The sequence below is a fragment of the Eleutherodactylus coqui genome, unplaced genomic scaffold, assembly GCF_035609145.1.
Source record: "Eleutherodactylus coqui strain aEleCoq1 unplaced genomic scaffold, aEleCoq1.hap1 HAP1_SCAFFOLD_72, whole genome shotgun sequence".
Taxonomy (NCBI): Eukaryota; Metazoa; Chordata; class Amphibia; order Anura; family Eleutherodactylidae; genus Eleutherodactylus; species Eleutherodactylus coqui.
Window position 1 is genome coordinate 590,495 of NW_027101776.1, and position 72,089 is coordinate 662,583.

The following is a 72,089-nucleotide window of genomic DNA, read 5'->3' on the forward strand; positions in this document are numbered from 1 at the left end:
CCTTCAGAATTCTCTTTACTCACACATTTCGCATGCGTGCAAAACCTCACCATGCTCTATTTTTGTGCACATTTGCGCACCAAGGGTCCCTGTACAAGTCTATGGGAAGTGTGCACGTAACCGATTCCTATCTCCAAAAAAAGTTATAATAAACAGCGATAAAGTCTTATAAACTCCAAAATGGTACAAATAAAAACTACAGGACATCACGCAAAAACACGAGCCGTCGCACAAGTATCATGCGATACTTCCGCCATGTATCACGTGGACATGAGGCCTAAATCTAAGTGCTTGGTTGTTAGCAGCCGCAGCTGCGCTGCACCTCTTGCTCATCAGTTTTTTTTCCTGCTTTTGGAAACTGCTGTAGGAAAGGGGGTGCACCAGTACTGGAGGTACTGCAATACCAGGTCAATGTGCGGAGTGGACAGAGCAAGCACTTTTTCCAGCTCCCTGTTCTAAAAATCCATTTAATATATGATCCCCAGATAGGGGACGTATCAGATGCAACACGCTCAGCCAGCACTCCGGGCACACCCACAATGCACTGAGGGAGCCGGAAGACCTTTGCATAGCCCCGCCCAACGCCTTCTCAACCAGGGTGAGCCGTCCCCGCGGGAGACCCGCGCCTGAATGGAGCATGTCCGGATTTTTTCCTGCACGCGGGACCCGCGCCTGCAGGGAAAAATGACATCCGCAGGTATTTTACTACCTGCAGGTGTCTAATGCATCCATATCCATTGCATAGCGCCGATCGCAATGTCGGGGGTGGGGGGGTCCGAACAGCCCGGGATGACAGCTCCATGCTGCGGACACCGACAGCATGGAGCTGTCATGTCCAGAGCCCGAGGGGCTTTATTCTCTGCAGGACACATGTTTTTACTTCCTCAGAGAATAAAGCCCACTTCGGGAGGACGTAAAAACACTATGGCCCGGGGCGTGGCTTAGCAAGCAAGGAGAGAGGTCGCACGCTGTTTTGCTCCTCCACAGAATCTCCCTTTTCAGCCCTTTTCTGGGTCAAATCAGTGACCCAAACAGAGGCAGACAAGAGCACAGCACCTGGGGACCCACCAGAACCCACAACCGGCCCGGACAAGGCTCACCTGGTGATCTCCAGCCGCCAAAAAGAAGCCGAAGAGCCGCGGCCCTGCACAGCGGCCCGCGCCCTAACCCGACAAGTACCGCGCTCAGAAACACCCGGCGAGGACCGCTCACGGAGCCCCAAGCAGAGGACTATGGCACAAGGTAACCCCTGCCGACTTGGAGGGGAGGCTCTGTCACCCTCAGTGCCCGCGCTCTCACCGCAGCGCCTTGCAAATACACAGCCGCGGCTCCCTCCCTCTGAATATACCGCCGTGGCCACCAACCTGCAACTCGGCGGCACATACAATCATCAGGGTGATCCCCCGCTGGACTAATCCCCACGCTGGTGGTTTTCCCCCTCCTGCTCCCCAGAGCCGACAATCAGCACGGGCGGGCACACCGGAAGATCTGCACCTAGTCTCTAGCTCCCTGTGAGGCAGCGGCCATCTCGCCCCCCCTCCCCCCTGAGTCGAGCAGGCTGCTTGGCATACTAGCCAGACCAGAGCAGAAAAGTAAAAAAGAGAGGATACTGTGATCCTCCCAGCACATCAACACCAGGCAAAGTTTAAAGCAGTACTCACTATTTCTGACGTGCAGCGGGGGAACGGAGGTCCTCTCCCCGGAGCTCTCAGACCGACAGCAGGCTCCATTAAAGTATAGTGCAATTCAAATATCAATGCACCACAGCACCATCTAGTGGCACCAAGATCTTGTCTCAGGCTTTGCTTGCAGTCCTACCATATCGCACTAAATGCAGAAGTGCAGTCAATGCAGCTTTTTACCTAAAATAGTAAAAATTGGTCAAAGCCTCATGCAGTGTATTACCTGACCCTGGAATAACATCAATGGCAATTATAAGAATAATGCTGATAATAATACAAATTCTGTATGTCTGTTTTCAGCCTTACAAAACTATAACTATAGAAGTTTAAATTTATACGTAAAGCTAGATATTTTTAGAAATATCTATATTGATATATAACTATCTATTTTTATAGCTAGATATATATCTATGCAGTAAGATACATTAGATCGATGGTGACACACGCACCCGAAACAAGGACCACAGGTTGTAAGCAGCCATTTTTCCGTCAGTCTCCACTGGAGTCTCTCCCAGGCCCAAACTGAACCTACCTACCTGAATTGTAAGTACCTACCTTCTTGTTCTCTATGAAAGAACTGAGCGTACCTTTTAAAAAAATGGCGTCGGCAGCAGCAACCAATCAGATTTTGTATAGTTTATGTATAGCTACCTGCCAGGGCTGTGCTGCGTATTTTGACCCACAGTATTTGAATGAATCTGAGCAAAGCAGAAGGAAAAAAGTTAAAGTTGTACTACCTCTAGCTTGGATACAAAATGTGAAACAGATCCTGTTGTATCGCCTCTAGCTTGGATACAAGACGTGATATGGGTGGGCAAGCTGCCACTTGGGATGCATTATGCATTGACACTTGGGGGTCAGGATAACAGCATGCTGACAATAGAGGGCAATGTATAGCTTTATGTCTTTGGTGATGTTAAATTCATTCTCTGTGGCTGATTTTACACAAGTGAGCACTATATCAGCCCGAGAAACTCAAACCTATATCTCGCATGGCAAATATGCGAGTGTGTCTGCCAGTGCAGTGCGCCTTGTAAGAACAATGCATTGCGATGTGTGTATGTGTGTAAAATATATACACATACATACACACATACATATACAAACACACACACACCGCTGTAGGAGCAACTGTAAGAAACAAAATAAATGGTGGGAATATGGCGGCCGCCTGATCTTTCACGCACATAGTATTCATAGGGGAGGTCCTATATTTTCTCGGTCAAGTATTAACGGGAGAGAATACTGCTGGTGAAAACGAAACCACAGAAAGCTTAGGCTTAGTTTTGTCCCAATATACGGCCGTGACAATCACCAGCGATGCTTTTTTTTTTTAGAGGATTAAATCGCATCGCTGCCGCGCACATTAAAAACCACGTTTTTGTTTAACGCGCAAGTCGGTAGTACTTTCCAATGTTAACATTGCAGCGCATATTTGTCGCCTTGTGATGCGATAAAACGCAGCCTCCATAGGATTACATGGGAGATTTTAAAAAACGCACTGCGCAGAAGGACACAGCAGGCTGCAATTTTCTCTCTCAACATCACATCAGTGAAAACCTTGCTGAAGGGAAGGGAACCGTCGGGAATCATTGGCTGCGAAATCTGCTTTTTTTTTTTTTTCAATAACCAACGCATCGGTTAAAAATGGCGCGATTTTACCCGCCGGTTTGAAACCACCCTAGAGAAAAATAGGGCAAAAAGATGGAGAACTGGGAGGTGACCCGCTAATCTCTATGGTGCTGTAAGTTTGGGTAAATCCAATAGGTGGTGCAACACGTTTCTGTAAAACCAACAGAGGGCGCTGCAATGTTACTGTAGAAACCAATGGACAGCATGGCAGGTAGCTATACATAAACTATACAAAATCTGATTGGTTGCTGCTGCCGACGCCATTTTTTTAAAAGGTACGCTCAGTTCTTTCATAGAGAACAAGAAGGTAGGTACTTACAATTCAGGTAGGTAGGTTCAGTTTGGGCCTGGGAGAGACTCCAGTGGAGACTGACGGAAAAATGGCTGCTTACAACCTGTGGTCCTTGTTTCGGGTGCGTGTGTCACCATCGATCTAATGTATCTTACTGCATAGATATATATCTAGCTATAAAAATAGATAGTTATATATCAATATAGATATTTCTAAAAATATCTAGCTTTACGTATAAATTTAAACTTCTATAGTTATAGTTTTGTAAGGCTGAAAACAGACATACAGAATTTGTATTATTATCAGCATTATTCTTATAATTGCCATTGATGTTATTCCAGGGTCAGGTAATACACTGCATGAGGCTTTGACCAATTTTTACTATTTTAGGTAAAAAGCTGCATTGACTGCACTTCTGCATTTAGTGCGATATGGTAGGACTGCAAGCAAAGCCTGAGACAAGATCTTGGTGCGCCCCATGACAATACATATCAGGTAGGTATCCTGCCCTAGAGGTATGAAGGCACCATACAGCAGCACTCATCTGTAATCCAACCTGCAGGGACATTGTGTGCTGCTGTAATGCCCCAAAGTTACTGTAAGATTCTATTGCTTTACTGGTTTTTGCTTTTTTTGGTGTTTTTTATCTTTCATCCCAGTGCTACAAAGACCGAGGACAGAAAGCTCTGGCACTGAAATACTGTGATGAGGCTTCAGCCATGCCACCTGTTACTAAAGAGGTGAGGACTGTCAGTAGTAACGTGGTAACACAATTCAACTGTTATTTCAGCCATTGATTTACTGACCTACTCCACTGCTTACTGTATTGATTCTCTAGAATAGAGCCTCCATAGCCGCCTGTTCACCATCTTCTATACTAGAAGCTAGAAGTGGTACAACGCAGTACTAGAGTCCCCTTGCCTGTCCTTATCTTATCTTTTATCCAAGCTACAAGGCGTACAACAGGGTACTAGAGCCTCCATTCCCATCTGTATAACCTCTTGTATCCAAGCTAGAAGTGGTACAACAGGATACCAGAGCCTCCTTGCCCACGTTTCATGTTTTGTCACCAGCTGCTTCCTTTGGGTAAGTGAGAATAGTGAGAATTTTGGCCCATGTGAAAGGGGAATTACTGTATGCTAAACTGTTCACTTCATTTTCATTACCTTCTATGACATTTATGGAAATGACACGGCACAGATTATTGTTAGGGGTTCCATCACACTCCCCTTCTGTAGCCGCACCGCCTCCACGCTCCCCTCATGTAAGCCCACTTTCCTAGTGTAACCGTATTGTCACCACACCCCCCTTAGGTAACCATACCGTCTTCACACTCCCCGCATGTAACCATACCACGGTTCGAAAAGTGTCATAATAGAGCCTTAAAGGGGTTCTGTCATTAAAAACAAAAAAATATACTGTATACTTACCTATTGCTCCCCAGGGAGCCTGCTTACCTCTTCTTCTTATCCCAAATCTTCTCCTGGAGCCGCTTGTCACTTCGGTCACGTGACCTCCAGCAACCCGATTTTCCTCCATCCGGTCAAAAAGTGTACATTGCGCTACCTTCCGCTTCCTTCACTAGTGACGTATGCGTACATTGCCTTGTCAGGAAGCGCGGAATGAAAGCAGCCGTGCGAGACAATGGCGCGACTGCGCACGTGCGAACCCGGCACACGACTGCGCATGCAGCTATCCTGGAGATAGCTATAGTCTATGGAATATACACGGGCTTTAGCCTTGGCAGTCGTCGTCTTTAAAATCTATGTATAGCTACCTCCCATGCTGTCCATTGGTTTCTACAGTAACATTGCAGCGCCCTCTATTGGTTTTACAGAAACGTGCTGCACCTATGCTCCCTTTAATAAATGATCCCCAAATAGGGGACGTATCAGATGCAAAACGCTCAGGCAGCACTCCGGGCGCACCCACAATGCTCTGAGGGAGCTGGAAGACCTTTGCATAGCCCCACCCAACGCTTTATCAACCGCGCCCTCCCCCCTCCCCCTCACATCCTCCTCAGTCCTTCCTCTTGCACCGTGCTCACGCATCCTAGGCTTGCAGAGCCTGCAGGACTCGTCACCTCCCTACGCAGGATGGTTAAGCAGACGATGACACTAGAAGCAAGCACTAGTTTGCCTCTGAAGGTGCGTCCGTCGGTCGTTTTGAGAGATCTCTTTTGGTGGACGCATTTCGAGTGGGGACGGACGGAAACTTTTTCCCAAAAAAAGGAAAATTGGCTTCGAGCCCATAGGGCTTTATTGGCTTCCCCTGGGCTGGCATTAGTAGACCCTAGTAAGAATAACTATAGATCAGCATGGTCATCTGAAGAAGTTAAAATGTACAGCAGGCCTTTTTTTTTTCCCGCCATACATAAATAAATTCATCCATCCATCCATAACTATAGATTATATAGAGAAATAAATCTTGCTATTTGTATAGCGATAGATAGATAGATAGATAGATAGATAGATAGATAGATAGAGTGAGTAGATTATAGACATACATTATATCCAGATGATAGATTTTAGATTATTTATATCTGTGTAGATTTTATCATCTATATTAATTATATAATAGATCTATGGATTATCTATCTATCAATCAATAGATCTATTATATAATCAACATACATTATAGAATCTACATATATACATAATACAGCTTTATGTGTTTGTGTATGTATGTAGATATATAAATATATATATATATATATATATATATATATCATCTAAAATCTATCTTTAATCTATATGCACAAGATCTATAATTCAGATATAATCTATATCTATAATCTACATAATTAATAAATAGATAGATTCATTCAGTCATACTCATTCATTCATACATACATACATACATACACACTGTATGCAAATGAGCCAGGTGTCTGGCAGGCTGATGTCACTGCATTGTGAGGTCATCAATTTAGAAGTATAAATACCGGACTTGGCAGCCATGTTAGTCAGTCTCCGCTGCAGCTCGTGGACTGGAGGTGGGGGATCCCCTATCTCCTCCGAGAAGCCACAGAACTGGACCCTTTTTATTTTTAGCAGAGTGCATTTTTAATGCAGCACACAAGGGGGAGACAGCGGCCTACCAAAATCTACTGGGTCATATGACGTGGCTGGCGGTGGGCGGGGAAGCGGTTTTTACTCTATCTTCCGCTGTGCTACAGCGGAAGATAGCGTGACGCACTGCTTCCATTGACTAGAATGGAGGCCGGCCGCGCGTACACCCGCGGCAAATAAAGCATACCGCGGGTGAGGTCAGGTGATTTCACGGTGGAATTCCGCACCGTGAGCATTGAGCTATTGGGTTCAATAGAACCTAATAGCTGCGGGCAACGCAGCAGATTTACGCAGCATAAATCCCTCCGTGGGAATGAGCCCTAACTTTAGCCAGCAGAAGGTGCCATAGTATAAGGCAGAAAAAGAAAAGCCCCATGGCAACCCAAATCCAAAATTGGATTGCAGAGGGTTAAAGAGGCCCTGTCCTTTTTAGAACGACGGGGGTAAAATCATACGTCCTGATCAGCCCCGCCCCTGACACGTTGGCGCTTTGCGATAAATAAGTGGGTTTTGTGTTGCAGTTTGGGTACCCAGTCTCTAAAAGGTTCGCCATCACTGATATAGAGGAAGCCCCGACATGTTGGATACACATGGGAGTGCAGCGCCAAAAACGCATGGAACCGTAGTAAGAGGAAAAACAGTGTGAAAATGGCCTTATAAAGATATATGTTTACATTTAGGCTGGATTCCGATGAGCTTACGCATATTTGCACAGACAAAGAAATAACACGCAACGATTATCTCAGCTAGTGAAATAGACAATTAGTATAATATGCGTTCTTTCCCTATGAGAATGTACGAGAAAATATAGTATGCTGCGTATTTTTTTGTGAGATCGAAATGCACATGGAAAATACGCGCCTGTGAACAAACCCATTGAAATCAATCATTTCTATTTTCTGTGACTTTCATAGGTGCAACTGCCCCAGAACAAATGGAATCCTGTCCCCTTCACCAGCAGTTTACACTCCGTGCCAGTGCGCGGAAGTTTGGAAATTGCTACGGCGCCGCCCGATCTTCCCTGCAGGTACTGTCACTACATGATAGGGCAGGTATTATCTTTTCCCGAGCGCACAAATAACGGGCGGGAAAAGAAGTGGTAAAAACAAAACCGCAGAAATTCCAAATTGCAAGAGGGCAGTGTTTCGATACACTCTCCTGCTCTGAACAGAGCGGGAATTAAAAAAAAAAAATCAAACTGCCCATGTCCGTGATGTGAAATTAGTGGGCATGCACAGTGCTATACTTACCACATACGCGGCCTCTGCCGTCTATCTGCCGGCAGAGAGTATTGGTTGCAATTTGTAAAACACCGCAGGAGACCCACAGTGTGTTACGTATACGCCCGTGGACATGAGCCCTAAGGCTGCTTTCACACAGGCGTCTGGTAAAATGCTGCATTTTAAAGTGTTTTCGAACGCCATTTTCAAACGTGCTCAACAGCGTTGTGTAACGCACTCCATCATTACAATAGGTGATGAGGGGCGTTAAAAAGGGCTGAAACAAACTAAAATAGAGAGGCCTTAGAGACAAAGTCTGTTTGCTCCTTAACCCCTTATTGACCGCCCTATAGTGTTTTTGATCCCTAGGGCCGTAAAAACATGCTCACTCTGAGGATTAAAGCCCTGGGGGCTGTGGACATGACAGCTCCTGGCGGAAGATGATGATTGGTATTTGTTTCGGGGGTGGGGGGAGAAATTTCCGGAATACTCATTGGGTGTCTCGTTTGAAGTTTTTGCATCTATGGTCGGGGAATGGGAGAGCCCAAATCTTATAGTTCCAGTGTATGTACAACCTTCCACGAGAGCGCGGGGACGTTACTAGTCTAAGTAAACGATGCGCATAAATGCCACAAATGTATTAACCCTTAGGGCGCCGACGCACTGGCGATTTTTATTTTTTTATTTTTTTTCCCCCCTGCGAAATTCGCAGCATTTTTTTCTCTGCAGTGGTCTATGGGACTTGTAATGTTAAAATCGCGATCGCGCAAAATCGCAATTTATCGCGATTTTGCGCGATCGCAATTTTAACATTACAAGTCCCGTAGACCCCTGCAGAGAACAAAATGCTGCGAATTTCGCAGGGAAAAAAATCGCCAGTGGGTGGGCGCCCTTAATCGTACTGACCAGCAGATTGTGTGCCTTTAGGAAAAGCATAGGTGTACCGTCAGGTGTCACAATTGCAAACCGGCCCCTGCGGTGAGGGAACTCAGAGGCCCCCACCATATAAAGACTGTGCATGGAGTGCGTTACTCCCTTGCCGCACTGCCTGTTGTGGGAGGGGGTGGAGGGTTGGCCAATGCAGTGTACAGCGCGGAGCTGGTTGATGACATCATCATTCTTCTGCTCCTGGCACCCGTGTGGTCTCCTCACACTACCAGACAACTGTTGTGGGAGGGGTGGAGGGTCGGCCGGCGCGGAGTTGGATGATGACATCATCATCCTGCTCCTGGCGCCTGTGTGGTCCCTTCACACTGCCGGACGCCTGTTGTGGGAGGGGTGGAGTGTCGGCCGACGCGGTGTATGTAGTGGAGCCGGATGATGACATCATCATTCTTCTGCTCCTGGCACCTGTAGAGAGCATTGGTCCTGTTCCGGAGGGCTGGTCCCATGACTGTCATATTCTGACTGCCCTGTGTTTGTCCCCCCCTTCCCCAGGGGTCAATGTATTTCTTGGAAGCCCCTTGAGGACATGGCCATATGAGGCCTGGTGAAGTGTAGTTCTTATTTTCCCATCTCTCGACGCCTGTGATGTATTCCAGCATTAATGCCCGGATACATTGTGTCCTGCGGGGGGCAGATTATCTCCATATCAAACACAACACTTGGTTTTGGAAGTTCTTTTCCCATCCCCGCATTCAGCATCCCATAACTTCTGCATCTTTCCCGGTCAGAGGTATGTGAGGCCTTGCTTTCTACGTGACGAGCTTTTTGCCCCATTTTGGGTCCATACTTTTGATCACTTAGTATTTTGCCTCCATTTATTAGAGGTTTGTCTTTCTCCAGTTTTTCTGTATGTTAACAATATGAAAAGTCCCTTTTTTTTTTTCTCTTTTTCTCTTTTGATTGTAATGGAAAATTGTTAATAAAGAGACAATTAAACAGGGTCATTTGTGGGGGTTCTCCAAAGCCGCTCAAGGGCTCCACAAGTGGGCAATGGGGCCTAAAACACTTTCATGCAAAATAACTTCACAAAGCCACCGGCTGCTCCTTTCGGTTTGGCCCCCATTGTGCATACGGACACAAGATTAGGGCCACAATGGGTATATCTCTGAACACGGGACATACAGGGGGTCTCCATTATCAAAGATTTGTACAGTATGTTTGCACATGTTTGAGATATTGCGGCTGAAAATAAATTACGTTTTTTTTAAAATTTTTCTCAATTTTGACGCTTTTAATAAATATACACTAATTTTATCAGACTATTTTCACCTCCTAAATGAAGTACAACATGTGGCAAAAAAACAATATCAGAATCACTTGGATATGCAGAGCCTTTAGGCCTCATGTCCACGGGGAAAAGAATTAAAATCCGCAGCGGATCACCTGCACGCGGATCCGCACCCCGTAGGGATGCATTGACCACCCGTGGGTAGATAAATACCCGCGGATGGTCAATAAAAGTGAATTAAAAAAAATGTGGAGCATGAAAAAAAATGGACATGCTCCATTTAGGTGCGGGTCTCCCGCGGGGACGGCTCCTGCAGGCTTCTATTGAAGCCTATGGAAGCCGTCCGGATCCGCGGGAGACCTAAAATAAGAATAACTTACCCGTAGCGGACCGGGCAGGTCTCCTCTTCTTTGCGGCCGGATCTTCTTTCTTCGGCCCGGCGGATGTGCCCGGCGCGCGGCACGCCTATAGCAGTTTATCTCCTCACCAACCATATGTATCAGTGTTATGTTGGATGGTCTATATTGCATCTATTACTTCTAGTTCTAGCTGTTTGTCATCCCTTTGATGACTGTCAGGATCCAACACCCCCCCCCCAGGATCCAACAGCGTCCCACCCATCCTTCCCCTCTGAAGGTAATATAGCGCTCACTAGCTCCACAAGACTAGATTGGAGCGGCTCCTCTCTTCAGTAGCTCCACTCACTTACAGAAAGGAAGCAGCTGGTGGCATCACCAGCTTGTTCACACTCAGGAGGCTCTATTCCCTGCAATTGGCTTAGTTCCGTGGGTTTGCATAGTTATTGCCTAATACATCTCTAAACATCTATAGGCAACACACTGTTCCTGCTTTTTTTCACTCCTACTTTAATAGATAAAGATATCTTATTTGGACAATTGGTATGTTTCTCCGAAGGTTTGTTCAGTTACTGTTTGTTACAGTATTGTGATGGAACCTGTACGTTTGCTAAAAAAAAAAAAAGGAATTAAATACTCAAATCTAATCTAATGTAATGTCTTTTTCGACCAATAAGACAAATTGAACACAGCAAGTGTGTGTGTGAGAGAGAGGGGGTGGCTGAGTAAGTGGGTGAGCAGGCGGGCAGCTGTGTGAGGAGCAGAGTGTTTAGGAAAGTTTCAGAAGGAAAGGGAGGGGGTGGAGGGTTGGCCAATGCAGTGTACAGCGCGGAGCTGGTTGATGACATCATCATTCTTCTGCTCCTGGCACCCGTGTGGTCTCCTCACACTACCAGACAACTGTTGTGGGAGGGGTGGAGGGTCGGCCGGCGCGGAGTTGGATGATGACATCATCATCCTGCTCCTGGCGCCTGTGTGGTCCCTTCACACTGCCGGACGCCTGTTGTGGGAGGGGTGGAGTGTCGGCCGACGCGGTGTATGTAGTGGAGCCGGATGATGACATCATCATTCTTCTGCTCCTGGCACCTGTAGAGAGCATTGGTCCTGTTCCGGAGGGCTGGTCCCATGACTGTCATATTCTGACTGCCCTGTGTTTGTCCCCCCCTTCCCCAGGGGTCAATGTATTTCTTGGAAGCCCCTTGAGGACATGGCCATATGAGGCCTGGTGAAGTGTAGTTCTTATTTTCCCATCTCTCGACGCCTGTGATGTATTCCAGCATTAATGCCCGGATACATTGTGTCCTGCGGGGGGCAGATTATCTCCATATCAAACACAACACTTGGTTTTGGAAGTTCTTTTCCCATCCCCGCATTCAGCATCCCATAACTTCTGCATCTTTCCTGGTCAGAGGTATGTGAGGCCTTGCTTTCTACGTGACGAGCTTTTTGCCCCATTTTGGGTCCATACTTTTGATCACTTAGTATTTTGCCTCCATTTATTAGAGGTTTGTCTTTCTCCAGTTTTTCTGTGTTTGATAGTGTATTCAGTGTATTGTACAGGCCATTACGGATATGGTGATACCAAATATGGGGGTCTTCACCCCCCCCCCATATGAAATAGAGGAAAATGCATAGAAAAGTTGAATATCTATATCTCTCTCTATAGGGGCCACAACAGCCATGATTATACAAGAGGCTTCTGTACCGCAATGCCTCATCAGTTACAGTAGTGATCATAGGTAATGGCAAGCAGGGACACCTGTTGTCATGGCAACCAATCGGCCTGCCACGATTACAAGGGCCAGACGACATAACATAGGGAGCATGCTCGCTCAGGGAATCCTCTACTTGCTGCCATCTCAACAGAATGTAGGAGTTTAATAGTAGGGATCGCTATCCTTAGGTACCCTGCTGTAGCAGTGGGAAGCCCGCTATCGGATGGTGTGAGCTCAGCTTCTGATCCCACGCCATCCACATGATGTACGTTTGTGTCCTGTTGTGGCAAGTACCACACAGCCAGGACAGACGTACATCCGGTGGCATTAAGGGTTTAACCCCTTAAGAGATAACTTATGTCCTGGGTGGCTGGTACTTGCTGTAAACTCGTGGGAGCAGAATCTGAGATTGTACTATCCCACAGTGGGAGCTGGCTGGGACTGACAGCAATCTATGCTGATCGTGGCATGTAAAGGGTTCACAGAGGGAGCTGGCTGGGACTGACTGCAATCTATGCTGACCACGGCATGTAAAGTGGTCAAAGAGGGAGCTGGCTGGGGCTGACAGCAATCTATGCTGACCGTGACATGTAAAGGCTTCACAATGGGAGCTAGCTGGGACTGACAGCAATCTATGCTGACCGTGGCATGTAAAGGGTTCACAGTGGGAGCTGGCTGGGGCTCACAGCAATCTATGCTGACCGTGGCATGTAAAGGGTTTATAGAGGGAGCTGGTTGGGACTGACAGCAATCTATGCTGACCGTGGCATGTAAAGGGTTCACAGAGGAAGCTGGCTGGGACTGACAGCAATCTATGCTTACCGCGGCATGTAAAGGGTTCACAGAGGAAGCTGGCTGGGGCTGACAGCAATCTATGCTGACTGGGCATGTAAAAGGTTTACAGAGGGAGCTGGCTGGGACTGACAGCCATCTACGCTGATCGCGACATGTAAAGGGTTTACAGAGGGAGCTGGCTGGGGCTGACAGCAATCTATGCTGACCGCGGCATGTAAAGGGTTCGCAGAGGGAGCTGGCTGGGACTGACAGCCATCTTGGCTGACCGCGGCATGTAAAGGGTTCACAGTGGGAGCTGGCTGGGATTGAAAGCAATAAATGCTGACCACGGCATGTAAAGGGTTTACAGAGGGAGCTGGCTGGGGCTGACAGCAATCTATGCTGACCGCCGTGGCATGTAAAAGGTTTACAGAGGGAGCTGGCTTGGGCTGACAGCAATCTATGCTGACCGTGACATGTAAAGGGTTCACAGAGGGAGCTGGCTGGGGCTGACAGCAATCTATGCTGACCGTGGAATGTAAAGGGTTCACAGTGGGAGCTGGTTGGGACTGACAGCAATCTATGCTGACCGTGGAATGTAAAGGGTACAATGGTGTCGCATCTGTAAGAAGTCCCCGTGCTGCACGCAGATGGCGCAGAGCGGTGCAGTTGGGGCCGCGCCATGTCCGCTAGGTGCTGTTATTCACCCGCCCCTCCAGCCTCCTGTGCGGCAGCAGCCATGCATGAAGACTCGGCCTGCGCTGTGCAGATGGTTCTGTTGTGCGCATAAACCTCTCTTTATTTATGACCCCACTAGTCCCAGCGAAGACTAGAGAGCCCCCCCCATTACCCACAATGCCCCAGCGGAGACTATGGCCCCGCCCATTACCCACAATGCCCTGGTTAAAGCAGCTGTAAACACTAATGCCCACTAGAGATATGATGGCCTCACCTGCTGGATGTGCAGCTCTGCCTGCAGGAACTGAAGGCCACCGCACCCACCCCAAAAGACATGAAGTTCAGAACTGCTGCGTCCTCCCCAGCGCTGCCGCCCACTAGCCCCGCCCCGCGCTCACTGATTGGATGGTGCGTCTGGAGTGTAGTGGCTGCTGGGAGATCCTACCACCAGCCAATACATTCTAGCCAGCAGATCAGTGAAGTCGCTAGAGTGGAGCTACTGAAGAGAGGAGCCGCTCCAATCTAGTCTTGTGGAGCTAGTGAGCTCCATATTACCTTCAGAGGGGAAGGATGGGTGGGGGGCTGCTGGATCCTGACAGTCATCAAAGGGATGACAACCAGCTAGAACTAGGAGTAATAGATGCAATATAGACCATCCACCATAACACTGATACATATGGTTGGTGAGGAGACAAACTGCTATAGGCGTGCCGCGCGCGTGCGCCGGGCACATCCGCCGGGCCGAAGAAAGAAGATCTGCCCGGTCCGCTACGGGTAAGTTATTCTTATTTTAGGTCTCCCGCGGATCCGGACGGCTTCTATAGGCTTCAATAGAAGCCTGCGGGAGACCCGCACCTAAATGGAGCATGTCCACATTTTTATTAATTCACTTTTATTGACCATCCGCAGGTATTTATCTATCCGCGGGTGGTCATTGCATCCCTATGGGGTGCGGATCCGCGTGCGGGTGATCCGCTGCGGATTTTAATTCTTCTTTTCCCCGTGGACATGAGGCCTAAAGGCTCTGCATATCCAGGTGATTCTGATATTGTTTTTTTGCCACATGTTGTACTTGATTTAGGTGGTGAAGATCGGGCGGCGCCTGTCATCTCGTAGCAATTTCCAAACTTCCGCGCACTGGCACGGAGTGTAAACTGCTGGTGAAGGGGACAGGATTCCATTTGTTCTGGGGCAGTTGCACCTACGAAAGTCACAGAAAATAGAAATGATTGATTTCAATGGGTTTGTTCACAGGCGCGTATTTTCCATGTGCATTTCGATCGCACAAAAAAATACGCAGCATACTATATTTTCTCGCACATTCTCATAGGGAAAGAACGCATATTATACTAATTGTCTATTTCACTAGCTGAGATAATCGTTGCGTGTTATTTCTTTGTCTGTGCAAATATGCGTAAGCTCATCGGAATCCAGCCTAAATGTAAACATATATCTTTATAAGGCCATTTTCACACTGTTACTACGGTTCCATGCGTTTTTGGCGCTGCACTCCCATGTGTATCCAACATGTCGGGGCTTCCTCTATATCAGTGATGGCGAACCTTTTAGAGACTGGGTACCCAAACTGCAACACAAAACCCACTTATTTATCGCAAAGCGCCAACGTGTCAGGGGCGGGGCTGATCAGGACGTATGATTTTACCCCCGTCGTTCTAAAAAGGACAGGGCCTCTTTAACCCTCTGCAATCCAATTTTGGATTTGGGTTGCCATGGGGCTTTTCTTTTTCTGCCTTATACTATGGCGCCTTCTGCTGGCTAAAGTTAGGGCTCATTCCCACGGAGGGATTTATGCTGCGTAAATCTGCTGCGTTGCCCGCAGCTATTAGGTTCTATTGAACCCAATAGCTCAATGCTCACGGTGCGGAATTCCATCGTGGAATTCCGCACCGTGAAATCACCTGACCTCACCCGCGGTATGCTTTATTTGCCGCGGGTGTACGCGCGGCCGGCCTCCATTCTAGTCAATGGAAGCAGTGCGTCACGCTATCTTCCGCTGTAGCACAGCGGAAGATAGAGTAAAAACCGCTTCCCCGCCCACCGCCAGCCACGTCATATGACCCAGTAGATTTTGGTAGGCCGCTGTCTCCCCCTTGTGTGCTGCATTAAAAATGCACTCTGCTAAAAATAAAAAGGGTCCAGTTCTGTGGCTTCTCGGAGGAGATAGGGGATCCCCCACCTCCAGTCCACGAGCTGCAGCGGAGACTGACTAACATGGCTGCCAAGTCCGGTATTTATACTTCTAAATTGATGACATCACAATGCAGTGACACCAGCCTGCCAGACACCTGGCTCATTTGCATACAGTGTGTATGTATGTATGTATGTATGAATGAATGAGTATGACTGAATGAATCTATCTATTTATTAATTATGTAGATTATAGATATAGATTATATCTGAATTATAGATCTTGTGCATATAGATTAAAGATAGATTTTAGATGATATATATATATATATATATATATATATATATATATATATATATATATATATATATATATTTATATATCTACATACATACACAAACACATAAAGCTGTATTATGTATATATGTAGATTCTATAATGTATGTTGATTATATAATAGATCTATTGATAGATAGATAATCCATAGATCTATTATATAATTAATATAGATGATAAAATCTACACAGATATAAATAATCTAAAATCTATCATCTGGATATAATGTATGTCTATAATCTACTCACTCTATCTATCTATCTATCTATCTATCTATCGCTATACAAATAGCAAGATTTATTTCTCTATATAATCTATAGTTATGGATGGATGGATGAATTTATTTATGTATGGCGGGAAAAAAAAAAGGCCTGCTGTACATTTTAACTTCTTCAGATGACCATGCTGATCTATAGTTATTCTTACTAGGGTCTACTAATGCCAGCCCAGGGGAAGCCAATAAAGCCCTATGGGCTCGAAGCCAATTTTCCTTTTTTTGGGAAAAAGTTTCCGTCCGTCCCCACTCGAAATGCGTCCACCAAAAGAGATCTCTCAAAACGACCGACGGACGCACCTTCAGAGGCAAACTAGTGCTTGCTTCTAGTGTCATCGTCTGCTTAACCATCCTGCGTAGGGAGGTGACGAGTCCTGCAGGCTCTGCAAGCCTAGGATGCGTGAGCACGGTGCAAGAGGAAGGACTGAGGAGGATGTGAGGGGGAGGGGGGAGGGCGCGGTTGATAAAGCGTTGGGTGGGGCTATGCAAAGGTCTTCCAGCTCCCTCAGAGCATTGTGGGTGCGCCCGGAGTGCTGCCTGAGCGTGTTGCATCTGATACGTCCCCTATTTGGGGATCATTTATTAAAGGGAGCATAGGTGCAGCACGTTTCTGTAAAACCAATAGAGGGCGCTGCAATGTTACTGTAGAAACCAATGGACAGCATGGGAGGTAGCTATACATAGATTTTAAAGACGACGACTGCCAAGGCTAAAGCCCGTGTATATTCCATAGACTATAGCTATCTCCAGGATAGCTGCATGCGCAGTCGTGTGCCGGGTTCGCACGTGCGCAGTCGCGCCATTGTCTCGCACGGCTGCTTTCATTCCGCGCTTCCTGACAAGGCAATGTACGCATACGTCACTAGTGAAGGAAGCGGAAGGTAGCGCAATGTACACTTTTTGACCGGATGGAGGAAAATCGGGTTGCTGGAGGTCACGTGACCGAAGTGACAAGCGGCTCCAGGAGAAGATTTGGGATAAGAAGAAGAGGTAAGCAGGCTCCCTGGGGAGCAATAGGTAAGTATACAGTATATTTTTTTGTTTTTAATGACAGAACCCCTTTAAGGCTCTATTATGACACTTTTCGAACCGTGGTATGGTTACATGCGGGGAGTGTGAAGACGGTATGGTTACCTAAGGGGGGTGTGGTGACAATACGGTTACACTAGGAAAGTGGGCTTACATGAGGGGAGCGTGGAGGCGGTGCGGCTACAGAAGGGGAGTGTGATGGAACCCCTAACAATAATCTGTGCCGTGTCATTTCCATAAATGTCATAGAAGGTAATGAAAATGAAGTGAACAGTTTAGCATACAGTAATTCCCCTTTCACATGGGCCAAAATTCTCACTATTCTCACTTACCCAAAGGAAGCAGCTGGTGACAAAACATGAAACGTGGGCAAGGAGGCTCTGGTATCCTGTTGTACCACTTCTAGCTTGGATACAAGAGGTTATACAGATGGGAATGGAGGCTCTAGTACCCTGTTGTACGCCTTGTAGCTTGGATAAAAGATAAGATAAGGACAGGGAAGGGGACTCTAGTACTGCGTTGTACCACTTCTAGCTTCTAGTATAGAAGATGGGGAACAGGCGGCTATGGAGGCTCTATTCTAGAGAATCAATACAGTAAGCAGTGGAGTAGGTCAGTAAATCAATGGCTGAAATAACAGTTGAATTGTGTTACCACGTTACTACTGACAGTCCTCACCTCTTTAGTAACAGGTGGCATGGCTGAAGCCTCATCACAGTATTTCAGTGCCAGAGCTTTCTGTCCTTGGTCTTTGTAGCACTGGGATGAAAGATAAAAAACACCAAAAAAAGCAAAAACCAGTAAAGCAATAGAATCTTACAGTAACTTTGGGGCATTACAGCAGCACACAATGTCCCTGCAGGTTGGATTACAGATGAGTGCTGCTGTATGGTGCCTTCATACCTCTAGGGCAGGATACCTACCTGATATGTATTGTCATGGGGCGCACCAAGATCTTGTCTCAGGCTTTGCTTGCAGTCCTACCATATCGCACTAAATGCAGAAGTGCAGTCAATGCAGCTTTTTACCTAAAATAGTAAAAATTGGTCAAAGCCTCATGCAGTGTATTACCTGACCCTGGAATAACATCAATGGCAATTATAAGAATAATGCTGATAATAATACAAATTCTGTATGTCTGTTTTCAGCCTTACAAAACTATAACTATAGAAGTTTAAATTTATACGTAAAGCTAGATATTTTTAGAAATATCTATATTGATATATAACTATCTATTTTTATAGCTAGATATATATCTATGCAGTAAGATACATTAGATCGATGGTGACACACGCACCCGAAACAAGGACCACAGGTTGTAAGCAGCCATTTTTCCGTCAGTCTCCACTGGAGTCTCTCCCAGGCCCAAACTGAACCTACCTACCTGAATTGTAAGTACCTACCTTCTTGTTCTCTATGAAAGAACTGAGCGTACCTTTTAAAAAAATGGCGGCGGCAGCAGCAACCAATCAGATTTTGTATAGTTTATGTATAGCTACCTGCCATGCTGTCCATTGGTTTCTACAGTAACATTGCAGCGCCCTCTGTTGGTTTTACAGAAACGTGTTGCACCACCTATTGGATTTACCCAAACTTACAGCACCATAGAGATTAGCGGGTCACCTCCCAGTTCTCCATCTTTTTGCCCTATTTTTCTCTAGGGTGGTTTCAAACCGGCGGGTAAAATCGCGCCATTTTTAACCGATGCGTTGGTTATTGAAAAAAAAAAAAGCAGATTTCGCAGCCAATGATTCCCGACGGTTCCCTTCCCTTCAGCAAGGTTTTCACTGATGTGATGTTGAGAGAGAAAATCGCAGCCTGCTGTGTCCTTCTGCGCAGTGCGTTTTTTAAAATCTCCCATGTAATCCTATGGAGGCTGCGTTTTATCGCATCACAAGGCGACAAATATGCGCTGCAATGTTAACACTGGAAAGTCCTACCGACTTGCGCGTTAAACAAAAACATGTGGTTTTTAATGTGCGCGGCAGCGATGCGATTTAATCCTCTAAAAAAAAAAAGCATCGCTGGTGATTGTCACGGCCGTATATTGGGACAAAACTAAGCCTAAGCTTTCTGTGGTTTCGTTTTCACCAGCAGTATTCTCTCCCGTTAATACTTGACCGAGAAAATATAGGACCTCCCCTATGAATACTATGTGCGTGAAAGATCAGGCGGCCGCCATATTCCCACCATTTATTTTGTTTCTTACAGTTGCTCCTACAGCGGTGTGTGTGTGTTTGTATATGTATGTGTGTATGTATGTGTATATATTTTAGACACATACACACATCGCAATGCATTGTTCTTACAAGGCGCACTGCACTGGCAGACACACTCGCATATTTGCCATGCGAGATATAGGTTTGAGTTTCTCGGGCTGATATAGTGCTCACTTGTGTAAAATCAGCCACAGAGAATGAATTTAACATCACCAAAGACATAAAGCTATACATTGCCCTCTATTGTCAGCATGCTGTTATCCTGACCCCCAAGTGTCAATGCATAATGCATCCCAAGTGGCAGCTTGCCCACCCATATCACGTCTTGTATCCAAGCTAGAGGCGATACAACAGGATCTGTTTCACATTTTGTATCCAAGCTAGAGGTAGTACAACTTTAACTTTTTTCCTTCTGCTTTGCTCAGATTCATTCAAATACTGTGGGTCAAAATACGCAGCACAGCCCTAGAGGAATTCGTTAAGGGGTCTAGTTTTTTAAACAGGGTCATTTGTGGGGGTTCTCCCAAGTGCTCAAGGGCTCCACTAGTGAGCAATAGGACCTAAAACACTTTCATGCAAAATAACTGTTCACAAAGCCACCGGCTGCTCCTTTCGGTTTGGGCCCCATTGTGCATACGGACACAAGATTAGGGCCACAATGGGTATATCTCTGAACACGGGACATACGGGGGGTCTCCATTTTGGGGTGCCAATCCTCATCTTCATGTGCAATATAGAAAAAAAGCCCATCATTAAAATTAAAATGACATATTTGCAAAAATATGAAATTTAATTTCTTCCCCTCCAAATTGCATTAATTCTTGACAAAACCTGTGGGGTAAAAATCCTCCTGACCCCCTCAGTGAATACATTAAGGGGTGTAGTTTATAAAATGGGGTCATTTGTGGGGGGATCTATCATTTGGACACCCATGAGACTTTGCAATCTTGGCTTGGTGCAGGAAAAAAAAGTGTTCCTCAAAATGTTAAAAATCAATGTAAAATTTGTACGTCTCCTGTTTTTCTAATGTGCGTCCAGAATAAAGTAAACAGATGGAAATATATATCTTATCAAAGATTTGTACAGTATGTTTGCACATATTTGAGATATTGTGGCTGAAAATAAATTACATTTTTATAAATTTTTTCTCAATTTTGACGCTTTTAATAAATATACACTAATTTTCTCAATTGCGCAATCGCAATTTTAACATTACAAGTCCCGTAGACCCCTGCAGAGAACAAAATGCTGCGAATTTCGCAGGGAAAAAAATCGCCAGTGGGTGGGCGCCCTTAATCGTACTGACCAGCAGATTGTGTGCCTTTAGGAAAAGCATAGGTGTACCGTCAGGTGTCACAATTGCAAACCGGCCCCTGCGGTGAGGGAACTCAGAGGCCCCCACCATATAAAGACTGTGCATGGAGTGCGTTACTCCCTTGCCGCACTGCCTGTTGTGGGAGGGGGTGGAGGGTTGGCCAATGCAGTGTACAGCGCGGAGCTGGTTGATGACATCATCATTCTTCTGCTCCTGGCACCCGTGTGGTCTCCTCACACTACCAGACAACTGTTGTGGGAGGGGTGGAGGGTCGGCCGGCGCGGAGTTGGATGATGACATCATCATCCTGCTCCTGGCGCCTGTGTGGTCCCTTCACACTGCCGGACGCCTGTTGTGGGAGGGGTGGAGTGTCGGCCGACGCGGTGTATGTAGTGGAGCCGGATGATGACATCATCATTCTTCTGCTCCTGGCACCTGTAGAGAGCATTGGTCCTGTTCCGGAGGGCTGGTCCCATGACTGTCATATTCTGACTGCCCTGTGTTTGTCCCCCCCTTCCCCAGGGGTCAATGTATTTCTTGGAAGCCCCTTGAGGACATGGCCATATGAGGCCTGGTGAAGTGTAGTTCTTATTTTCCCATCTCTCGACGCCTGTGATGTATTCCAGCATTAATGCCCGGATACATTGTGTCCTGCGGGGGGCAGATTATCTCCATATCAAACACAACACTTGGTTTTGGAAGTTCTTTTCCCATCCCCGCATTCAGCATCCCATAACTTCTGCATCTTTCCCGGTCAGAGGTATGTGAGGCCTTGCTTTCTACGTGACGAGCTTTTTGCCCCATTTTGGGTCCATACTTTTGATCACTTAGTATTTTGCCTCCATTTATTAGAGGTTTGTCTTTCTCCAGTTTTTCTGTATGTTAACAATATGAAAAGTCCCTTTTTTTTTTTCTCTTTTTCTCTTTTGATTGTAATGGAAAATTGTTAATAAAGAGACAATTAAACAGGGTCATTTGTGGGGGTTCTCCAAAGCCGCTCAAGGGCTCCACAAGTGGGCAATGGGGCCTAAAACACTTTCATGCAAAATAACTTCACAAAGCCACCGGCTGCTCCTTTCGGTTTGGCCCCCATTGTGCATACGGACACAAGATTAGGGCCACAATGGGTATATCTCTGAACACGGGACATACAGGGGGTCTCCATTATCAAAGATTTGTACAGTATGTTTGCACATGTTTGAGATATTGCGGCTGAAAATAAATTACGTTTTTTTTTAAATTTTTCTCAATTTTGACGCTTTTAATAAATATACACTAATTTTATCAGACTATTTTCACCTCCTAAATGAAGTACAACATGTGGCAAAAAAACAATATCAGAATCACTTGGATATGCAGAGCCTTTAGGCCTCATGTCCACGGGGAAAAGAATTAAAATCCGCAGCGGATCACCTGCACGCGGATCCGCACCCCGTAGGGATGCATTGACCACCCGTGGGTAGATAAATACCCGCGGATGGTCAATAAAAGTGAATTAAAAAAAATGTGGAGCATGAAAAAAAATGGACATGCTCCATTTAGGTGCGGGTCTCCCGCGGGGACGGCTCCTGCAGGCTTCTATTGAAGCCTATGGAAGCCGTCCGGATCCGCGGGAGACCTAAAATAAGAATAACTTACCCGTAGCGGACCGGGCAGGTCTCCTCTTCTTTGCGGCCGGATCTTCTTTCTTCGGCCCGGCGGATGTGCCCGGCGCGCGGCACGCCTATAGCAGTTTATCTCCTCACCAACCATATGTATCAGTGTTATGTTGGATGGTCTATATTGCATCTATTACTTCTAGTTCTAGCTGTTTGTCATCCCTTTGATGACTGTCAGGATCCAACACCCCCCCCCCCAGGATCCAACAGCGTCCCACCCATCCTTCCCCTCTGAAGGTAATATAGCGCTCACTAGCTCCACAAGACTAGATTGGAGCGGCTCCTCTCTTCAGTAGCTCCACTCACTTACAGAAAGGAAGCAGCTGGTGGCATCACCAGCTTGTTCACACTCAGGAGGCTCTATTCCCTGCAATTGGCTTAGTTCCGTGGGTTTGCATAGTTATTGCCTAATACATCTCTAAACATCTATAGGCAACACACTGTTCCTGCTTTTTTTCACTCCTACTTTAATAGATAAAGATATCTTATTTGGACAATTGGTATGTTTCTCCGAAGGTTTGCTCAGTTACTGTTTGTTACAGTATTGTGATGGAACCTGTACGTTTGCTAAAAAAAAAAAAAGGAATTAAATACTCAAATCTAATCTAATGTAATGTCTTTTTCGACCAATAAGACAAATTGAACACAGCAAGTGTGTGTGTGAGAGAGAGGGGGTGGCTGAGTAAGTGGGTGAGCAGGCGGGCAGCTGTGTGAGGAGCAGAGTGTTTAGGAAAGTTTCAGAAGGAGGACCAGCACATTGGATAACTTTTTCGTAGAAAAATCAGCTTTTATTTTCATTCATGACAGTTCCCTTATTTGTATATTACCCAGAGGAGCGTGCATGGCCAGGTTCGTCTCCTTACTCAGTTTGTAGGTGCTCTCCCTAAGGAGGATTCATGCCAGCTCCTTCATTTGCATATTACCCAGAGGAGCGTGCATGGCCAGGTGCATCTACTTACTCAATTTGTACTTGCTCTCCCTAAGGAGGATTCATGCCAGTTCCCTTATTTGCATATTACCCAGAGGAGCGTGCATGGCCAGGTTCGTCTCCTTACTCAGTTTGTAGGTGCTCTCCCTAAGGAGGATTCATGCCAGCTCCTTCATTTGCATATTACCCAGAGGAGCGTGCACAGCCAGGTGCGTCTACTTACTCAATTTGTACTTGCTCTCCCTAAGGAGGATTTATGCCAGCTCCCTTATTTGCATATTACCCAGAGGAGCGTGCATGGCCAGGTGCATCTGCTTACTCAGTTTGTAGTTGCTCTCCCTAAGGAGGATTCATGCCAGCTCCCTTATTTGCATATTACCCAGAGCAGGGGCGTAGATAGAGGCTCATGGGCTCGGGTGCATAAGTTTAGCTTGGGGCCCTCTACAGACCCCTCCAACCTCCACTCCTTTTCACGGCTACTACTTCTACATCACTTTTAGCTCCATTACTGTTTTTTTTTTTTAATTGCCCACCAATAGATCATTGGTAATCAGTGGTTTTAGCAGAGTTTTAAAACATCCAGAACACAAGCCTCAAGGCATGCTTCGCTTCCTCAGGAAAGAAAAAGAAAAAAAAAATATATATATATACATACACATACACACACACACACACACACACACATATACAGACATATACACATATGGAGACAGCATAATAACAATATATACAATAGAGACAACATTATATGGATGAGATTTCTTTAAACGTGTGACTACTTCTCCATTCACTTCTGTCGAGCTGACGGAGATGGTCAAGCACTGAGCTCCCATGAACGGCGGAGTCGTAGTCATGCAATGAGACTAGTGCTACGCGACCAAGATTGCTGTATAGCCCTGCGACCTCACACTCTCGGGCCGGCTTCACACCACCGGTTTCCTATTGTTCAATCCACAGTCGTCGTCCACACGGAGGATCCGCAGCAAATCACATGCATTGAAAGATACATACTACTGCTACTTCCTTCACTCTCGCGGTCATCCGCATTGCAGATTCTGCAGGAACGCAGGGTCACCGTCTGGGTTAACGGCCAGATTCCGCAGTGGTATCCCGCATTCGGAATGTGAAGCGGTCGTGTGCAACCGGCCTTACTGAAGACAATGGAGTTGCGATACAACTCACAAGTAGCTGCGACCAATATATTGCAAAAATCCAACCTCGTAGAGGTTTAAGCAATCTATAGGTTGTGGGAACTTGCGCGACCCCATTGATATATTTGAGAATGCAAGTTCACAGGGCTGCACAGCGATCTTTGGTCACATGACCCATGTCATGGCGAAAGACTCCATAGAGCTCCAGCCTTAGGGCTCATGTCCACGACTGTGTTCTCACCGCAGAGACGCAGCGTTTTACGCATACCACCGTGGGCTCTTCGGCCAGATTCACACAGATGTATTTGCGCAGCATATTATGCATGAAAAATATACATGCTAAATACACGTCAGTAGAACCCGCTGATTGCAGCGAGTTCCTTCACATAAGTGTATTTTGCATGCGCATTTTGTTAAAAAAAAAAAGCAGTCCCCTTTATTTTCTCGTGCATTTCTGCAGGGGCAGAACATGTATTATTCTAATTACACTAATTGCCCATTTCAATAAATGGCGGCATGGTTGCGTGTTTTTTTGCGCTTGCAAATGTGCTTGATTCGTGCTAACAAAAGTACAGTAAGGGCCGCTTCACACAAACATATTTGTTTCAATGGATGCCTTCAGAATTCTCTTTACTCACACATTTCGCATGCGTGCAAAACCTCACCATGCTCTATTTTTGTGCACATTTGCGCACCAAGGGTCCCTGTACAAGTCTATGGGAAGTGTGCACGTAACCGATTCCTATCTCCAAAAAAAGTTATAATAAACAGCGATAAAGTCTTATAAACTCCAAAATGGTACAAATAAAAACTACAGGACATCACGCAAAAACACGAGCCGTCGCACAAGTATCATGCGATACTTCCGCCATGTATCACGTGGACATGAGGCCTAAATCTAAGTGCTTGGTTGTTAGCAGCCGCAGCTGCGCTGCACCTCTTGCTCATCAGTTTTTTTTCCTGCTTTTGGAAACTGCTGTAGGAAAGGGGGTGCACCAGTACTGGAGGTACTGCAATACCAGGTCAATGTGCGGAGTGGACAGAGCAAGCACTTTTTCCAGCTCCCTGTTCTAAAAATCCATTTAATATATGATCCCCAGATAGGGGACGTATCAGATGCAACACGCTCAGCCAGCACTCCGGGCACACCCACAATGCACTGAGGGAGCCGGAAGACCTTTGCATAGCCCCGCCCAACGCCTTCTCAACCAGGGTGAGCCGTCCCCGCGGGAGACCCGCGCCTGAATGGAGCATGTCCGGATTTTTTCCTGCACGCGGGACCCGCGCCTGCAGGGAAAAATGACATCCGCAGGTATTTTACTACCTGCAGGTGTCTAATGCATCCATATCCATTGCATAGCGCCGATCGCAATGTCGGGGGTGGGGGGGTCCGAACAGCCCGGGATGACAGCTCCATGCTGCGGACACCGACAGCATGGAGCTGTCATGTCCAGAGCCCGAGGGGCTTTATTCTCTGCAGGACACATGTTTTTACTTCCTCAGAGAATAAAGCCCACTTCGGGAGGACGTAAAAACACTATGGCCCGGGGCGTGGCTTAGCAAGCAAGGAGAGAGGTCGCACGCTGTTTTGCTCCTCCACAGAATCTCCCTTTTCAGCCCTTTTCTGGGTCAAATCAGTGACCCAAACAGAGGCAGACAAGAGCACAGCACCTGGGGACCCACCAGAACCCACAACCGGCCCGGACAAGGCTCACCTGGTGATCTCCAGCCGCCAAAAAGAAGCCGAAGAGCCGCGGCCCTGCACAGCGGCCCGCGCCCTAACCCGACAAGTACCGCGCTCAGAAACACCCGGCGAGGACCGCTCACGGAGCCCCAAGCAGAGGACTATGGCACAAGGTAACCCCTGCCGACTTGGAGGGGAGGCTCTGTCACCCTCAGTGCCCGCGCTCTCACCGCAGCGCCTTGCAAATACACAGCCGCGGCTCCCTCCCTCTGAATATACCGCCGTGGCCACCAACCTGCAACTCGGCGGCACATACAATCATCAGGGTGATCCCCCGCTGGACTAATCCCCACGCTGGTGGTTTTCCCCCTCCTGCTCCCCAGAGCCGACAATCAGCACGGGCGGGCACACCGGAAGATCTGCACCTAGTCTCTAGCTCCCTGTGAGGCAGCGGCCATCTCGCCCCCCCTCCCCCCTGAGTCGAGCAGGCTGCTTGGCATACTAGCCAGACCAGAGCAGAAAAGTAAAAAAGAGAGGATACTGTGATCCTCCCAGCACATCAACACCAGGCAAAGTTTAAAGCAGTACTCACTATTTCTGACGTGCAGCGGGGGAACGGAGGTCCTCTCCCCGGAGCTCTCAGACCGACAGCAGGCTCCATTAAAGTATAGTGCAATTCAAATATCAATGCACCACAGCACCATCTAGTGGCCAAAACAGAGATAACCAGGACCTGAACCTCTTCTCATCCCTTTCTCAAAGCACTAAACAAAGCCAATCCTTGCCCATTAGAAAGAGCAACGAGGCCCCTAAGGCCTCCTTCCCACGAGCGTGACGGGCTCCGCCGCGTAATATTACGCAGTGAAGCCCGTCACGGCGCCCCCCAGAGACCCCATACTTACCAGCGGAAGATCGCGTGAAGACACTTCCCTGCACACCGCCGTCGCGTCATGTGACACGCCCACCGCGTCACATGACGCGGCCGGCCGTGTCACGTGACGCGCCGGCCGCGTCATATGACGTGCGGCGGTAGGCGGGGAAGCGTTTTTTCACGCTATCTTCCGCTGGTTGCAGCGGGAGATAGCGTGAACGGAAGCCGTCAGCGCGTACACCCGCAGCAAATAGAACATGCTGCGGGTGACAACGGGAGATTTCACGGTGCGTAATTCCGCGGTGGAATTACGCATCGTGTGCATTGTGCTATTAGGTTCAATAGAACCTAATAGCATGGGGCAACGCAGCGGATTTTTGCCGCGGATTTACGCGGCGTAAATCCGTTCGTGGGAAGGAGGCCTAAGGCCTCATGTCCACGGGGAAAATAAGAATTAAAATCCGCAGCGGATTTTAACTCTTCTCCCGCGCGCGGATCCGCACCCCATAGGGATGCATTGACCACCCGCGGGTAGATAAATACCCGCGGATCGTCAATAAAAGTGATTTTAAAAAAAATGGAGCATGAAAAAAATCTGGACCATGCTCCATTTTCATGCGGGTCTCCCGCGGGCTTCTATTGAAGCCTATGGAAGCCGTCCGGATCCGCGGGACACAAAAATCATATTTTACTTACACGCTCCGGTTCTTCTCTTCGGCGCCGCGCCATCTTCTCTCAGTCGCGGCCGGATCATTTTGCTTCGGCCCGGCGCATGCGCGAGGCACGTCACCGACGTCATCATGCACATCCGCCGAGCCGAAGAATGAAGATCCGGCCGCGACGAGAGAAGATGACGCCGCCGCGAAGAGAAGAAACGGAGCGGATGGGAGGTGAGTTTATTCTCATTTATTCCCATTTTCAGCGCTCATGTCCGCGGGGCAGGAGGGACCCGCTGCAGATTCTACATGGAGAATCTGCAGCGGATCTGATTTTCCCCGTGGACATGAGGCCTAAGTGTGTTGAGAAGAGGGACCCACAGTTAACTACAAGGAGAATACCTCCCCACCTTACTGCCAAGTGATCTGTGGAGGAATATCTGCATAGCCAGACTGCTATATAGAAACTGTCAGCAACCCACAAAGACAGACCCTGTGCCAAAGGGTACTGACAGAAAAACACTATATAGCCTCCTCAGCATTACAAAATAGCCTGGAAGCAAGTCCCAGCCCCCGCAACACCCAAGGAAGCAATACATCGCGCGCCTCGCAGACGCAAATATCAAATTCCCGGTGCGACCCAGCGGACTCCTCAATCCCAAACACTTTCTTCTCAGCAAATACTGATAGTTCTAAAAAAAGAAAGGACTCTTATCAGGCAAAGCCACACTTAACAAATCTTCAAAACTCTACAGGAGCGCTACCTAAGGCACTCAAGATGGAATAGCAGGACTCTATGTTCTAACTCCACCCGCCACATGAGGCTCCTCAGCAACACATAACAGGACCACTCAACATCAATGAGCTTCTAAAGGAACTTTTAACAAACAACTACGCCTTCCAACGCCTCCATAAAGAATACGCCACCCAGTAGACCACTATACAACAAATAGCGACCAATCCACAGCGCATATCCAAGAATTAACTATTCAGGATGGTTAAGCGACGTATTAAAGCAACGGCCCCCAGGAGACTCTCAGAGTACTTCCCGCCTGGCACACAGAGCAACAAAAACAAACCCGCCACATCTCATTCAAACATCCCCGTAACCGAAGAAATACCCAACACCCACAGCCCTGCGGCTCTGTCTCCATACTCCTCCACAGGATCTCTCCCGCCTACCCCAGCCAATCCCAACACCTCCCCTGGAAGCGGAGGGAAAAGGAATGTTCAGGACCCCCTACCAGCCTCCCCCTCCCCAAAAGGACCGGCGGCAAAAAAGAGCCAAAATAACAATCCACAAGAAACTCCCCCGCAGACAGATCCTATCAACAATCTCCAAGCTTATCCCGACTCTGAAAGCCCCTTAACTATAAACGCTCTGAAGACTATGCTAATCTCGCTGCAAAAGGACATTTCTAAAGATATACAGAGCCTCTCTGGTCAATTACAATCTAACATCGACCACCTAGCTACCAGAACTGACCACCTTGAACGGAAAATGGGAGAATTTACCAAAGCCCACAACGAGTTGGTAGATGCGCATGGCAGTATGGAAGAAGTCGCATATTTGAGAGAGAAGGTCATAGACTTGGAAGACCGATCCAGAAGAAACAATCTCAAATTTAGGGGAGTTCCAGAGACTGTGACCCCCCCTGACATTCCACAATATATACTCAAATTACTCCAAACGCTCCTCCCGGACCTTCCCGAGATCGAATATGCAGTTGACAGAGCCCACAGAATTCCAAAAGCACGCTCTGTCCCTGAGTCAGCCCCCAGAGAAATCTTAGCAAGAATACACTTCCATAAAATAAAAGAGGAAGTCTTGGCAGTTGGAAGGCGTAGAGGCACACTACCGACTCCATATGAAGACATACAAATATTTCCAGATCTTTCAGCCGCCACTCTGCAGTCTCGGAGAAAGTTTACAGAAGTTACAGCAGCACTACGAGAGGCGCACATCAAGTATAGATGGGGATTCCCAACCAAACTACTGATCTCAAAAAATGGAACCATCCAGGTTGCCACCTCGCCAGAAGAAGGCGTCTCGTTCCTGAAACAATGGGGGATCCCTATCCTTCAGAAGCCTCTGAGGACGGCGGTAGAATCTCCTACAAGAATCGAACAAGACTGGAAAACATCAGATAAGCATGGCAGACACGCATAAATTGATGTTGTAAAGGGTCTTGAACCCATAGTTATATTTCTCCTTTACGGAGCCTAAAGTGGATGGTTTAAAATGCCACCCCTACCTAAGGTTCATTCATCCAGTGCAGATAGGCGCTGGATGAACAATATTTTGATTTTGTTAACTGTTAATGATGTTTTTTTTCCTTATGTCAAATATAGTTATAAAAGGTTCAGTAGGAGGCCACTTCCCTACCCCCCCCCACCATACTTAATATGAAAAAACACAACGACTCCCCAGCGTATAAACCACCTACCAGTTATGCCCATTAGCATCACATCCCTAAATGTAAAAGGCCTGAACAGCCCCTATAAACGTAGCATGCTTTGGAGACAGGCTCTTAAGTCCCACTCAGACATCTTCCTCGCCCAAGAGACACACTTCCTGAGAGATAAACACCCCCCCTGCAACCACCCTAAATTTCCAAACATTTTCCTGGCATCAAATGAAGGGAAAAAAAAGAAAGGCGTAATGATAGCCATTAGCCGGAACGTTACATTTTCCCAAAAAAACGTATACGTGGACCCAGGCGGGCGATTTCTAATATTAGTCTGCGTAATTAACGCCACCACCTACACTCTAGTAAATGTCTACTTCCCATTTAAAAGGCAGGGCCAAATTCTTCAAACATGTTCTTTCCGAAGTGGCTAAAATTCGAGAGGGGAATTTGGTGATCGGAGGAGATCTAAACTCAGTGGTGGACCCTACCTTGGACTCCACCGCGAGCGGCAGGGGCATGTCACCCATTGTCCCAATCATACACTCAGAAGAATTATACGACGTGTGGAGGTGCATGCATGGATCGTAGAGGGACTACACGTTTCTCTCCGCGCCACATGCATCTTATTCTAGGATAGATATGTTCCTGCTGCCGTGGGCAGGCCTCGAGGGGGTTTTACAGGCGGATATTGGAACAATATCATGGTCTGACCACGCCCCCATATCCTTAACGCTCCAAGAGAGCCCATTTCAATAAATGGCGGCATGGTTGCGTGTTTTTTTGCGCTTGCAAATGTGCTTGATTCGTGCTAACAAAAGTACAGTAAGGGCCGCTTCACACAAACATATTTGTTTCAATGGATGCCTTCAGAATTCTCTTTACTCACACATTTCGCATGCGTGCAAAACCTCACCATGCTCTATTTTTGTGCACATTTGCGCACCAAGGGTCCCTGTACAAGTCTATGGGAAGTGTGCACGTAACCGATTCCTATCTCCAAAAAAAGTTATAATAAACAGCGATAAAGTCTTATAAACTCCAAAATGGTACAAATAAAAACTACAGGACATCACGCAAAAACACGAGCCGTCGCACAAGTATCATGCGATACTTCCGCCATGTATCACGTGGACATGAGGCCTAAATCTAAGTGCTTGGTTGTTAGCAGCCGCAGCTGCGCTGCACCTCTTGCTCATCAGTTTTTTTTCCCGCTTTTGGAAACTGCTGTAGGAAAGGGGGTGCACCAGTACTGGAGGTACTGCAATACCAGGTCAATGTGCGGAGTGGACAGAGCAAGCACTTTTTCCAGCTCCCTGTTCTAAAAATCCATTTAATATATGATCCCCAGATAGGGGACGTATCAGATGCAACACGCTCAGCCAGCACTCCGGGCACACCCACAATGCACTGAGGGAGCCGGAAGACCTTTGCATAGCCCCGCCCAACACCTTCTCAACCAGGGTGAGCCGTCCCCGCGGGAGACCCGCGCCTGAATGGAGCATGTCCGGATTTTTTCCTGCACGCGGGACCCGCGCCTGCAGGGAAAAATGACATCCGCAGGTATTTTACTACCTGCAGGTGTCTAATGCATCCATATCCATTGCATAGCGCCGATCGCAATGTCGGGGGTGGGGGGGTCCGAACAGCCCGGGATGACAGCTCCATGCTGCGGACACCGACAGCATGGAGCTGTCATGTCCAGAGCCCGAGGGGCTTTATTCTCTGCAGGACACATGTTTTTACTTCCTCAGAGAATAAAGCCCACTTCGGGAGGACGTAAAAACACTATGGCCCGGGGCGTGGCTTAGCAAGCAAGGAGAGAGGTCGCACGCTGTTTTGCTCCTCCACAGAATCTCCCTTTTCAGCCCTTTTCTGGGTCAAATCAGTGACCCAAACAGAGGCAGACAAGAGCACAGCACCTGGGGACCCACCAGAACCCACAACCGGCCCGGACAAGGCTCACCTGGTGATCTCCAGCCGCCAAAAAGAAGCCGAAGAGCCGCGGCCCTGCACAGCGGCCCGCGCCCTAACCCGACAAGTACCGCGCTCAGAAACACCCGGCGAGGACCGCTCACGGAGCCCCAAGCAGAGGACTATGGCACAAGGTAACCCCTGCCGACTTGGAGGGGAGGCTCTGTCACCCTCAGTGCCCGCGCTCTCACCGCAGCGCCTTGCAAATACACAGCCGCGGCTCCCTCCCTCTGAATATACCGCCGTGGCCACCAACCTGCAACTCGGCGGCACATACAATCATCAGGGTGATCCCCCGCTGGACTAATCCCCACGCTGGTGGTTTTCCCCCTCCTGCTCCCCAGAGCCGACAATCAGCACGGGCGGGCACACCGGAAGATCTGCACCTAGTCTCTAGCTCCCTGTGAGGCAGCGGCCATCTCGCCCCCCCTCCCCCCTGAGTCGAGCAGGCTGCTTGGCATACTAGCCAGACTAGAGCAGAAAAGTAAAAAAGAGAGGATACTGTGATCCTCCCAGCACATCAACACCAGGCAAAGTTTAAAGCAGTACTCACTATTTCTGACGTGCAGCGGGGGAACGGAGGTCCTCTCCCCGGAGCTCTCAGACCGACAGCAGGCTCCATTAAAGTGTAGTGCAATTCAAATATCAATGCACCACAGCACCATCTAGTGGCCAAAACAGAGATAACCAGGACCTGAACCTCTTCTCATCCCTTTCTCAAAGCACTAAACAAAGCCAATCCTTGCCCATTAGAAAGAGCAACGAGGCCCCTAAGGCCTCCTTCCCACGAGCGTGACGGGCTCCGCCGCGTAATATTACGCAGTGAAGCCCGTCACGGCGCCCCCCAGAGACCCCATACTTACCAGCGGAAGATCGCGTGAAGACACTTCCCTGCACACCGCCGTCGCGTCATGTGACACGCCCACCGCGTCACATGACGCGGCCGGCCGTGTCACGTGACGCGCCGGCCGCGTCATATGACGTGCGGCGGTAGGCGGGGAAGCGTTTTTTCACGCTATCTTCCGCTGGTTGCAGCGGGAGATAGCGTGAACGGAAGCCGTCAGCGCGTACACCCGCAGCAAATAGAACATGCTGCGGGTGACAACGGGAGATTTCACGGTGCGTAATTCCGCGGTGGAATTACGCATCGTGTGCATTGTGCTATTAGGTTCAATAGAACCTAATAGCATGGGGCAACGCAGCGGATTTTTGCCGCGGATTTACGCGGCGTAAATCCGTTCGTGGGAAGGAGGCCTAAGGCCTCATGTCCACGGGGAAAATAAGAATTAAAATCCGCAGCGGATTTTAACTCTTCTCCCGCGCGCGGATCCGCACCCCATAGGGATGCATTGACCACCCGCGGGTAGATAAATACCCGCGGATCGTCAATAAAAGTGATTTTAAAAAAAATGGAGCATGAAAAAAATCTGGACCATGCTCCATTTTCATGCGGGTCTCCCGCGGGCTTCTATTGAAGCCTATGGAAGCCGTCCGGATCCGCGGGACACAAAAATCATATTTTACTTACACGCTCCGGTTCTTCTCTTCGGCGCCGCGCCATCTTCTCTCAGTCGCGGCCGGATCATTTTGCTTCGGCCCGGCGCATGCGCGAGGCACGTCACCGACGTCATCATGCACATCCGCCGAGCCGAAGAATGAAGATCCGGCCGCGACGAGAGAAGATGACGCCGCCGCGAAGAGAAGAAACGGAGCGGATGGGAGGTGAGTTTATTCTCATTTATTCCCATTTTCAGCGCTCATGTCCGCGGGGCAGGAGGGACCCGCTGCAGATTCTACATGGAGAATCTGCAGCGGATCTGATTTTCCCCGTGGACATGAGGCCTAAGTGTGTTGAGAAGAGGGACCCACAGTTAACTACAAGGAGAATACCTCCCCACCTTACTGCCAAGTGATCTGTGGAGGAATATCTGCATAGCCAGACTGCTATATAGAAACTGTCAGCAACCCACAAAGACAGACCCTGTGCCAAAGGGTACTGACAGAAAAACACTATATAGCCTCCTCAGCATTACAAAATAGCCTGGAAGCAAGTCCCAGCCCCCGCAACACCCAAGGAAGCAATACATCGCGCGCCTCGCAGACGCAAATATCAAATTCCCGGTGCGACCCAGCGGACTCCTCAATCCCAAACACTTTCTTCTCAGCAAATACTGATAGTTCTAAAAAAAGAAAGGACTCTTATCAGGCAAAGCCACACTTAACAAATCTTCAAAACTCTACAGGAGCGCTACCTAAGGCACTCAAGATGGAATAGCAGGACTCTATGTTCTAACTCCACCCGCCACATGAGGCTCCTCAGCAACACATAACAGGACCACTCAACATCAATGAGCTTCTAAAGGAACTTTTAACAAACAACTACGCCTTCCAACGCCTCCATAAAGAATACGCCACCCAGTAGACCACTATACAACAAATAGCGACCAATCCACAGCGCATATCCAAGAATTAACTATTCAGGATGGTTAAGCGACGTATTAAAGCAACGGCCCCCAGGAGACTCTCAGAGTACTTCCCGCCTGGCACACAGAGCAACAAAAACAAACCCGCCACATCTCATTCAAACATCCCCGTAACCGAAGAAATACCCAACACCCACAGCCCTGCGGCTCTGTCTCCATACTCCTCCACAGGATCTCTCCCGCCTACCCCAGCCAATCCCAACACCTCCCCTGGAAGCGGAGGGAAAAGGAATGTTCAGGACCCCCTACCAGCCTCCCCCTCCCCAAAAGGACCGGCGGCAAAAAAGAGCCAAAATAACAATCCACAAGAAACTCCCCCGCAGACAGATCCTATCAACAATCTCCAAGCTTATCCCGACTCTGAAAGCCCCTTAACTATAAACGCTCTGAAGACTATGCTAATCTCGCTGCAAAAGGACATTTCTAAAGATATACAGAGCCTCTCTGGTCAATTACAATCTAACATCGACCACCTAGCTACCAGAACTGACCACCTTGAACGGAAAATGGGAGAATTTACCAAAGCCCACAACGAGTTGGTAGATGCGCATGGCAGTATGGAAGAAGTCGCATATTTGAGAGAGAAGGTCATAGACTTGGAAGACCGATCCAGAAGAAACAATCTCAAATTTAGGGGAGTTCCAGAGACTGTGACCCCCCCTGACATTCCACAATATATACTCAAATTACTCCAAACGCTCCTCCCGGACCTTCCCGAGATCGAATATGCAGTTGACAGAGCCCACAGAATTCCAAAAGCACGCTCTGTCCCTGAGTCAGCCCCCAGAGAAATCTTAGCAAGAATACACTTCCATAAAATAAAAGAGGAAGTCTTGGCAGTTGGAAGGCGTAGAGGCACACTACCGACTCCATATGAAGACATACAAATATTTCCAGATCTTTCAGCCGCCACTCTGCAGTCTCGGAGAAAGTTTACAGAAGTTACAGCAGCACTACGAGAGGCGCACATCAAGTATAGATGGGGATTCCCAACCAAACTACTGATCTCAAAAAATGGAACCATCCAGGTTGCCACCTCGCCAGAAGAAGGCGTCTCGTTCCTGAAACAATGGGGGATCCCTATCCTTCAGAAGCCTCTGAGGACGGCGGTAGAATCTCCTACAAGAATCGAACAAGACTGGAAAACATCAGATAAGCATGGCAGACACGCATAAATTGATGTTGTAAAGGGTCTTGAACCCATAGTTATATTTCTCCTTTACGGAGCCTAAAGTGGATGGTTTAAAATGCCACCCCTACCTAAGGTTCATTCATCCAGTGCAGATAGGCGCTGGATGAACAATATTTTGATTTTGTTAACTGTTAATGATGTTTTTTTTCCTTATGTCAAATATAGTTATAAAAGGTTCAGTAGGAGGCCACTTCCCTACCCCCCCCCCCCCACCATACTTAATATGAAAAAACACAACGACTCCCCAGCGTATAAACCACCTACCAGTTATGCCCATTAGCATCACATCCCTAAATGTAAAAGGCCTGAACAGCCCCTATAAACGTAGCATGCTTTGGAGACAGGCTCTTAAGTCCCACTCAGACATCTTCCTCGCCCAAGAGACACACTTCCTGAGAGATAAACACCCCCCCTGCAACCACCCTAAATTTCCAAACATTTTCCTGGCATCAAATGAAGGGAAAAAAAAGAAAGGCGTAATGATAGCCATTAGCCGGAACGTTACATTTTCCCAAAAAAACGTATACGTGGACCCAGGCGGGCGATTTCTAATATTAGTCTGCGTAATTAACGCCACCACCTACACTCTAGTAAATGTCTACTTCCCATTTAAAAGGCAGGGCCAAATTCTTCAAACATGTTCTTTCCGAAGTGGCTAAAATTCGAGAGGGGAATTTGGTGATCGGAGGAGATCTAAACTCAGTGGTGGACCCTACCTTGGACTCCACCGCGAGCGGCAGGGGCATGTCACCCATTGTCCCAATCATACACTCAGAAGAATTATACGACGTGTGGAGGTGCATGCATGGATCGTAGAGGGACTACACGTTTCTCTCCGCGCCACATGCATCTTATTCTAGGATAGATATGTTCCTGCTGCCGTGGGCAGGCCTCGAGGGGGTTTTACAGGCGGATATTGGAACAATATCATGGTCTGACCACGCCCCCATATCCTTAACGCTCCAAGAGAGCCCATTTCAATAAATGGCGGCATGGTTGCGTGTTTTTTTGCGCTTGCAAATGTGCTTGATTCGTGCTAACAAAAGTACAGTAAGGGCCGCTTCACACAAACATATTTGTTTCAATGGATGCCTTCAGAATTCTCTTTACTCACACATTTCGCATGCGTGCAAAACCTCACCATGCTCTATTTTTGTGCACATTTGCGCACCAAGGGTCCCTGTACAAGTCTATGGGAAGTGTGCACGTAACCGATTCCTATCTCCAAAAAAAGTTATAATAAACAGCGATAAAGTCTTATAAACTCCAAAATGGTACAAATAAAAACTACAGGACATCACGCAAAAACACGAGCCGTCGCACAAGTATCATGCGATACTTCCGCCATGTATCACGTGGACATGAGGCCTAAATCTAAGTGCTTGGTTGTTAGCAGCTGCAGCTGTGCTGCACCTCTTGCTCATCAGTTTTTTTTCCCGCTTTTGGAAACTGCTGTAGGAAAGGGGGTGCACCAGTACTGGAGGTACTGCAATACCAGGTCAATGTGCGGAGTGGACAGAGCAAGCACTTTTTCCAGCTCCCTGTTCTAAAAATCCATTTAATATATGATCCCCAGATAGGGGACGTATCAGATGCAACACGCTCAGCCAGCACTCCGGGCACACCCACAATGCACTGAGGGAGCCGGAAGACCTTTGCACAGCCCCGCCCAACACCTTCTCAACCAGGGTGAGCCGTCCCCGCGGGAGACCCGCGCCTGAATGGAGCATGTCCGGATTTTTTCCTGCACGCGGGACCCGCGCCTGCAGGGAAAAATGACATCCGCAGGTATTTTACTACCTGCAGGTGTCTAATGCATCCATATCCATTGCATAGCGCCGATCGCAATGTCGGGGGTGGGCGGGTCCGAACAGCCCGGGATGACAGCTCCATGCTGCGGACACCGACAGCATGGAGCTGTCACGTCCAGAGCCCGAGGGGCTTTAGTCTCTGCAGGACACATGTTTTTACTTCCTCAGAGAATAAAGCCCACTTCAGGAGGACGTAAAAACACTATGGCCCGGGGCGTGGCTTAGCAAGCAAGGAGAGAGGTCGCACGCTGTTTTGCTCCTCCACAGAATCTCCCTTTTCAGCCCTTTTCTGGGTCAAATCAGTGACCCAAACAGAGGCAGACAAGAGCACAGCACCTGGGGACCCACCAGAACCCACAACCGGCCCGGACAAGGCTCACCTGGTGATCTCCAGCCGCCAAAAAGAAGCCGAAGAGCCGCGGCCCTGCACAGCGGCCCGCGCCCTAACCCGACAAGTACCGCGCTCAGAAACACCCGGCGAGGACCGCTCACGGAGCCCCAAGCAGAGGACTATGGCACAAGGTAACCCCTGCCGACTTGGAGGGGAGGCTCTGTCACCCTCAGTGCCCGCGCTCTCACCGCAGCGCCTTGCAAATACACAGCCGCGGCTCCCTCCCTCTGAATATACCGCCGTGGCCACCAACCTGCAACTCGGCGGCACATACAATCATCAGGGTGATCCCCCGCTGGACTAATCCCCACGCTGGTGGTTTTCCCCCTCCTGCTCCCCAGAGCCGACAATCAGCACGGGCGGGCACACCGGAAGATCTGCACCTAGTCTCTAGCTCCCTGTGAGGCAGCGGCCATCTCGCCCCCCCTCCCCCCTGAGTCGAGCAGGCTGCTTGGCATACTAGCCAGACCAGAGCAGAAAAGTAAAAAAGAGAGGATACTGTGATCCTCCCAGCACATCAACACCAGGCAAAGTTTAAAGCAGTACTCACTATTTCTGACGTGCAGCGGGGGAACGGAGGTCCTCTCCCCGGAGCTCTCAGACCGACAGCAGGCTCCATTAAAGTGTAGTGCAATTCAAATATCAATGCACCACAGCACCATCTAGTGGCCAAAACAGAGATAACCAGGACCTGAACCTCTTCTCATCCCTTTCTCAAAGCACTAAACAAAGCCAATCCTTGCCCATTAGAAAGAGCAACGAGGCCCCTAAGGCCTCCTTCCCACGAGCGTGACGGGCTCCGCCGCGTAATATTACGCAGTGAAGCCCGTCACGGCGCCCCCCAGAGACCCCATACTTACCAGTGGAAGATCGCGTGAAGACACTTCCCTGCACACCGCCGTCGCGTCATGTGACACGCCCACCGCGTCACATGACGCGGCCGGCCGTGTCACGTGACGCGCCGGCCGCGTCATATGACGAGCGACGGTAGGTGGGGAAGCGTTTTTTCACGCTATCTTCCGCTGGTTGCAGCGGGAGATAGCGTGAACGGAAGCCGTCAGCGCGTACACCCGCAGCAAATAGAACATGCTGCGGGTGACAACGGGAGATTTCACGGTGCGTAATTCCGCGGTGGAATTACGCATCGTGTGCATTGTGCTATTAGGTTCAATAGAACCTAATAGCATGGGGCAACGCAGCGGATTTTTGCCGCGGATTTACGCGGCGTAAATCCGTTCGTGGGAAGGAGGCCTAAGGCCTCATGTCCACGGGGAAAATAAGAATTAAAATCCGCAGCGGATTTTAACTCTTCTCCCGCGCGCGGATCCGCACCCCATAGGGATGCATTGACCACCCGCGGGTAGATAAATACCCGCGGATCGTCAATAAAAGTGATTTTAAAAAAAATGGAGCATGAAAAAAATCTGGACCATGCTCCATTTTCATGCGGGTCTCCCGCGGGCTTCTATTGAAGCCTATGGAAGCCGTCCGGATCCGCGGGACACAAAAATCATATTTTACTTACACGCTCCGGTTCTTCTCTTCGGCGCCGCGCCATCTTCTCTCAGTCGCGGCCGGATCATTTTGCTTCGGCCCGGCGCATGCGCGAGGCACGTCACCGACGTCATCATGCACATCCGCCGAGCCGAAGAATGAAGATCCGGCCGCGACGAGAGAAGATGACGCCGCCGCGAAGAGAAGAAACGGAGCGGATGGGAGGTGAGTTTATTCTCATTTATTCCCATTTTCAGCGCTCATGTCCGCGGGGCAGGAGGGACCCGCTGCAGATTCTACATGGAGAATCTGCAGCGGATCTGATTTTCCCCGTGGACATGAGGCCTAAGTGTGTTGAGAAGAGGGACCCACAGTTAACTACAAGGAGAATACCTCCCCACCTTACTGCCAAGTGATCTGTGGAGGAATATCTGCATAGCCAGACTGCTATATAGAAACTGTCAGCAACCCACAAAGACAGACCCTGTGCCAAAGGGTACTGACAGAAAAACACTATATAGCCTCCTCAGCATTACAATAGCCTGGAAGCAAGTCCCAGCCCCCGCAACACCCAAGGAAGCAATACATCGCGCGCCTCGCAGACGCAAATATCAAATTCCCGGTGCGACCCAGCGGACTCCTCAATCCCAAACACTTTCTTCTCAGCAAATACTGATAGTTCTAAAAAAAGAAAGGACTCTTATCAGGCAAAGCCACACTTAACAAATCTTCAAAACTCTACAGGAGCGCTACCTAAGGCACTCAAGATGGAATAGCAGGACTCTATGTTCTAACTCCACCCGCCACATGAGGCTCCTCAGCAACACATAACAGGACCACTCAACATCAATGAGCTTCTAAAGGAACTTTTAACAAACAACTACGCCTTCCAACGCCTCCATAAAGAATACGCCACCCAGTAGACCACTATACAACAAATAGCGACCAATCCACAGCGCATATCCAAGAATTAACTATTCAGGATGGTTAAGCGACGTATTAAAGCAACGGCCCCCAGGAGACTCTCAGAGTACTTCCCGCCTGGCACACAGAGCAACAAAAACAAACCCGCCACATCTCATTCAAACATCCCCGTAACTGAAGAAATACCCAACACCCACAGCCCTGCGGCTCTGTCTCCATACTCCTCCACAGGATCTCTCCCGCCTACCCCAGCCAATCCCAACACCTCCCCTGGAAGCGGAGGGAAAAGGAATGTTCAGGACCCCCTACCAGCCTCCCCCTCCCCAAAAGGACCGGCGGCAAAAAAGAGCCAAAATAACAATCCACAAGAAACTCCCCCGCAGACAGATCCTATCAACAATCTCCAAGCTTATCCCGACTCTGAAAGCCCCTTAACTATAAACGCTCTGAAGACTATGCTAATCTCGCTGCAAAAGGACATTTCTAAAGATATACAGAGCCTCTCTGGTCAATTACAATCTAACATCGACCACCTAGCTACCAGAACTGACCACCTTGAACGGAAAATGGGAGAATTTACCAAAGCCCACAACGAGTTGGTAGATGCGCATGGCAGTATGGAAGAAGTCGCATATTTGAGAGAGAAGGTCATAGACTTGGAAGACCGATCCAGAAGAAACAATCTCAAATTTAGGGGAGTTCCAGAGACTGTGACCCCCCCTGACATTCCACAATATATACTCAAATTACTCCAAACGCTCCTCCCGGACCTTCCCGAGATCGAATATGCAGTTGACAGAGCCCACAGAATTCCAAAAGCACGCTCTGTCCCTGAGTCAGCCCCCAGAGAAATCTTAGCAAGAATACACTTCCATAAAATAAAAGAGGAAGTCTTGGCAGTTGGAAGGCGTAGAGGCACACTACCGACTCCATATGAAGACATACAAATATTTCCAGATCTTTCAGCCGCCACTCTGCAGTCTCGGAGAAAGTTTACAGAAGTTACAGCAGCACTACGAGAGGCGCACATCAAGTATAGATGGGGATTCCCAACCAAACTACTGATCTCAAAAAATGGAACCATCCAGGTTGCCACCTCGCCAGAAGAAGGCGTCTCGTTCCTGAAACAATGGGGGATCCCTATCCTTCAGAAGCCTCTGAGGACGGCGGTAGAATCTCCTACAAGAATCGAACAAGACTGGAAAACATCAGATAAGCATGGCAGACACGCATAAATTGATGTTGTAAAGGGTCTTGAACCCATAGTTATATTTCTCCTTTACGGAGCCTAAAGTGGATGGTTTAAAATGCCACCCCTACCTAAGGTTCATTCATCCAGTGCAGATAGGCGCTGGATGAACAATATTTTGATTTTGTTAACTGTTAATGATGTTTTTTTTCCTTATGTCAAATATAGTTATAAAAGGTTCAGTAGGAGGCCACTTCCCTACCCCCCCCCCCACCATACTTAATATGAAAAAACACAACGACTCCCCAGCGTATAAACCACCTACCAGTTATGCCCATTAGCATCACATCCCTAAATGTAAAAGGCCTGAACAGCCCCTATAAACGTAGCATGCTTTGGAGACAGGCTCTTAAGTCCCACTCAGACATCTTCCTCGCCCAAGAGACACACTTCCTGAGAGATAAACACCCCCCCTGCAACCACCCTAAATTTCCAAACATTTTCCTGGCATCAAATGAAGGGAAAAAAAAGAAAGGCGTAATGATAGCCATTAGCCGGAACGTTACATTTTCCCAAAAAAACGTATACGTGGACCCAGGCGGGCGATTTCTAATATTAGTCTGCGTAATTAACGCCACCACCTACACTCTAGTAAATGTCTACTTCCCATTTAAAAGGCAGGGCCAAATTCTTCAAGCATGTTCTTTCCGAAGTGGCTAAAATTCGAGAGGGGAATTTGGTGATCGGAGGAGATCTAAACTCAGTGGTGGACCCTACCTTGGACTCCACCGCGAGCGGCAGGGGCATGTCACCCATTGTCCCAATCATACACTCAGAAGAATTATACGACGTGTGGAGGTGCATGCATGGATCGTAGAGGGACTACACGTTTCTCTCCGCGCCACATGCATCTTATTCTAGGATAGATATGTTCCTGCTGCCGTGGGCAGGCCTCGAGGGGGTTTTACAGGCGGATATTGGAACAATATCATGGTCTGACCACGCCCCCATATCCTTAACGCTCCAAGAGAGCCCATTTCAATAAATGGCGGCATGGTTGCGTGTTTTTTTGCGCTTGCAAATGTGCTTGATTCGTGCTAACAAAAGTACAGTAAGGGCCGCTTCACACAAACATATTTGTTTCAATGGATGCCTTCAGAATTCTCTTTACTCACACATTTCGCATGCGTGCAAAACCTCACCATGCTCTATTTTTGTGCACATTTGCGCACCAAGGGTCCCTGTACAAGTCTATGGGAAGTGTGCACGTAACCGATTCCTATCTCCAAAAAAAGTTATAATAAACAGCGATAAAGTCTTATAAACTCCAAAATGGTACAAATAAAAACTACAGGACATCACGCAAAAACACGAGCCGTCGCACAAGTATCATGCGATACTTCCGCCATGTATCACGTGGACATGAGGCCTAAATCTAAGTGCTTGGTTGTTAGCAGCCGCAGCTGTGCTGCACCTCTTGCTCATCAGTTTTTTTTCCCGCTTTTGGAAACTGCTGTAGGAAAGGGGGTGCACCAGTACTGGAGGTACTGCAATACCAGGTCAATGTGCGGAGTGGACAGAGCAAGCACTTTTTCCAGCTCCCTGTTCTAAAAATCCATTTAATATATGATCCCCAGATAGGGGACGTATCAGATGCAACACGCTCAGCCAGCACTCCGGGCACACCCACAATGCACTGAGGGAGCCGGAAGACCTTTGCATAGCCCCGCCCAACACCTTCTCAACCAGGGTGAGCCGTCCCCGCGGGAGACCCGCGCCTGAATGGAGCATGTCCGGATTTTTTCCTGCACGCGGGACCCGCGCCTGCAGGGAAAAATGACATCCGCAGGTATTTTACTACCTGCAGGTGTCTAATGCATCCATATCCATTGCATAGCGCCGATCGCAATGTCGGGGGTGGGCGGGTCCGAACAGCCCGGGATGACAGCTCCATGCTGCGGACACCGACAGCATGGAGCTGTCACGTCCAGAGCCCGAGGGGCTTTAGTCTCTGCAGGACACATGTTTTTACTTCCTCAGAGAATAAAGCCCACTTCAGGAGGACGTAAAAACACTATGGCCCGGGGCGTGGCTTAGCAAGCAAGGAGAGAGGTCGCACGCTGTTTTGCTCCTCCACAGAATCTCCCTTTTCAGCCCTTTTCTGGGTCAAATCAGTGACCCAAACAGAGGCAGACAAGAGCACAGCACCTGGGGACCCACCAGAACCCACAACCGGCCCGGACAAGGCTCACCTGGTGATCTCCAGCCGCCAAAAAGAAGCCGAAGAGCCGCGGCCCTGCACAGCGGCCCGCGCCCTAACCCGACAAGTACCGCGCTCAGAAACACCCGGCGAGGACCGCTCACGGAGCCCCAAGCAGAGGACTATGGCACAAGGTAACCCCTGCCGACTTGGAGGGGAGGCTCTGTCACCCTCAGTGCCCGCGCTCTCACCGCAGCGCCTTGCAAATACACAGCCGCGGCTCCCTCCCTCTGAATATACCGCCGTGGCCACCAACCTGCAACTCGGCGGCACATACAATCATCAGGGTGATCCCCCGCTGGACTAATCCCCACGCTGGTGGTTTTCCCCCTCCTGCTCCCCAGAGCCGACAATCAGCACGGGCGGGCACACCGGAAGATCTGCACCTAGTCTCTAGCTCCCTGTGAGGCAGCGGCCATCTCGCCCCCCCCTCCCCCCTGAGTCGAGCAGGCTGCTTGGCATACTAGCCAGACCAGAGCAGAAAAGTAAAAAAGAGAGGATACTGTGATCCTCCCAGCACATCAACACCAGGCAAAGTTTAAAGCAGTACTCACTATTTCTGACGTGCAGCGGGGGAACGGAGGTCCTCTCCCCGGAGCTCTCAGACCGACAGCAGGCTCCATTAAAGTGTAGTGCAATTCAAATATCAATGCACCACAGCACCATCTAGTGGCCAAAACAGAGATAACCAGGACCTGAACCTCTTCTCATCCCTTTCTCAAAGCACTAAACAAAGCCAATCCTTGCCCATTAGAAAGAGCAACGAGGCCCCTAAGGCCTCCTTCCCACGAGCGTGACGGGCTCCGCCGCGTAATATTACGCAGTGAAGCCCGTCACGGCGCCCCCCAGAGACCCCATACTTACCAGTGGAAGATCGCGTGAAGACACTTCCCTGCACACCGCCGTCGCGTCATGTGACACGCCCACCGCGTCACATGACGCGGCCGGCCGTGTCACGTGACGCGCCGGCCGCGTCATATGACGAGCGACGGTAGGTGGGGAAGCGTTTTTTCACGCTATCTTCCGCTGGTTGCAGCGGGAGATAGCGTGAACGGAAGCCGTCAGCGCGTACACCCGCAGCAAATAGAACATGCTGCGGGTGACAACGGGAGATTTCACGGTGCGTAATTCCGCGGTGGAATTACGCATCGTGTGCATTGTGCTATTAGGTTCAATAGAACCTAATAGCATGGGGCAACGCAGCGGATTTTTGCCGCGGATTTACGCGGCGTAAATCCGTTCGTGGGAAGGAGGCCTAAGGCCTCATGTCCACGGGGAAAATAAGAATTAAAATCCGCAGCGGATTTTAACTCTTCTCCCGCGCGCGGATCCGCACCCCATAGGGATGCATTGACCACCCGCGGGTAGATAAATACCCGCGGATCGTCAATAAAAGTGATTTTAAAAAAAATGGAGCATGAAAAAAATCTGGACCATGCTCCATTTTCATGCGGGTCTCCCGCGGGCTTCTATTGAAGCCTATGGAAGCCGTCCGGATCCGCGGGACACAAAAATCATATTTTACTTACACGCTCCGGTTCTTCTCTTCGGCGCCGCGCCATCTTCTCTCAGTCGCGGCCGGATCATTTTGCTTCGGCCCGGCGCATGCGCGAGGCACGTCACCGACGTCATCATGCACATCCGCCGAGCCGAAGAATGAAGATCCGGCCGCGACGAGAGAAGATGACGCCGCCGCGAAGAGAAGAAACGGAGCGGATGGGAGGTGAGTTTATTCTCATTTATTCCCATTTTCAGCGCTCATGTCCGCGGGGCAGGAGGGACCCGCTGCAGATTCTACATGGAGAATCTGCAGCGGATCTGATTTTCCCCGTGGACATGAGGCCTAAGTGTGTTGAGAAGAGGGACCCACAGTTAACTACAAGGAGAATACCTCCCCACCTTACTGCCAAGTGATCTGTGGAGGAATATCTGCATAGCCAGACTGCTATATAGAAACTGTCAGCAACCCACAAAGACAGACCCTGTGCCAAAGGGTACTGACAGAAAAACACTATATAGCCTCCTCAGCATTACAAAATAGCCTGGAAGCAAGTCCCAGCCCCGCAACACCCAAGGAAGCAATACATCGCGCGCCTCGCAGACGCAAATATCAAATTCCCGGTGCGACCCAGCGGACTCCTCAATCCCAAACACTTTCTTCTCAGCAAATACTGATAGTTCTAAAAAAAGAAAGGACTCTTATCAGGCAAAGCCACACTTAACAAATCTTCAAAACTCTACAGGAGCGCTACCTAAGGCACTCAAGATGGAATAGCAGGACTCTATGTTCTAACTCCACCCGCCACATGAGGCTCCTCAGCAACACATAACAGGACCACTCAACATCAATGAGCTTCTAAAGGAACTTTTAACAAACAACTACGCCTTCCAACGCCTCCATAAAGAATACGCCACCCAGTAGACCACTATACAACAAATAGCGACCAATCCACAGCGCATATCCAAGAATTAACTATTCAGGATGGTTAAGCGACGTATTAAAGCAACGGCCCCCAGGAGACTCTCAGAGTACTTCCCGCCTGGCACACAGAGCAACAAAAACAAACCCGCCACATCTCATTCAAACATCCCCGTAACCGAAGAAATACCCAACACCCACAGCCCTGCGGCTCTGTCTCCATACTCCTCCACAGGATCTCTCCCGCCTACCCCAGCCAATCCCAACACCTCCCCTGGAAGCGGAGGGAAAAGGAATGTTCAGGACCCCCTACCAGCCTCCCCCTCCCCAAAAGGACCGGCGGCAAAAAAGAGCCAAAATAACAATCCACAAGAAACTCCCCCGCAGACAGATCCTATCAACAATCTCCAAGCTTATCCCGACTCTGAAAGCCCCTTAACTATAAACGCTCTGAAGACTATGCTAATCTCGCTGCAAAAGGACATTTCTAAAGATATACAGAGCCTCTCTGGTCAATTACAATCTAACATCGACCACCTAGCTACCAGAACTGACCACCTTGAACGGAAAATGGGAGAATTTACCAAAGCCCACAACGAGTTGGTAGATGCGCATGGCAGTATGGAAGAAGTCGCATATTTGAGAGAGAAGGTCATAGACTTGGAAGACCGATCCAGAAGAAACAATCTCAAATTTAGGGGAGTTCCAGAGACTGTGACCCCCCCTGACATTCCACAATATATACTCAAATTACTCCAAACGCTCCTCCCGGACCTTCCCGAGATCGAATATGCAGTTGACAGAGCCCACAGAATTCCAAAAGCACGCTCTGTCCCTGAGTCAGCCCCCAGAGAAATCTTAGCAAGAATACACTTCCATAAAATAAAAGAGGAAGTCTTGGCAGTTGGAAGGCGTAGAGGCACACTACCGACTCCATATGAAGACATACAAATATTTCCAGATCTTTCAGCCGCCACTCTGCAGTCTCGGAGAAAGTTTACAGAAGTTACAGCAGCACTACGAGAGGCGCACATCAAGTATAGATGGGGATTCCCAACCAAACTACTGATCTCAAAAAATGGAACCATCCAGGTTGCCACCTCGCCAGAAGAAGGCGTCTCGTTCCTGAAACAATGGGGGATCCCTATCCTTCAGAAGCCTCTGAGGACGGCGGTAGAATCTCCTACAAGAATCGAACAAGACTGGAAAACATCAGATAAGCATGGCAGACACGCATAAATTGATGTTGTAAAGGGTCTTGAACCCATAGTTATATTTCTCCTTTACGGAGCCTAAAGTGGATGGTTTAAAATGCCACCCCTACCTAAGGTTCATTCATCCAGTGCAGATAGGCGCTGGATGAACAATATTTTGATTTTGTTAACTGTTAATGATGTTTTTTTTCCTTATGTCAAATATAGTTATAAAAGGTTCAGTAGGAGGCCACTTCCCTACCCCCCCCCCCACCATACTTAATATGAAAAAACACAACGACTCCCCAGCGTATAAACCACCTACCAGTTATGCCCATTAGCATCACATCCCTAAATGTAAAAGGCCTGAACAGCCCCTATAAACGTAGCATGCTTTGGAGACAGGCTCTTAAGTCCCACTCAGACATCTTCCTCGCCCAAGAGACACACTTCCTGAGAGATAAACACCCCCCCTGCAACCACCCTAAATTTCCAAACATTTTCCTGGCATCAAATGAAGGGAAAAAAAAGAAAGGCGTAATGATAGCCATTAGCCGGAACGTTACATTTTCCCAAAAAAACGTATACGTGGACCCAGGCGGGCGATTTCTAATATTAGTCTGCGTAATTAACGCCACCACCTACACTCTAGTAAATGTCTACTTCCCATTTAAAAGGCAGGGCCAAATTCTTCAAACATGTTCTTTCCGAAGTGGCTAAAATTCGAGAGGGGAATTTGGTGATCGGAGGAGATCTAAACTCAGTGGTGGACCCTACCTTGGACTCCACCGCGAGCGGCAGGGGCATGTCACCCATTGTCCCAATCATACACTCAGAAGAATTATACGACGTGTGGAGGTGCATGCATGGATCGTAGAGGGACTACACGTTTCTCTCCGCGCCACATGCATCTTATTCTAGGATAGATATGTTCCTGCTGCCGTGGGCAGGCCTCGAGGGGGTTTTACAGGCGGATATTGGAACAATATCATGGTCTGACCACGCCCCCATATCCTTAACGCTCCAAGAGAGCCCATTTCAATAAATGGCGGCATGGTTGCGTGTTTTTTTGCGCTTGCAAATGTGCTTGATTCGTGCTAACAAAAGTACAGTAAGGGCCGCTTCACACAAACATATTTGTTTCAATGGATGCCTTCAGAATTCTCTTTACTCACACATTTCGCATGCGTGCAAAACCTCACCATGCTCTATTTTTGTGCACATTTGCGCACCAAGGGTCCCTGTACAAGTCTATGGGAAGTGTGCACGTAACCGATTCCTATCTCCAAAAAAAGTTATAATAAACAGCGATAAAGTCTTATAAACTCCAAAATGGTACAAATAAAAACTACAGGACATCACGCAAAAACACGAGCCGTCGCACAAGTATCATGCGATACTTCCGCCATGTATCACGTGGACATGAGGCCTAAATCTAAGTGCTTGGTTGTTAGCAGCTGCAGCTGTGCTGCACCTCTTGCTCATCAGTTTTTTTTCCCGCTTTTGGAAACTGCTGTAGGAAAGGGGGTGCACCAGTACTGGAGGTACTGCAATACCAGGTCAATGTGCGGAGTGGACAGAGCAAGCACTTTTTCCAGCTCCCTGTTCTAAAAATCCATTTAATATATGATCCCCAGATAGGGGACGTATCAGATGCAACACGCTCAGCCAGCACTCCGGGCACACCCACAATGCACTGAGGGAGCCGGAAGACCTTTGCACAGCCCCGCCCAACACCTTCTCAACCAGGGTGAGCCGTCCCCGCGGGAGACCCGCGCCTGAATGGAGCATGTCCGGATTTTTTCCTGCACGCGGGACCCGCGCCTGCAGGGAAAAATGACATCCGCAGGTATTTTACTACCTGCAGGTGTCTAATGCATCCATATCCATTGCATAGCGCCGATCGCAATGTCGGGGGTGGGCGGGTCCGAACAGCCCGGGATGACAGCTCCATGCTGCGGACACCGACAGCATGGAGCTGTCACGTCCAGAGCCCGAGGGGCTTTAGTCTCTGCAGGACACATGTTTTTACTTCCTCAGAGAATAAAGCCCACTTCAGGAGGACGTAAAAACACTATGGCCCGGGGCGTGGCTTAGCAAGCAAGGAGAGAGGTCGCACGCTGTTTTGCTCCTCCACAGAATCTCCCTTTTCAGCCCTTTTCTGGGTCAAATCAGTGACCCAAACAGAGGCAGACAAGAGCACAGCACCTGGGGACCCACCAGAACCCACAACCGGCCCGGACAAGGCTCACCTGGTGATCTCCAGCCGCCAAAAAGAAGCCGAAGAGCCGCGGCCCTGCACAGCGGCCCGCGCCCTAACCCGACAAGTACCGCGCTCAGAAACACCCGGCGAGGACCGCTCACGGAGCCCCAAGCAGAGGACTATGGCACAAGGTAACCCCTGCCGACTTGGAGGGGAGGCTCTGTCACCCTCAGTGCCCGCGCTCTCACCGCAGCGCCTTGCAAATACACAGCCGCGGCTCCCTCCCTCTGAATATACCGCCGTGGCCACCAACCTGCAACTCGGCGGCACATACAATCATCAGGGTGATCCCCCGCTGGACTAATCCCCACGCTGGTGGTTTTCCCCCTCCTGCTCCCCAGAGCCGACAATCAGCACGGGCGGGCACACCGGAAGATCTGCACCTAGTCTCTAGCTCCCTGTGAGGCAGCGGCCATCTCGCCCCCCCTCCCCCCTGAGTCGAGCAGGCTGCTTGGCATACTAGCCAGACCAGAGCAGAAAAGTAAAAAAGAGAGGATACTGTGATCCTCCCAGCACATCAACACCAGGCAAAGTTTAAAGCAGTACTCACTATTTCTGACGTGCAGCGGGGGAACGGAGGTCCTCTCCCCGGAGCTCTCAGACCGACAGCAGGCTCCATTAAAGTGTAGTGCAATTCAAATATCAATGCACCACAGCACCATCTAGTGGCCAAAACAGAGATAACCAGGACCTGAACCTCTTCTCATCCCTTTCTCAAAGCACTAAACAAAGCCAATCCTTGCCCATTAGAAAGAGCAACGAGGCCCCTAAGGCCTCCTTCCCACGAGCGTGACGGGCTCCGCCGCGTAATATTACGCAGTGAAGCCCGTCACGGCGCCCCCCAGAGACCCCATACTTACCAGTGGAAGATCGCGTGAAGACACTTCCCTGCACACCGCCGTCGCGTCATGTGACACGCCCACCGCGTCACATGACGCGGCCGGCCGTGTCACGTGACGCGCCGGCCGCGTCATATGACGAGCGACGGTAGGTGGGGAAGCGTTTTTTCACGCTATCTTCCGCTGGTTGCAGCGGGAGATAGCGTGAACGGAAGCCGTCAGCGCGTACACCCGCAGCAAATAGAACATGCTGCGGGTGACAACGGGAGATTTCACGGTGCGTAATTCCGCGGTGGAATTACGCATCGTGTGCATTGTGCTATTAGGTTCAATAGAACCTAATAGCATGGGGCAACGCAGCGGATTTTTGCCGCGGATTTACGCGGCGTAAATCCGTTCGTGGGAAGGAGGCCTAAGGCCTCATGTCCACGGGGAAAATAAGAATTAAAATCCGCAGCGGATTTTAACTCTTCTCCCGCGCGCGGATCCGCACCCCATAGGGATGCATTGACCACCCGCGGGTAGATAAATACCCGCGGATCGTCAATAAAAGTGATTTTAAAAAAAATGGAGCATGAAAAAAATCTGGACCATGCTCCATTTTCATGCGGGTCTCCCGCGGGCTTCTATTGAAGCCTATGGAAGCCGTCCGGATCCGCGGGACACAAAAATCATATTTTACTTACACGCTCCGGTTCTTCTCTTCGGCGCCGCGCCATCTTCTCTCAGTCGCGGCCGGATCATTTTGCTTCGGCCCGGCGCATGCGCGAGGCACGTCACCGACGTCATCATGCACATCCGCCGAGCCGAAGAATGAAGATCCGGCCGCGACGAGAGAAGATGACGCCGCCGCGAAGAGAAGAAACGGAGCGGATGGGAGGTGAGTTTATTCTCATTTATTCCCATTTTCAGCGCTCATGTCCGCGGGGCAGGAGGGACCCGCTGCAGATTCTACATGGAGAATCTGCAGCGGATCTGATTTTCCCCGTGGACATGAGGCCTAAGTGTGTTGAGAAGAGGGACCCACAGTTAACTACAAGGAGAATACCTCCCCACCTTACTGCCAAGTGATCTGTGGAGGAATATCTGCATAGCCAGACTGCTATATAGAAACTGTCAGCAACCCACAAAGACAGACCCTGTGCCAAAGGGTACTGACAGAAAAACACTATATAGCCTCCTCAGCATTACAATAGCCTGGAAGCAAGTCCCAGCCCCCGCAACACCCAAGGAAGCAATACATCGCGCGCCTCGCAGACGCAAATATCAAATTCCCGGTGCGACCCAGCGGACTCCTCAATCCCAAACACTTTCTTCTCAGCAAATACTGATAGTTCTAAAAAAAGAAAGGACTCTTATCAGGCAAAGCCACACTTAACAAATCTTCAAAACTCTACAGGAGCGCTACCTAAGGCACTCAAGATGGAATAGCAGGACTCTATGTTCTAACTCCACCCGCCACATGAGGCTCCTCAGCAACACATAACAGGACCACTCAACATCAATGAGCTTCTAAAGGAACTTTTAACAAACAACTACGCCTTCCAACGCCTCCATAAAGAATACGCCACCCAGTAGACCACTATACAACAAATAGCGACCAATCCACAGCGCATATCCAAGAATTAACTATTCAGGATGGTTAAGCGACGTATTAAAGCAACGGCCCCCAGGAGACTCTCAGAGTACTTCCCGCCTGGCACACAGAGCAACAAAAACAAACCCGCCACATCTCATTCAAACATCCCCGTAACTGAAGAAATACCCAACACCCACAGCCCTGCGGCTCTGTCTCCATACTCCTCCACAGGATCTCTCCCGCCTACCCCAGCCAATCCCAACACCTCCCCTGGAAGCGGAGGGAAAAGGAATGTTCAGGACCCCCTACCAGCCTCCCCCTCCCCAAAAGGACCGGCGGCAAAAAAGAGCCAAAATAACAATCCACAAGAAACTCCCCCGCAGACAGATCCTATCAACAATCTCCAAGCTTATCCCGACTCTGAAAGCCCCTTAACTATAAACGCTCTGAAGACTATGCTAATCTCGCTGCAAAAGGACATTTCTAAAGATATACAGAGCCTCTCTGGTCAATTACAATCTAACATCGACCACCTAGCTACCAGAACTGACCACCTTGAACGGAAAATGGGAGAATTTACCAAAGCCCACAACGAGTTGGTAGATGCGCATGGCAGTATGGAAGAAGTCGCATATTTGAGAGAGAAGGTCATAGACTTGGAAGACCGATCCAGAAGAAACAATCTCAAATTTAGGGGAGTTCCAGAGACTGTGACCCCCCCTGACATTCCACAATATATACTCAAATTACTCCAAACGCTCCTCCCGGACCTTCCCGAGATCGAATATGCAGTTGACAGAGCCCACAGAATTCCAAAAGCACGCTCTGTCCCTGAGTCAGCCCCCAGAGAAATCTTAGCAAGAATACACTTCCATAAAATAAAAGAGGAAGTCTTGGCAGTTGGAAGGCGTAGAGGCACACTACCGACTCCATATGAAGACATACAAATATTTCCAGATCTTTCAGCCGCCACTCTGCAGTCTCGGAGAAAGTTTACAGAAGTTACAGCAGCACTACGAGAGGCGCACATCAAGTATAGATGGGGATTCCCAACCAAACTACTGATCTCAAAAAATGGAACCATCCAGGTTGCCACCTCGCCAGAAGAAGGCGTCTCGTTCCTGAAACAATGGGGGATCCCTATCCTTCAGAAGCCTCTGAGGACGGCGGTAGAATCTCCTACAAGAATCGAACAAGACTGGAAAACATCAGATAAGCATGGCAGACACGCATAAATTGATGTTGTAAAGGGTCTTGAACCCATAGTTATATTTCTCCTTTACGGAGCCTAAAGTGGATGGTTTAAAATGCCACCCCTACCTAAGGTTCATTCATCCAGTGCAGATAGGCGCTGGATGAACAATATTTTGATTTTGTTAACTGTTAATGATGTTTTTTTTCCTTATGTCAAATATAGTTATAAAAGGTTCAGTAGGAGGCCACTTCCCTACCCCCCCCCCCCCACCATACTTAATATGAAAAAACACAACGACTCCCCAGCGTATAAACCACCTACCAGTTATGCCCATTAGCATCACATCCCTAAATGTAAAAGGCCTGAACAGCCCCTATAAACGTAGCATGCTTTGGAGACAGGCTCTTAAGTCCCACTCAGACATCTTCCTCGCCCAAGAGACACACTTCCTGAGAGATAAACACCCCCCCTGCAACCACCCTAAATTTCCAAACATTTTCCTGGCATCAAATGAAGGGAAAAAAAAGAAAGGCGTAATGATAGCCATTAGCCGGAACGTTACATTTTCCCAAAAAAACGTATACGTGGACCCAGGCGGGCGATTTCTAATATTAGTCTGCGTAATTAACGCCACCACCTACACTCTAGTAAATGTCTACTTCCCATTTAAAAGGCAGGGCCAAATTCTTCAAACATGTTCTTTCCGAAGTGGCTAAAATTCGAGAGGGGAATTTGGTGATCGGAGGAGATCTAAACTCAGTGGTGGACCCTACCTTGGACTCCACCGCGAGCGGCAGGGGCATGTCACCCATTGTCCCAATCATACACTCAGAAGAATTATACGACGTGTGGAGGTGCATGCATGGATCGTAGAGGGACTACACGTTTCTCTCCGCGCCACATGCATCTTATTCTAGGATAGATATGTTCCTGCTGCCGTGGGCAGGCCTCGAGGGGGTTTTACAGGCGGATATTGGAACAATATCATGGTCTGACCACGCCCCCATATCCTTAACGCTCCAAGAGAGCCCATTTCAATAAATGGCGGCATGGTTGCGTGTTTTTTTGCGCTTGCAAATGTGCTTGATTCGTGCTAACAAAAGTACAGTAAGGGCCGCTTCACACAAACATATTTGTTTCAATGGATGCCTTCAGAATTCTCTTTACTCACACATTTCGCATGCGTGCAAAACCTCACCATGCTCTATTTTTGTGCACATTTGCGCACCAAGGGTCCCTGTACAAGTCTATGGGAAGTGTGCACGTAACCGATTCCTATCTCCAAAAAAAGTTATAATAAACAGCGATAAAGTCTTATAAACTCCAAAATGGTACAAATAAAAACTACAGGACATCACGCAAAAACACGAGCCGTCGCACAAGTATCATGCGATACTTCCGCCATGTATCACGTGGACATGAGGCCTAAATCTAAGTGCTTGGTTGTTAGCAGCCGCAGCTGTGCTGCACCTCTTGCTCATCAGTTTTTTTTCCCGCTTTTGGAAACTGCTGTAGGAAAGGGGGTGCACCAGTACTGGAGGTACTGCAATACCAGGTCAATGTGCGGAGTGGACAGAGCAAGCACTTTTTCCAGCTCCCTGTTCTAAAAATCCATTTAATATATGATCCCCAGATAGGGGACGTATCAGATGCAACACGCTCAGCCAGCACTCCGGGCACACCCACAATGCACTGAGGGAGCCGGAAGACCTTTGCATAGCCCCGCCCAACACCTTCTCAACCAGGGTGAGCCGTCCCCGCGGGAGACCCGCGCCTGAATGGAGCATGTCCGGATTTTTTCCTGCACGCGGGACCCGCGCCTGCAGGGAAAAATGACATCCGCAGGTATTTTACTACCTGCAGGTGTCTAATGCATCCATATCCATTGCATAGCGCCGATCGCAATGTCGGGGGTGGGCGGGTCCGAACAGCCCGGGATGACAGCTCCATGCTGCGGACACCGACAGCATGGAGCTGTCACGTCCAGAGCCCGAGGGGCTTTAGTCTCTGCAGGACACATGTTTTTACTTCCTCAGAGAATAAAGCCCACTTCAGGAGGACGTAAAAACACTATGGCCCGGGGCGTGGCTTAGCAAGCAAGGAGAGAGGTCGCACGCTGTTTTGCTCCTCCACAGAATCTCCCTTTTCAGCCCTTTTCTGGGTCAAATCAGTGACCCAAACAGAGGCAGACAAGAGCACAGCACCTGGGGACCCACCAGAACCCACAACCGGCCCGGACAAGGCTCACCTGGTGATCTCCAGCCGCCAAAAAGAAGCCGAAGAGCCGCGGCCCTGCACAGCGGCCCGCGCCCTAACCCGACAAGTACCGCGCTCAGAAACACCCGGCGAGGACCGCTCACGGAGCCCCAAGCAGAGGACTATGGCACAAGGTAACCCCTGCCGACTTGGAGGGGAGGCTCTGTCACCCTCAGTGCCCGCGCTCTCACCGCAGCGCCTTGCAAATACACAGCCGCGGCTCCCTCCCTCTGAATATACCGCCGTGGCCACCAACCTGCAACTCGGCGGCACATACAATCATCAGGGTGATCCCCCGCTGGACTAATCCCCACGCTGGTGGTTTTCCCCCTCCTGCTCCCCAGAGCCGACAATCAGCACGGGCGGGCACACCGGAAGATCTGCACCTAGTCTCTAGCTCCCTGTGAGGCAGCGGCCATCTCGCCCCCCCTCCCCCCTGAGTCGAGCAGGCTGCTTGGCATACTAGCCAGACCAGAGCAGAAAAGTAAAAAAGAGAGGATACTGTGATCCTCCCAGCACATCAACACCAGGCAAAGTTTAAAGCAGTACTCACTATTTCTGACGTGCAGCGGGGGAACGGAGGTCCTCTCCCCGGAGCTCTCAGACCGACAGCAGGCTCCATTAAAGTGTAGTGCAATTCAAATATCAATGCACCACAGCACCATCTAGTGGCCAAAACAGAGATAACCAGGACCTGAACCTCTTCTCATCCCTTTCTCAAAGCACTAAACAAAGCCAATCCTTGCCCATTAGAAAGAGCAACGAGGCCCCTAAGGCCTCCTTCCCACGAGCGTGACGGGCTCCGCCGCGTAATATTACGCAGTGAAGCCCGTCACGGCGCCCCCCAGAGACCCCATACTTACCAGTGGAAGATCGCGTGAAGACACTTCCCTGCACACCGCCGTCGCGTCATGTGACACGCCCACCGCGTCACATGACGCGGCCGGCCGTGTCACGTGACGCGCCGGCCGCGTCATATGACGAGCGACGGTAGGTGGGGAAGCGTTTTTTCACGCTATCTTCCGCTGGTTGCAGCGGGAGATAGCGTGAACGGAAGCCGTCAGCGCGTACACCCGCAGCAAATAGAACATGCTGCGGGTGACAACGGGAGATTTCACGGTGCGTAATTCCGCGGTGGAATTACGCATCGTGTGCATTGTGCTATTAGGTTCAATAGAACCTAATAGCATGGGGCAACGCAGCGGATTTTTGCCGCGGATTTACGCGGCGTAAATCCGTTCGTGGGAAGGAGGCCTAAGGCCTCATGTCCACGGGGAAAATAAGAATTAAAATCCGCAGCGGATTTTAACTCTTCTCCCGCGCGCGGATCCGCACCCCATAGGGATGCATTGACCACCCGCGGGTAGATAAATACCCGCGGATCGTCAATAAAAGTGATTTTAAAAAAAATGGAGCATGAAAAAAATCTGGACCATGCTCCATTTTCATGCGGGTCTCCCGCGGGCTTCTATTGAAGCCTATGGAAGCCGTCCGGATCCGCGGGACACAAAAATCATATTTTACTTACACGCTCCGGTTCTTCTCTTCGGCGCCGCGCCATCTTCTCTCAGTCGCGGCCGGATCATTTTGCTTCGGCCCGGCGCATGCGCGAGGCACGTCACCGACGTCATCATGCACATCCGCCGAGCCGAAGAATGAAGATCCGGCCGCGACGAGAGAAGATGACGCCGCCGCGAAGAGAAGAAACGGAGCGGATGGGAGGTGAGTTTATTCTCATTTATTCCCATTTTCAGCGCTCATGTCCGCGGGGCAGGAGGGACCCGCTGCAGATTCTACATGGAGAATCTGCAGCGGATCTGATTTTCCCCGTGGACATGAGGCCTAAGTGTGTTGAGAAGAGGGACCCACAGTTAACTACAAGGAGAATACCTCCCCACCTTACTGCCAAGTGATCTGTGGAGGAATATCTGCATAGCCAGACTGCTATATAGAAACTGTCAGCAACCCACAAAGACAGACCCTGTGCCAAAGGGTACTGACAGAAAAACACTATATAGCCTCCTCAGCATTACAAAATAGCCTGGAAGCAAGTCCCAGCCCCCGCAACACCCAAGGAAGCAATACATCGCGCGCCTCGCAGACGCAAATATCAAATTCCCGGTGCGACCCAGCGGACTCCTCAATCCCAAACACTTTCTTCTCAGCAAATACTGATAGTTCTAAAAAAAGAAAGGACTCTTATCAGGCAAAGCCACACTTAACAAATCTTCAAAACTCTACAGGAGCGCTACCTAAGGCACTCAAGATGGAATAGCAGGACTCTATGTTCTAACTCCACCCGCCACATGAGGCTCCTCAGCAACACATAACAGGACCACTCAACATCAATGAGCTTCTAAAGGAACTTTTAACAAACAACTACGCCTTCCAACGCCTCCATAAAGAATACGCCACCCAGTAGACCACTATACAACAAATAGCGACCAATCCACAGCGCATATCCAAGAATTAACTATTCAGGATGGTTAAGCGACGTATTAAAGCAACGGCCCCCAGGAGACTCTCAGAGTACTTCCCGCCTGGCACACAGAGCAACAAAAACAAACCCGCCACATCTCATTCAAACATCCCCGTAACCGAAGAAATACCCAACACCCACAGCCCTGCGGCTCTGTCTCCATACTCCTCCACAGGATCTCTCCCGCCTACCCCAGCCAATCCCAACACCTCCCCTGGAAGCGGAGGGAAAAGGAATGTTCAGGACCCCCTACCAGCCTCCCCCTCCCCAAAAGGACCGGCGGCAAAAAAGAGCCAAAATAACAATCCACAAGAAACTCCCCCGCAGACAGATCCTATCAACAATCTCCAAGCTTATCCCGACTCTGAAAGCCCCTTAACTATAAACGCTCTGAAGACTATGCTAATCTCGCTGCAAAAGGACATTTCTAAAGATATACAGAGCCTCTCTGGTCAATTACAATCTAACATCGACCACCTAGCTACCAGAACTGACCACCTTGAACGGAAAATGGGAGAATTTACCAAAGCCCACAACGAGTTGGTAGATGCGCATGGCAGTATGGAAGAAGTCGCATATTTGAGAGAGAAGGTCATAGACTTGGAAGACCGATCCAGAAGAAACAATCTCAAATTTAGGGGAGTTCCAGAGACTGTGACCCCCCCTGACATTCCACAATATATACTCAAATTACTCCAAACGCTCCTCCCGGACCTTCCCGAGATCGAATATGCAGTTGACAGAGCCCACAGAATTCCAAAAGCACGCTCTGTCCCTGAGTCAGCCCCCAGAGAAATCTTAGCAAGAATACACTTCCATAAAATAAAAGAGGAAGTCTTGGCAGTTGGAAGGCGTAGAGGCACACTACCGACTCCATATGAAGACATACAAATATTTCCAGATCTTTCAGCCGCCACTCTGCAGTCTCGGAGAAAGTTTACAGAAGTTACAGCAGCACTACGAGAGGCGCACATCAAGTATAGATGGGGATTCCCAACCAAACTACTGATCTCAAAAAATGGAACCATCCAGGTTGCCACCTCGCCAGAAGAAGGCGTCTCGTTCCTGAAACAATGGGGGATCCCTATCCTTCAGAAGCCTCTGAGGACGGCGGTAGAATCTCCTACAAGAATCGAACAAGACTGGAAAACATCAGATAAGCATGGCAGACACGCATAAATTGATGTTGTAAAGGGTCTTGAACCCATAGTTATATTTCTCCTTTACGGAGCCTAAAGTGGATGGTTTAAAATGCCACCCCTACCTAAGGTTCATTCATCCAGTGCAGATAGGCGCTGGATGAACAATATTTTGATTTTGTTAACTGTTAATGATGTTTTTTTTCCTTATGTCAAATATAGTTATAAAAGGTTCAGTAGGAGGCCACTTCCCTACCCCCCCCCCCCCACCATACTTAATATGAAAAAACACAACGACTCCCCAGCGTATAAACCACCTACCAGTTATGCCCATTAGCATCACATCCCTAAATGTAAAAGGCCTGAACAGCCCCTATAAACGTAGCATGCTTTGGAGACAGGCTCTTAAGTCCCACTCAGACATCTTCCTCGCCCAAGAGACACACTTCCTGAGAGATAAACACCCCCCCTGCAACCACCCTAAATTTCCAAACATTTTCCTGGCATCAAATGAAGGGAAAAAAAAGAAAGGCGTAATGATAGCCATTAGCCGGAACGTTACATTTTCCCAAAAAAACGTATACGTGGACCCAGGCGGGCGATTTCTAATATTAGTCTGCGTAATTAACGCCACCACCTACACTCTAGTAAATGTCTGCTTCCCATTTAAAAGGCAGGGCCAAATTCTTCAAACATGTTCTTTCCGAAGTGGCTAAAATTCGAGAGGGGAATTTGGTGATCGGAGGAGATCTAAACTCAGTGGTGGACCCTACCTTGGACTCCACCGCGAGCGGCAGGGGCATGTCACCCATTGTCCCAATCATACACTCAGAAGAATTATACGACGTGTGGAGGTGCATGCATGGATCGTAGAGGGACTACACGTTTCTCTCCGCGCCACATGCATCTTATTCTAGGATAGATATGTTCCTGCTGCCGTGGGCAGGCCTCGAGGGGGTTTTACAGGCGGATATTGGAACAATATCATGGTCTGACCACGCCCCCATATCCTTAACGCTCCAAGAGAGCCCATTTCAATAAATGGCGGCATGGTTGCGTGTTTTTTTGCGCTTGCAAATGTGCTTGATTCGTGCTAACAAAAGTACAGTAAGGGCCGCTTCACACAAACATATTTGTTTCAATGGATGCCTTCAGAATTCTCTTTACTCACACATTTCGCATGCGTGCAAAACCTCACCATGCTCTATTTTTGTGCACATTTGCGCACCAAGGGTCCCTGTACAAGTCTATGGGAAGTGTGCACGTAACCGATTCCTATCTCCAAAAAAAGTTATAATAAACAGCGATAAAGTCTTATAAACTCCAAAATGGTACAAATAAAAACTACAGGACATCACGCAAAAACACGAGCCGTCGCACAAGTATCATGCGATACTTCCGCCATGTATCACGTGGACATGAGGCCTAAATCTAAGTGCTTGGTTGTTAGCAGCCGCAGCTGTGCTGCACCTCTTGCTCATCAGTTTTTTTTCCCGCTTTTGGAAACTGCTGTAGGAAAGGGGGTGCACCAGTACTGGAGGTACTGCAATACCAGGTCAATGTGCGGAGTGGACAGATCAAGCACTTTTTCCAGCTCCCTGTTCTAAAAATCCATTTAATATATGATCCCCAGATAGGGGACGTATCAGATGCAACACGCTCAGCCAGCACTCCGGGCACACCCACAATGCACTGAGGGAGCCGGAAGACCTTTGCATAGCCCCGCCCAACACCTTCTCAACCAGGGTGAGCCGTCCCCGCGGGAGACCCGCGCCTGAATGGAGCATGTCCGGATTTTTTCCTGCACGCGGGACCCGCGCCTGCAGGGAAAAATGACATCCGCAGGTATTTTACTACCTGCAGGTGTCTAATGCATCCATATCCATTGCATAGCGCCGATCGCAATGTCGGGGGTGGGCGGGTCCGAACAGCCCGGGATGACAGCTCCATGCTGCGGACACCGACAGCATGGAGCTGTCACGTCCAGAGCCCGAGGGGCTTTAGTCTCTGCAGGACACATGTTTTTACTTCCTCAGAGAATAAAGCCCACTTCAGGAGGACGTAAAAACACTATGGCCCGGGGCGTGGCTTAGCAAGCAAGGAGAGAGGTCGCACGCTGTTTTGCTCCTCCACAGAATCTCCCTTTTCAGCCCTTTTCTGGGTCAAATCAGTGACCCAAACAGAGGCAGACAAGAGCACAGCACCTGGGGACCCACCAGAACCCACAACCGGCCCGGACAAGGCTCACCTGGTGATCTCCAGCCGCCAAAAAGAAGCCGAAGAGCCGCGGCCCTGCACAGCGGCCCGCGCCCTAACCCGACAAGTACCGCGCTCAGAAACACCCGGCGAGGACCGCTCACGGAGCCCCAAGCAGAGGACTATGGCACAAGGTAACCCCTGCCGACTTGGAGGGGAGGCTCTGTCACCCTCAGTGCCCGCGCTCTCACCGCAGCGCCTTGCAAATACACAGCCGCGGCTCCCTCCCTCTGAATATACCGCCGTGGCCACCAACCTGCAACTCGGCGGCACATACAATCATCAGGGTGATCCCCCGCTGGACTAATCCCCACGCTGGTGGTTTTCCCCCTCCTGCTCCCCAGAGCCGACAATCAGCACGGGCGGGCACACCGGAAGATCTGCACCTAGTCTCTAGCTCCCTGTGAGGCAGCGGCCATCTCGCCCCCCCTCCCCCCTGAGTCGAGCAGGCTGCTTGGCATACTAGCCAGACCAGAGCAGAAAAGTAAAAAAGAGAGGATACTGTGATCCTCCCAGCACATCAACACCAGGCAAAGTTTAAAGCAGTACTCACTATTTCTGACGTGCAGCGGGGGAACGGAGGTCCTCTCCCCGGAGCTCTCAGACCGACAGCAGGCTCCATTAAAGTGTAGTGCAATTCAAATATCAATGCACCACAGCACCATCTAGTGGCCAAAACAGAGATAACCAGGACCTGAACCTCTTCTCATCCCTTTCTCAAAGCACTAAACAAAGCCAATCCTTGCCCATTAGAAAGAGCAACGAGGCCCCTAAGGCCTCCTTCCCACGAGCGTGACGGGCTCCGCCGCGTAATATTACGCAGTGAAGCCCGTCACGGCGCCCCCCAGAGACCCCATACTTACCAGTGGAAGATCGCGTGAAGACACTTCCCTGCACACCGCCGTCGCGTCATGTGACACGCCCACCGCGTCACATGACGCGGCCGGCCGTGTCACGTGACGCGCCGGCCGCGTCATATGACGCGCGACGGTAGGTGGGGAAGCGTTTTTTCACGCTATCTTCCGCTGGTTGCAGCGGGAGATAGCGTGAACGGAAGCCGTCAGCGCGTACACCCGCAGCAAATAGAACATGCTGCGGGTGACAACGGGAGATTTCACGGTGCGTAATTCCGCGGTGGAATTACGCATCGTGTGCATTGTGCTATTAGGTTCAATAGAACCTAATAGCATGGGGCAACGCAGCGGATTTTTGCCGCGGATTTACGCGGCGTAAATCCGTTCGTGGGAAGGAGGCCTAAGGCCTCATGTCCACGGGGAAAATAAGAATTAAAATCCGCAGCGGATTTTAACTCTTCTCCCGCGCGCGGATCCGCACCCCATAGGGATGCATTGACCACCCGCGGGTAGATAAATACCCGCGGATCGTCAATAAAAGTGATTTTAAAAAAAATGGAGCATGAAAAAAATCTGGACCATGCTCCATTTTCATGCGGGTCTCCCGCGGGGACGGCTCCCGCGGGCTTCTATTGAAGCCTATGGAAGCCGCCTGGATCCGCGGGACACAAAAATCATATTTTACTTACACGCTCCGGTTCTTCTCTTCGGCGCCGCGCCATCTTCTCTCAGTCGCGGCCGGATCATTTTGCTTCGGCCCGGCGCATGCGCGAGGCACGTCACCGACGTCATCATGCACATCCGCCGAGCCGAAGAATGAAGATCCGGCCGCGACGAGAGAAGATGACGCCGCCGCGAAGAGAAGAAACGGAGCGGATGGGAGGTGAGTTTATTCTCATTTATTCCCATTTTCAGCGCTCATGTCCGCGGGGCAGGAGGGACCCGCTGCAGATTCTACATGGAGAATCTGCAGCGGATCTGATTTTCCCCGTGGACATGAGGCCTAAGTGTGTTGAGAAGAGGGACCCACAGTTAACTACAAGGAGAATACCTCCCCACCTTACTGCCAAGTGATCTGTGGAGGAATATCTGCATAGCCAGACTGCTATATAGAAACTGTCAGCAACCCACAAAGACAGACCCTGTGCCAAAGGGTACTGACAGAAAAACACTATATAGCCTCCTCAGCATTACAAAATAGCCTGGAAGCAAGTCCCAGCCCCCGCAACACCCAAGGAAGCAATACATCGCGCGCCTCGCAGACGCAAATATCAAATTCCCGGTGCGACCCAGCGGACTCCTCAATCCCAAACACTTTCTTCTCAGCAAATACTGATAGTTCTAAAAAAAGAAAGGACTCTTATCAGGCAAAGCCACACTTAACAAATCTTCAAAACTCTACAGGAGCGCTACCTAAGGCACTCAAGATGGAATAGCAGGACTCTATGTTCTAACTCCACCCGCCACATGAGGCTCCTCAGCAACACATAACAGGACCACTCAACATCAATGAGCTTCTAAAGGAACTTTTAACAGACAACTACGCCTTCCAACGCCTCCATAAAGAATACGCCACCCAGTAGACCACTATACAACAAATAGCGACCAATCCACAGCGCATATCCAAGAATTAACTATTCAGGATGGTTAAGCGACGTATTAAAGCAACGGCCCCCAGGAGACTCTCAGAGTACTTCCCGCCTGGCACACAGAGCAACAAAAACAAACCCGCCACATCTCATTCAAACATCCCCGTAACCGAAGAAATACCCAACACCCACAGCCCTGCGGCTCTGTCTCCATACTCCTCCACAGGATCTCTCCCGCCTACCCCAGCCAATCCCAACACCTCCCCTGGAAGCGAAGGGAAAAGGAATGTTCAGGACCCCCTACCAGCCTCCCCCTCCCCAAAAGGACCGGCGGCAAAAAAGAGCCAAAATAACAATCCACAAGAAACTCCCCCGCAGACAGATCCTATCAACAATCTCCAAGCTTATCCCGACTCTGAAAGCCCCTTAACTATAAACGCTCTGAAGACTATGCTAATCTCGCTGCAAAAGGACATTTCTAAAGATATACAGAGCCTCTCTGGTCAATTACAATCTAACATCGACCACCTAGCTACCAGAACTGACCACCTTGAACGGAAAATGGGAGAATTTACCAAAGCCCACAACGAGTTGGTAGATGCGCATGGCAGTATGGAAGAAGTCGCATATTTGAGAGAGAAGGTCATAGACTTGGAAGACCGATCCAGAAGAAACAATCTCAAATTTAGGGGAGTTCCAGAGACTGTGACCCCCCCTGACATTCCACAATATATACTCAAATTACTCCAAACGCTCCTCCCGGACCTTCCCGAGATCGAATATGCAGTTGACAGAGCCCACAGAATTCCAAAAGCACGCTCTGTCCCTGAGTCAGCCCCCAGAGAAATCTTAGCAAGAATACACTTCCATAAAATAAAAGAGGAAGTCTTGGCAGTTGGAAGGCGTAGAGGCACACTACCGACTCCATATGAAGACATACAAATATTTCCAGATCTTTCAGCCGCCACTCTGCAGTCTCGGAGAAAGTTTACAGAAGTTACAGCAGCACTACGAGAGGCGCACATCAAGTATAGATGGGGATTCCCAACCAAACTACTGATCTCAAAAAATGGAACCATCCAGGTTGCCACCTCGCCAGAAGAAGGCGTCTCGTTCCTGAAACAATGGGGGATCCCTATCCTTCAGAAGCCTCTGAGGACGGCGGTAGAATCTCCTACAAGAATCGAACAAGACTGGAAAACATCAGATAAGCATGGCAGACACGCATAAATTGATGTTGTAAAGGGTCTTGAACCCATAGTTATATTTCTCCTTTACGGAGCCTAAAGTGGATGGTTTAAAATGCCACCCCTACCTAAGGTTCATTCATCCAGTGCAGATAGGCGCTGGATGAACAATATTTTGATTTTGTTAACTGTTAATGATGTTTTTTTTCCTTATGTCAAATATAGTTATAAAAGGTTCAGTAGGAGGCCACTTCCCTACCCCCCCCCACCATACTTAATATGAAAAAACACAACGACTCCCCAGCGTATAAACCACCTACCAGTTATGCCCATTAGCATCACATCCCTAAATGTAAAAGGCCTGAACAGCCCCTATAAACGTAGCATGCTTTGGAGACAGGCTCTTAAGTCCCACTCAGACATCTTCCTCGCCCAAGAGACACACTTCCTGAGAGATAAACACCCCCCCTGCAACCACCCTAAATTTCCAAACATTTTCCTGGCATCAAATGAAGGGAAAAAAAAGAAAGGCGTAATGATAGCCATTAGCCGGAACGTTACATTTTCCCAAAAAAACGTATACGTGGACCCAGGCGGGCGATTTCTAATATTAGTCTGCTTAATTAACGCCACCACCTACACTCTAGTAAATGTCTACTTCCCATTTAAAAGGCAGGCCAAATTCTTCAAACATGTTCTTTCCGAAGTGGCTAAAATTCGAGAGGGGAATTTGGTGATCGGAGGAGATCTAAACTCAGTGGTGGACCCTACCTTGGACTCCACCGCGAGCGGCAGGGGCATGTCACCCATTGTCCCAATCATACACTCAGAAGAATTATACGACGTGTGGAGGTGCATGCATGGATCGTAGAGGGACTACACGTTTCTCTCCGCGCCACATGCATCTTATTCTAGGATAGATATGTTCCTGCTGCCGCGGGCAGGCCTCGAGGGGGTTTTACAGGCGGATATTGGAACAATATCATGGTCTGACCACGCCCCCATATCCTTAACGCTCCAAGAGAGCCCATTTCAATAAATGGCGGCATGGTTGCGTGTTTTTTTGCGCTTGCAAATGTGCTTGATTCGTGCTAACAAAAGTACAGTAAGGGCCGCTTCACACAAACATATTTGTTTCAATGGATGCCTTCAGAATTCTCTTTACTCACACATTTCGCATGCGTGCAAAACCTCACCATGCTCTATTTTTGTGCACATTTGCGCACCAAGGGTCCCTGTACAAGTCTATGGGAAGTGTGCACGTAACCGATTCCTATCTCCAAAAAAAGTTATAATAAACAGCGATAAAGTCTTATAAACTCCAAAATGGTACAAATAAAAACTACAGGACATCACGCAAAAACACGAGCCGTCGCACAAGTATCATGCGATACTTCCGCCATGTATCACGTGGACATGAGGCCTAAATCTAAGTGCTTGGTTGTTAGCAGCCGCAGCTGCGCTGCACCTCTTGCTCATCAGTTTTTTTTCCTGCTTTTGGAAACTGCTGTAGGAAAGGGGGTGCACCAGTACTGGAGGTACTGCAATACCAGGTCAATGTGCGGAGTGGACAGAGCAAGCACTTTTTCCAGCTCCCTGTTCTAAAAATCCATTTAATATATGATCCCCAGATAGGGGACGTATCAGATGCAACACGCTCAGCCAGCACTCCGGGCACACCCACAATGCACTGAGGGAGCCGGAAGACCTTTGCATAGCCCCGCCCAACGCCTTCTCAACCAGGGTGAGCCGTCCCCGCGGGAGACCCGCGCCTGAATGGAGCATGTCCGGATTTTTTCCTGCACCCGGGACCCGCGCCTGCAGGGAAAAATGACATCCGCAGGTATTTTACTACCTGCAGGTGTCTAATGCATCCATATCCATTGCATAGCGCCGATCGCAATGTCGGGGGTGGGGGGGTCCGAACAGCCCGGGATGACAGCTCCATGCTGCGGACACCGACAGCATGGAGCTGTCACGTCCAGAGCCCGAGGGGCTTTATTCTCTGCAGGACACATGTTTTTACTTCCTCAGAGAATAAAGCCCACTTCGGGAGGACGTAAAAACACTATGGCCCAGGGCGTGGCTTAGCAAGCAAGGAGAGAGGTCGCACGCTGTTTTGCTCCTCCACAGAATCTCCCTTTTCAGCCCTTTTCTGGGTCAAATCAGTGACCCAAACAGAGGCAGACAAGAGCACAGCACCTGGGGACCCACCAGAACCCACAACCGGCCCGGACAAGGCTCACCTGGTGATCTCCAGCCGCCAAAAAGAAGCCGAAGAGCCGCGGCCCTGCACAGCGGCCCGCGCCCTAACCCGACAAGTACCGCGCTCAGAAACACCCGGCGAGGACCGCTCACGGAGCCCCAAGCAGAGGACTATGGCACAAGGTAACCCCTGCCGACTTGGAGGGGAGGCTCTGTCACCCTCAGTGCCCGCGCTCTCACCGCAGCGCCTTGCAAATACACAGCCGCGGCTCCCTCCCTCTGAATATACCGCCGTGGCCACCAACCTGCAACTCGGCGGCACATACAATCATCAGGGTGATCCCCCACTGGACTAATCCCCACGCTGGTGGTTTTCCCCCTCCTGCTCCCCAGAGCCGACAATCAGCACGGGCGGGCACACCGGAAGATCTGCACCTAGTCTCTAGCTCCCTGTGAGGCAGCGGCCATCTCGCCCCCCCCTCCCCCCTGAGTCGAGCAGGCTGCTTGGCATACTAGCCAGACCAGAGCAGAAAAGTAAAAAAGAGAGGATACTGTGATCCTCCCAGCACATCAACACCAGGCAAAGTTTAAAGCAGTACTCACTATTTCTGACGTGCAGCGGGGGAACGGAGGTCCTCTCCCCGGAGCTCTCAGACCGACAGCAGGCTCCATTAAAGTATAGTGCAATTCAAATATCAATGCACCACAGCACCATCTAGTGGCCAAAACAGAGATAACCAGGACCTGAACCTCTTCTCATCCCTTTCTCAAAGCACTAAACAAAGCCAATCCTTGCCCATTAGAAAGAGCAACGAGGCCCCTAAGGCCTCCTTCCCACGAGCGTGACGGGCTCCGCCGCGTAATATTACGCAGTGAAGCCCGTCACGGCGCCCCCCAGAGACCCCATACTTACCAGCGGAAGATCGCGTGAAGACACTTCCCTGCACACCGCCGTCGCGTCATGTGACACGCCCACCGCGTCACATGACGCGGCCGGCCGTGTCACGTGACGCGCCGGCCGCGTCATATGACGCGCGGCGGTAGGCGGGGAAGCGTTTTTTCACGCTATCTTCCGCTGGTTGCAGCGGGAGATAGCGTGAACGGAAGCCGTCAGCGCGTACACCCGCAGCAAATAGAACATGCTGCGGGTGACAACGGGAGATTTCACGGTGCGTAATTCCGCGGTGGAATTACGCATCGTGTGCATTGTGCTATTAGGTTCAATAGAACCTAATAGCATGGGGCAACGCAGCGGATTTTTGCCGCGGATTTACGCGGCGTAAATCCGTTCGTGGGAAGGAGGCCTAAGGCCTCATGTCCACGGGGAAAATAAGAATTAAAATCCGCAGCGGATTTTAACTCTTCTCCCGCGCGCGGATCCGCACCCCATAGGGATGCATTGACCACCCGCGGGTAGATAAATACCCGCGGATCGTCAATAAAAGTGATTTTTAAAAAAATGGAGCATGAAAAAAATCTGGACCATGCTCCATTTTCATGCGGGTCTCCCGCGGGCTTCTATTGAAGCCTATGGAAGCCGTCCGGATCCGCGGGACACAAAAATCATATTTTACTTACACGCTCCGGTTCTTCTCTTCGGCGCCGCGCCATCTTCTCTCAGTCGCGGCCGGATCATTTTGCTTCGGCCCGGCGCATGCGCGAGGCACGTCACCGACGTCATCATGCACATCCGCCGAGCCGAAGAATGAAGATCCGGCCGCGACGAGAGAAGATGACGCCGCCGCGAAGAGAAGAAACGGAGCGGATGGGAGGTGAGTTTATTCTCATTTATTCCCATTTTCAGCGCTCATGTCCGCGGGGCAGGAGGGACCCGCTGCAGATTCTACATGGAGAATCTGCAGCGGATCTGATTTTCCCCGTGGACATGAGGCCTAAGTGTGTTGAGAAGAGGGACCCACAGTTAACTACAAGGAGAATACCTCCCCACCTTACTGCCAAGTGATCTGTGGAGGAATATCTGCATAGCCAGACTGCTATATAGAAACTGTCAGCAACCCACAAAGACAGACCCTGTGCCAAAGGGTACTGACAGAAAAACACTATATAGCCTCCTCAGCATTACAAAATAGCCTGGAAGCAAGTCCCAGCCCCCGCAACACCCAAGGAAGCAATACATCGCGCGCCTCGCAGACGCAAATATCAAATTCCCGGTGCGACCCAGCGGACTCCTCAATCCCAAACACTTTCTTCTCAGCAAATACTGATAGTTCTCAAAAAAGAAAGGACTCTTATCAGGCAAAGCCACACTTAACAAATCTTCAAAACTCTACAGGAGCGCTACCTAAGGCACTCAAGATGGAATAGCAGGACTCTATGTTCTAACTCCACCCGCCACATGAGGCTCCTCAGCAACACATAACAGGACCACTCAACATCAATGAGCTTCTAAAGGAACTTTTAACAAACAACTACGCCTTCCAACGCCTCCATAAAGAATACGCCACCCAGTAGACCACTATACAACAAATAGCGACCAATCCACAGCGCATATCCAAGAATTAACTATTCAGGATGGTTAAGCGACGTATTAAAGCAACGGCCCCCAGGAGACTCTCAGAGTACTTCCCGCCTGGCACACAGAGCAACAAAAACAAACCCGCCACATCTCATTCAAACATCCCCGTAACCGAAGAAATACCCAACACCCACAGCCCTGCGGCTCTGTCTCCATACTCCTCCACAGGATCTCTCCCGCCTACCCCAGCCAATCCCAACACCTCCCCTGGAAGCGGAGGGAAAAGGAATGTTCAGGACCCCCTACCAGCCTCCCCCTCCCCAAAAGGACCGGCGGCAAAAAAGAGCCAAAATAACAATCCACAAGAAACTCCCCCGCAGACAGATCCTATCAACAATCTCCAAGCTTATCCCGACTCTGAAAGCCCCTTAACTATAAACGCTCTGAAGACTATGCTAATCTCGCTGCAAAAGGACATTTCTAAAGATATACAGAGCCTCTCTGGTCAATTACAATCTAACATCGACCACCTAGCTACCAGAACTGACCACCTTGAACGGAAAATGGGAGAATTTACCAAAGCCCACAACGAGTTGGTAGATGCGCATGGCAGTATGGAAGAAGTCGCATATTTGAGAGAGAAGGTCATAGACTTGGAAGACCGATCCAGAAGAAACAATCTCAAATTTAGGGGAGTTCCAGAGACTGTGACCCCCCCTGACATTCCACAATATATACTCAAATTACTCCAAACGCTCCTCCCGGACCTTCCCGAGATCGAATATGCAGTTGACAGAGCCCACAGAATTCCAAAAGCACGCTCTGTCCCTGAGTCAGCCCCCAGAGAAATCTTAGCAAGAATACACTTCCATAAAATAAAAGAGGAAGTCTTGGCAGTTGGAAGGCGTAGAGGCACACTACCGACTCCATATGAAGACATACAAATATTTCCAGATCTTTCAGCCGCCACTCTGCAGTCTCGGAGAAAGTTTACAGAAGTTACAGCAGCACTACGAGAGGCGCACATCAAGTATAGATGGGGATTCCCAACCAAACTACTGATCTCAAAAAATGGAACCATCCAGGTTGCCACCTCGCCAGAAAAAGGCGTCTCGTTCCTGAAACAATGGGGGATCCCTATCCTTCAGAAGCCTCTGAGGACAGCGGTAGAATCTCCTACAAGAATCGAACAAGACTGGAAAACATCAGATAAGCATGGCAGACACGCATAAATTGATGTTGTAAAGGGTCTTGAACCCATAGTTATATTTCTCCTTTACGGAGCCTAAAGTGGATGGTTTAAAATGCCACCCCTACCTAAGGTTCATTCATCCAGTGCAGATAGGCGCTGGATGAACTATATTTTGATTTTGTTAACTGTTAATGATGTTTTTTTTCCTTATGTCAAATATAGTTATAAAAGGTTCAGTAGGAGGCCACTTCCCTACCCCCCCCCCACCATACTTAATATGAAAAAACACAACGACTCCCCAGCGTATAAACCACCTACCAGTTATGCCCATTAGCATCACATCCCTAAATGTAAAAGGCCTGAACAGCCCCTATAAACGTAGCATGCTTTGGAGACAGGCTCTTAAGTCCCACTCAGACATCTTCCTCGCCCAAGAGACACACTTCCTGAGAGATAAACACCCCCCCTGCAACCACCCTAAATTTCCAAACATTTTCCTGGCATCAAATGAAGGGGAAAAAAAGAAAGGCGTAATGATAGCCATTAGCCGGAACGTTACATTTTCCCAAAAAAACGTATACGTGGACCCAGGCGGGCGATTTCTAATATTAGTCTGCGTAATTAACGCCACCACCTACACTCTAGTAAATGTCTACTTCCCATTTAAAAGGCAGGCCAAATTCTTCAAACATGTTCTTTCCGAAGTGGCTAAAATTCGAGAGGGGAATTTGGTGATCGGAGGAGATCTAAACTCAGTGGTGGACCCTACCTTGGACTCCACCGCGAGCGGCAGGGGCATGTCACCCATTGTCCCAATCATACACTCAGAAGAATTATACGACGTGTGGAGGTGCATGCATGGATCGTAGAGGGACTACACGTTTCTCTCCGCGCCACATGCATCTTATTCTAGGATAGATATGTTCCTGCTGCCGCGGGCAGGCCTCGAGGGGGTTTTACAGGCGGATATTGGAACAAT

The 72,089-nt window shown here is 49.3% G+C and overlaps 8 pseudogenes; all 8 read right to left on the minus strand.

The window, feature by feature from the left end:
- Positions 1-370: 370 nt before the first annotated feature.
- On the minus strand, positions 371-498 carry LOC136591257 (U2 spliceosomal RNA; annotated as a pseudogene).
- Positions 499-25,637: 25,139 nt separating this feature from the next.
- LOC136591258 (U2 spliceosomal RNA) lies at positions 25,638-25,765 on the minus strand (annotated as a pseudogene).
- A 5,742-nt stretch (positions 25,766-31,507) lies between these two features.
- LOC136591259 (U2 spliceosomal RNA) lies at positions 31,508-31,635 on the minus strand (annotated as a pseudogene).
- A 5,746-nt stretch (positions 31,636-37,381) lies between these two features.
- On the minus strand, positions 37,382-37,509 carry LOC136591260 (U2 spliceosomal RNA; annotated as a pseudogene).
- Positions 37,510-43,251: 5,742 nt separating this feature from the next.
- On the minus strand, positions 43,252-43,379 carry LOC136591261 (U2 spliceosomal RNA; annotated as a pseudogene).
- A 5,744-nt stretch (positions 43,380-49,123) lies between these two features.
- Positions 49,124-49,251, minus strand: LOC136591263 (U2 spliceosomal RNA; annotated as a pseudogene).
- Positions 49,252-54,995: 5,744 nt separating this feature from the next.
- Positions 54,996-55,123, minus strand: LOC136591264 (U2 spliceosomal RNA; annotated as a pseudogene).
- An 11,630-nt stretch (positions 55,124-66,753) lies between these two features.
- On the minus strand, positions 66,754-66,881 carry LOC136591265 (U2 spliceosomal RNA; annotated as a pseudogene).
- Positions 66,882-72,089: the final 5,208 nt, after the last annotated feature.